Source organism: Balaenoptera acutorostrata, chromosome 5 (assembly GCF_949987535.1).
Source record: "Balaenoptera acutorostrata chromosome 5, mBalAcu1.1, whole genome shotgun sequence".
Classification (NCBI taxonomy): Eukaryota; Metazoa; Chordata; class Mammalia; order Artiodactyla; family Balaenopteridae; genus Balaenoptera; species Balaenoptera acutorostrata.
Window position 1 is genome coordinate 120,134,421 of NC_080068.1, and position 72,089 is coordinate 120,206,509.

The following is a 72,089-nucleotide window of genomic DNA, read 5'->3' on the forward strand; positions in this document are numbered from 1 at the left end:
CATATGATATCGCTTATATGTGGAATCTGAAAAAAAAAAAAAAGGGTACAAATGAACTTAACTTACAAAACACAAGTACAGTCACAAATGTAGAAAACAAACTTATTGTTACCAGGAGATAAGGGGAGGGGGTAGGAATAAATTAGGAGATTGGGACTGACATATACACATCTCTATAAATAAAATAGATAACTAATGAACCTGCTGTATAGCACAGGGAACTCTACTCAATACTCTGTAATGGCCTATATGGGAAAAGAATCTAAAAAAAAAAAAAAGAGTGGATATATGTATATGTATAACTGATTCACTCTGCTATACACCTGAAACTAACACAACATTGTAAATCAAGTGTACTCCCACAAAAATTTTAAAAAAAAAATAAAGAAGAAAAAGGAAGGGGAACAAGAGATAACTATGCTTGCTATATTCTCTAGAAGCAAATTTCCCCCAACTGATTCTCTGAGTTTTATCTAAGCTGTATCCGACTAAGAATTTCTGATAAAATTATTATCTAAAGTTAACTTCCAGAAATTAGTTTTATTATTATAATATAGGAAAAACATAACTCAATCTCTAATGCTTCTTTTGTGACCACTATCAATTCTTTGAAACCCTAAGAAAAAAGAGGATATATATGAAATTTAAAAGGACAATAATTTTCTACAAAGATTAAAGAGAAGGAATTGAATATGCTACCACTTTTCACTTGGCACAGTCCTACTGAATGTAATCATCTCATCTCAAGAAGTACCTCACTCTTCTGTAATACTGCAGCACCGATTACCTTTTACATATTTACTATTTGTCAGACACAATGCTTAAGGATTTATGTGATTTCATTTGCTCCTTGAAATAACTATATAAGGCAAGGACTACTAATGCAGCCCCGTTTTTAATGTTCTGTAATATTTGTAATGTTTCCCTTTTACATATAAGAACACTAGGTCTTACGTAAAATACACATATTATCCAACATTGCACAGAGGTCTTACAGACTTTCAGGATTGCATTTTTGTGAAAACATTTTCCTTCCATTCTCCATTCATGTGTAGTTTTATTTCAAATCTTTGTTTGACCCAATTAAAAAAAAAACTTTTATTCCTTCATAAAGATTATTACTAAATAAATACAATATAAGTATAAATATTAACTTAGGCATGTTAAAAATATTGGCCACATTCTTTTGAGCATAGGTATAAGTGAAAGGAAAAAAATAAAATAAAAGCAGAATCCTGTGCATTTAAATTACAGTGAGGCTAGATTTTGGAGGTTTTGACCCTTGATTTAATTTTGTTTCTTGAAAGTAATTACCTGTTTTGATTGCACTGGACTTTTGAAAAGTGACCAATATGTGACATAAAACTTTTTCAACAAACTAGCTTATTCTTCTGTTATGTATTTGAACATGTTATATGAAATAAACATTGCAAAAGTATCAACAATATATTCATATCCATGTTCCATATAACAATAATATAAAAATGATAAAATTATTTGATATGATGGTAGAAACAAGGAATAATACCTACATGTATTTATTTTATTAGATGACCAGGTAGCCAGAAACTAACCAATAATATAAATTATTGCCATAGTAAAAACAGTCCTGGAGTCTTTTTCACTACTGTAACAGTCAGACACAGCCTCTCTTTCTTACCCTTGCCCCTTCTCTCTTTCAACATTATAAATTTGTTGTCCTGTTGTCTGGCATAATTTCTAGACATAAAATTATTTGTCCCTTTCTCAAATCAGAGTATATACTTCATTAGTTTATAACCTTGCATTTGATTACTTCGGGTGCTAGTTTGAATAACATATCCTTAATAGGTAATAGAATCAGTCAGGATAAATTACATTTCTGCTCAGCTTGAAGTACCCTTGTCTTTTCTAGTTTGGTTAACTGCCCAACATTTTGCAACTACTAAACAAACTCTAATTAACTTGAATGTTATAGTCAGAATCAGTTAGACCTTTTTGAATGTAGATTTAGAGTGCTATGACATGAAGGTGTAATTTAATTCTCTTGATCAGCAACAAGATATAGTAAAGAACTGAAAGCCTTAGCAAAACTAAGATCTTAAAATACAGTCATAGGATTACTTTTTCATTGAAATATCTGAAATCAAATGAAGCAATACATTAATGGCTTGGTGATTTTTTTTAAAGCAGTTTGTGATAAAAAGCAAATCTTGAGCATGAATTAAATTTCCTTTTATGTTTGCTCACAGTATACTTCAATATCATTGAAAAATAGTTAATTTTAATGTTATTATATAGTTTTTTTCCTTGCCTCTTCATTTTTTTCTATTCTTAGTTGTTATTGCTTGGTTTATAATTTCAAGATACTTATCTTTTTATTGTAATATGTTTACTGAATCTGTATCTACATCTTGATTCTGTCTTCTACATTCTTTTCCTGTTTCTTAATCGTCCTTTCAGAGACAACTAAGATTTCTTGAAAGAGGGAAGCACTGCTCTTGATTTCAATTTTGTCTCAGTGTGATTGTGATAAAGATCAGAGTGTACATGCAGTGACTGCCACACCATTCACTAAGAAATAAATAAGTATACTTATGTAAGTAAGAACGCTGTTACTTGTAGTACAATAATAAGTGATAATAGTGTTGGACTTCTCACCTGAATTGAAAAAAATGAGTTATTTTCACCCATGTGCCCAAAGTAAAGACATCAAGGGTTATTCTCTATTTATATCCAAAACTAAAAGTCAAATAGACATGCATAGAAATTCTATGAATTATAACCAATCAAACATACTTGGAATTAATGGCAATGAGAGTTGTTTTTAATCAATGATAATACACTTTATTCATAGTTAAGGGAAGTTATAAAAATCACAGCATTATATCCAGAAGGCATTAAACTGTTCCACAATAATTAATTTAAAAAGGAAGACTATTACCTCAGAATCACTGATTTCTATTCCTAGCAGTCTACTTGTTAGCTGCCCAACTTCTTTTTTTTTTTTTTTTAGCTCCCCAACTTCTATTCCACTTTCCCAATAAACCAAATCACAACAAGAAACTAAGCTTATCAGTTTCGTGATAATTAAAAGCCAGTATCCCTGAAGAACATACATGCAAAAATCCTCAACAAAATATTTGCAAACTGAATTCAACAATATAGTAAGAGTATCATACATCATCATCAAGTGAGATTTATTCCAAGGATGCAAGGTTGGTTCAACATCTACAAATCTATCAATGTGATATCCCACATTAAGAAAATGAAGAATGGGCTTCCCTGGTGGCGCAGTGGTTGAGAATCTGCCTGCCAATGCAGGGGACACGGGTTTGAGCCCTGGGAAGATCCCACATGCCGCGGGGCAACTAGGCCCATGAGCCACAACTACTGAGCCTGCGCGTCTGGAGCTTGTGCTCTGCAACAAGAGAGGCCGCGACAGTGAGAGGCCCGCGCACCGTGATGAAGAGTGGCCCCTGCAACTAGAGAAAGCCCTCGTACAGAAACAAAGACCCAACACAGCCAAAAAAATAAAAGAAAGAAAGAAGCTTTAAAAAAAAAAAAAGTCATTAAAAAAAAAAAAAAGAAAATGAAGAATAAAAATTATCTCAATAGATGCCGAAAAAACAGACAAATTCAGTATCTATTTATGATAAAATAACACTCAACAAAGTGGATATCCAGCTTACATACTTCTACATATTAAAGGCCATATATGACAAGCCCACAGCTATCATCACACTAAATGGAGAAAAGTTAAAAACTTTTCCTCAAAATTAGGAACAAGACAAGGACACCCACTCTCATCACTTTTATTCAAAATATTATTGAAGTCCTAGCCAGAGCAAATAGGCAACAAAAAGAAATAAAAGGCATCCCAGTTGCAAAGGAAGAGTATTTTCCGATGGCATGATATTATATATAGAAAACCCTGGAGACTCCACCACAAACTGTCAGAAATAATAAAGTCAGTCAAGTTGCAGGATACAAAATCAATGTATAGAAATCTGTTGCATTTCTATACACTAATAAATGAACTATCAGAAAGAGAAATTAAGAACACAATCCCATTTATAACTACATCAAAATAGAATAAAATACCTAGGAATAAATTTAACCAAGGAGGTGAAAGACTTGTACACAGATTATTGTAAGACATTCATGAAAGAAACTGAAGACACAAATAAATGAAAAGACACCCTATGCTCAAGGATTGGAATAATTAATATTGTTAAAATATTCATATCACCCAAGCAATCTACAGATTTAATGCAATCCATAATAAAATTTCAGTGGATTTTTTTAATAGAAATAGAACAAACAATTCTGAAATTTGTACGAATTCACAAAGACTGTGAATAGGTAAAACAACCTTGAGAAAGAACAAAGCTGGATGTATCATACTCCCTGACTTCAGACTTTACTACAAAGCTACAGTAATCGAAACAGTATGGTATTGGCATAAAAACAGACACTTAGATTAATGGACAGAATAGAGTCCAGAAATAAACCCCCACATCTATGGTCAGTTAATTTATGACAAAGGCACAAGGGGGGGAAATAAATATGATGGAAAAAGACAGACTCTTCAACACATGGTTTTGAGAAACTGGACAGCCAAATCCAAAAAAAAAAAGGAAACTGGACCATCTTACATTAAACACAAAAATTAACTCAAAATGGAATAAAGACTTGAATGTAAGACCTGAAATCATAAAACTCCTACAAGAAAACTAGGTGGTATTATTCTTGACATTGGTCTTGGCAATGATTTTTTGAATCTCACACCAAAAGCAAAAATAAAGGAGTGGGACTACATCAAACTAAAAACCTTCTGCACAGCAAAGGAATCATCAACAAAATGAAAAGGTAATCTACTGAATGGGAAAAACTAGTTGGAAATCATATGTGATAAGGGGTTAACATCCAAACTATATAAAGAACTCATACAACTCAACAGCAAAAAACCCAATTAAAAAAATCCAATTGAAAATGGGCAGAGGATCTGAACATTTTTTTTTTTCAAAGAAAACATGCTCAACTTTGCTAAACATCAGGGAAATACAAATCAAAACCAGAATGATATATCACCTCACACATGTTAAAATGGCTATTATCAAAAAGACTAGAAGTAACGAGTGTTGGTGAGGATATGGAGAAAAGGGAACCCTTGTGCATGGTTGATGGCAATGTAAACTGGTGCAGCCACTATGAAAAAAAAAAACATGGTGGTTCCTTAAAAAATTAAAAATAGAACTACTATGTGATACAGCAATCCCCTGGGTATTTATTCAAAGAAAACAAAAACACTAATGCAAAAAGGTATATGAACCCCAAGTTCATTGCAGCATTAGTTACAATAGTCAAGATGTGGAAACAATCTAAGTGTCCATAGATGGATGAATGGACAAAGATGTGGTGTGTTTACATACACACACATATACAATGGAATATTATGCAGCCATAAAAAAGAAGGAAATATAACTATATTGATATCACAGATGGACTTTGAGGGCATGATGTTAAATGAAATAAATCAGACAGAGAAAGGAAATACTTTATGTATGATCTCACTTAAATGAGAAACAAACAAAAAAAGAGTTAAAAAAAACCTAAATAACTACACTCAGATACAGAGAACAGGTTGGTGGTTGCCAGTGGTGGAGGGTGGGGGGTGGGAGATGGGCAAAATGGTTGAATGGGATCAAAAGGTACAGACTTCCAGTTATAAATAAGTTATGGAGATGTAATGTACAGCATGGGGACTATAATTAATAACACTCGCATATATGAAAATTGCTAAGAGAATCAATCTTAAAAGTTCTCATGACAAGAAGAAACAATTCTTTTTGAACCATGTATGGTGACAGATATATTAACCAGAGTTACTGTGTTGATCACTTCACAGTGTATACAAGTATCAAATTATTATGTCATACACATGAAACTAATATCACATTATAAGTCAATTACACTAAAATTTAAAAAAAGACCCTTTTTAGAGGTTGCATTATTATTACATAATAGCTGTATAGCGCAATAGAAAATATTTCTCTTTATTTCTATAAAGTTAGTTCTAGGATGTATTTAGCTAAGATTAATGTGTAAATCAGCATGTATGTATATTTCAGTGTACCTAATGAAGAAGGAATACAATGTAGAAACGCAATGATTTACAGTTTATAAAAATGAAACGAAATAGTAAAAACAATAGAATATCGCTCTGTGCAATGAGGGAAGAAGCAGAATAGAGAGGACATAAGAATAATAAAACTTCCATGAGGCAACTCTTGTAAGTTTTTACTATAGAACTTATAAGTAGTTTAACATAATAAAATTAAGTATAAAAATTAGCAAGTTTTTTAATGCAAAAATACTAATCAGCAACGCACATTTCAAGTGATTTGAAGTTATAGTAATTTGACTCTACAATCATAATTGGATGTATATAAAGATAAAATATTTATACATATATACATAAATATATTCATGTATGTACTATATTAGAATATTCTAATATATAATCTAAATTATAAAATACTGATTGAGTGAGTCTATTCTTATTAACGATATTGGTATTCAGAAATTATATGTAAAGTATAAAAACATTTTGCTGATGTTATTGGGAACCAATATTTTCAACATTAGAACAAAGTAGTAGAAATTTTTAAATGAAAAGGAATAAATAAAAATTCCGTGTTTCTAAATTTATTTTGGAAATACCAGTTAGAATTCATGTTTTTTTAATCTTAAAACTTTCACCTGTCCACCTAAAGGGCCTAGGAACAATGACCTAGTAGCAATGAAGATGTTCACCAGCACCTAGATGATGTTATGTGAATGTATTTAAACATTAAAATGTCTTAGGGATTCTTGGAGAAATGGTTAAATTCAGGACGGGGTAGGAAAACACAAGAAACACCTGGAACATCTTGTCGTCCAAAAAGCAAATTCACTTTCTAAGACTGGAGGCAGGGGAATGAGAGATATAGTTGAAACAAGAATGTCTAGGAATCAATAAATTACTCTGTGGTTAGTTATCTCATTTTCTCCATGTTTCATATAAATTAAAAAAAAATTTTTTTTGATAGAAGCTACATTCTAATTATTGAAGCTTACAATCAATAAAACATCAGAAGAAAAACTAGGTATACAAGAGTTTAACAAGATTATATTTAAAAAATAAATTGACTTTAGTTTTATTTTTCACCACTTACGGTTGAATATTCTAAATAGTTTTATAGTTCATGTTCAGAGAATCCCATATTTATCTGAATGCATGACAATAAGATACATTTCCAAATTGTGCAAGAATAGTGCCATTAACCATATAAACATTTATAAGACCCAACGAGCCTATTATACATACATTTTCAAGTTTAACTTTCTAATTCTTCATAAACAGAAAGAATTAAAAATTGTCCTTCTGAAACAGTGTACTGCATACATATGACCATCAACCACAGCATGAAAATGTTAATTTTCTACATCTTCTGAAATATTGAGGACTATTAGAAATGAAGAAATATTAACCCATACTTTGTGTTGTGGTATCTCCTATCTAACAACAATATTTTCCTGCTTCATTGATGATTTTAATAATCTAAATATTACAAAGAATACGAATAAAAAATAGCTTTTCTTTTTTGTTAGAATATAGATAAAAACATAGAAAATATATCTATTTATTCTGGTTTGAATAACAAACAGCTCTTTGGTTGTTATTAAAAGAGATTATATTCATTCTAATTTTTAAGGAATAAAGTGTTTGAGTTGGACCCTTGTATATTTTAAGCATTAAATTGTTTTATGCTTGGTATTGCTGTTACTGCGTCTAAGATATTTTAAAAAGCAAAATTTGTTCTTTCAATATACATTTAAGAGCCTGGGGTGCCACAGACATAACTGCCTTCTTGGAGTTGTTTTTTCAGTCAAATCAATAAATAAACACCAGAGTTTATTAAAAACGTGCGCTTTATCTTAAGTGTCCAGAGGTCCATGACGCTGTGAACATTCTTCGAGGGCGTGCCCCGCGCTCGCTGCAGCCCGCCCGCCCCTGCTTATCCCCGCGGCGCCACCGAGGGGAGCCCGAGCCGCCGCTGCAGCCTCAGCCGACAGCCCTGCGGTAAGGCAGGCGCGCAGCCTGCGGGCCCCCGAGGTGCGGAGACGGCCCCGGGCCGGAGACGGCCATTTTAACCGGAATGTGACCTCCAAGGTGGGCGCTGCGGCCCCTCTGCTCTCCCCCCACCTGCCCGGTGGCCCTCCCGCGGCGCAGGGAGGGCTCGGGCACCGGGCGGGGGTCTGGTGGCCGGGGCGTGGCCAGGGGCGCGAAAGGGACCTCGGAGCTCCCCCCATGGCCGGCACGCCGCCTTTGCCCTCTGCTTCCTGATCTTATTCCACGTGCGCGCTCTGAAACTGGCTTCTGGAGTTACAGTGAATGATGAAATCATCAACGTTTTCAATGATAGGAAAGTAAGGTAATGACTACACAAGACAGCAAAAAAAGAAAGAAAGCTGTTGTCTTCTGTTTAAGCGATGACAGAAGACAAATAATTGTAGAGGAGGCAAATCAGATCTTGGTGGGTGACACTGGTGATATTGTAGAGGACCCCTACGCACCTTTTGTGAAGTTGCTACCTATGAATGATTGCTGATAATAAGATGCCACATAGAAAACAAAAGAGTCTAAGAAAGAAGACCTAGTATTTATATTCTGGGCTTCTGAAAGTGCACCTTTAAAAAGATGATTTACGCTAGCTCTATAGATGCCACTAAAAAGAAATTAGAGGTAATAACATGAGTGGCAAGTAAATGACTTAGATGATAATAAAGGACCGTTTGACACTTGGAGAGAAATTGAGAGGCAACGTAGTAGTTTCACTTGAAGGAAAACCCTGTAAAATCAAAGTCAAGTGCCATCTGGATCTTGAGGAGCTTCCATTTCTCCAGCTCAGTCAACTGGAATAGTATTAGGTTTTGGGGTTTTTCTATACCTTTCTCTTCCCACTGGGTCCTAACAACACAATGAATGAAGGAAGTATTATTCATATAAGCAGCCTATCAGAGATTGCCATTAAACTGTTACTTTTATGTAGAACCCAAGGAATGCCTTCCCATTATATTTTAGCCCAAACAACTAGTTATATGTCTCCCTTGTAGCAAGCACTGCAATGAAGTTGATTGTCAATGTGAATAGCTTAGAATACTGCAAAGGGTTAGGCTAATTGAATGCCTTGAAAGTATTATTCACTGGTGAGATGGTAAACTTTATTCAATATTATTTATAGTTGAACTTCATTGCAGTTTTGTGAGGCTGGAGCATTCGTACACCTCACTTGCCTTGGCAAGCCTACTTTTGGTGACATGGCAGCACGGATATAACACTATGCATGGAAAGCACTTTTTTTGTAATGAGTTTAATCCCCCAACCCAAAAGGAATTCCAGTTGTGTTAACTGTGTCATCAATTTATCCTAGTGCCCCTGTGTTCATTCCTGTTACCTTTGTATCTTCTTAAAATAGCTGTTGTCGAGGCCTTTTCGTTTCCCATTGAGTGTACACCGCTGAATAAGTGTAGGAGTTTTATGTTTACCATGTAAGTCTTGCAACACTGAAGATATTTTGAATATGTCATGATGGCAATTTCTGTATAAAAGAGCCTTGAATGGAACACTGATCTCGAAAACAAACTCCCCACCCTCGCAAAAATGGCCACGTTGCAATAAAAATTGTGGCATATTATAGAACGAACGTTGCCTTGTTTTCCTTGGATATTTTGCAAAATACCATGTGAAGCAACTCCTAGAGTGAACAGCTAATATTAGTCTCTGCACTGGTCATTTAAGAATTTTTTTGTACAACATTCATGCATGATATTTTCCAGTTTGTTGGGTTAATTTGGTTTAAAAAATATTCTATCCTGAAGCCAACAAATATAAAACATTATTGTTATAGAGGATACTTTTACAAGCTTTATTTTCTTATGTGTTAATATGATGATCAAGAATTATTTTTTTGCACTTTGACGTAAATCCTCTTCAATATCTGATTTGTTCTCTGGATAAATTAGGGTAGTTATTTTTAAATTCATGTTACATTTCTAAGTAGTTGAGTAGTAGAAGAAGTAGGAACCTCTTATTGTGTATTTGGTCGTAATGAAAATAATTTGGAAAATGTTGTCCTTAAAATGTGTAATAATATTTCTCATGTTTAGGAACTTTCATTTCAGCTACTATTTTTTAATATATTTCGCAAATTGGAAAAAAAATGATATAGCAGTCAAACATAAGTAGTGGGATTATGGCTGTGGTCCTTATAGAGAATTTGATCTGTTCAATATGAGCAGTTTGCTGTTAGCAGAGCTGTTTATGGCAAACACATGCTCTTGTTTCTTGTCATAGTTAGCCACAAATGGCAAAACTGGACTTGATTCTACTGGTATACAAAACAGGCATGCTAATAAGCAGTGGATTGTAGCTTAGAACTTACCCCATAGCTCTGAAGAATGTTCTTATTTGAAAACAGGAAATGAAAAATCCCCCCCTTTTTTTTAATGTATGGGGAAAATTGGGTTTAAATATTTTTCCATATTTTCAAAAGGTTTTTCAGATGAAAACAAAAATAGGAGTTAAATGTCTAGGTTTCCATTTAAAATTATATGAATGGCTTGGAATCTTTTGCCCTGAGAAATTTTATTTCAGGCTTCTAGCTGTCCCTGTGAATTATCCTGGATATTTTGATGGCTTTTTGGTAAGGTCAAACTCATAAGTAAAGCATGAGAATACTGACATACACTAAACCATATGTGTACTGATACTTGTACCATGAAATTTTTAATTATTTTCCTCATTCTTCTAAAATATAAGACTCTAAGTTATGCAGTATCTTTTGTTTTTATAGCTGATTTCTCAACTTTCTGATATGCCTCTTTAAATTATATAATAATTTCAGAGAGTAAAAATTGCTTTAAAATGTGGTACTTTGATGTGTTAGATTGACAAAACATACTAATATTAAGGTCATCTTTGAAATACATCTTTGTGCATAAAGCCAAAGATAATAATTAATGGTTCATATGTTACTTGAGACTAATTTGGCATTTGAAATGATCGTTTTACTTTACAATCATTTACAATGAAACAATGTTCCAGTTAGCTTTAAAGGCATACAGTGCTAATCAGTAAAATATTGACAATATTTTACTGCTAGCTTGCAAAATTATAAGTGTTTTAAAAAATAAAATACATGAAAATATTTTAAAAAATTCTATGAGACAGTTACAAGTATTTCAAAATAAAATCTTGTCACAAAATATTTGATTTATACATTGAATTTCAAATTCCTAACAATTTTTTTTCACAAAGGGGTTGATTTATAAAGATGTCCATACATAATTCTTGCCACAGAGTGTCTCAGGTATGACAGAGACTGATTCATCATTCCTGGACACACAATAAATGTCAGTGTCTGGTTTCCTTACAGTTCAGTGGGGGCTATGTGGCCGGGTCTACACATGCCTTAAAATCCCTGCACAGACTGTTGTTTCAGGGCCTCTCAATACAGAGGACCCTGTGCAGGACCCTGAGGAAGGCCCTGGGGAGGACCCTGAGGAAGGCCTGAAGGATGGAGAGTCACAAACTGGAATGATCTTGGATGACCAAATTATGTAGAAGAAAGTCCTCAAGAGAAATCTGATGTACGTCAGATTGTTATGTGAGCAAGAAATAACCCTGCGTTGTGTGCGCTGTGAGATGCGGGACTGTTGGCTATAAAAGCTGGCAGAGATACCCTAACATGCTGGATAAATAAAATTTTATAAAAATCAGTGATTTATTTTGTATATATGTATGATTGCATTGTCTTTTAAAAGCATGCTTTTGAAATATAATCTTAATCCTTACAGGAAAAAAAGCAGAGTTTGAAGGAAATATAACGTACTCAAGAAATCATTACTGTGTAGAATAAGCATGTTAATCTTTGAGGTCACAACAATAGCATCAAAAATATGTGTATATAAATTTTAAAAAAACTTATTTCCTAGGTAGATGGATGGCTAAAATATCTAGATATGAGATACAGTATGTTTTGTGAGAGCAGGTATGCAGACCATATTATTTATTATGTAATAGCCATACTATTTAATACAGTACCAGCACATAATGTTTTAAACATGTGAATAAACAAATAAATAAATTAGGTAATCTTTTACATTCTTGATATTTTTGCCTGCTACACTGGACAACCAAAATTCAGCTTGATTTACTAAACAGAAGATAATTCTTTACAGTAGGTTAAAAACCCATTCACACTGAGGATATAAAATGGGAATAAAAAAGTAAAACAAAGCTTTCAGGGGACAAAAACAAAGCAACCCCAAAAAACTCAAACTACTATTTCTCATTGTTATTATGTAAAAATTATTTTTCTGGATAAACAACCTAATGTTATATAACTAAACCTCTACTAAACTATGAATTTTTAGTGAAAATAATGCCCTGCTACAGAATTTTCATACTAGACATACTAATTTCATCATGACTAACCAGCAAAGTAACGTTTTGTTTTCAGTTTAGGTTTTGTGATTAAAATCTGAGCTTCTTTTTGAAACTGTTATTCCATAGGTATTTTATGCTTTGTACAAAAGGAAATCCTCTGATTTTGAAGTATGTGAATACTGATATTTCAGGACTTTTGTTGTTGTTGTGTTTTAGGGGGAGTTTTGATAATGTTGTATAAAAAAATAAAATGGTCTGCAGAAATTCCATGCCTTAACTCGAACTCCTGGTCTAGCCTGTATACGTCTATGGTCAAGCTCATCTCCCCCTCAGCCACAAAGCTATTCATGTTCTCATTCTACCCTTATACATAATTTTTAAAAATATTGACCTTTTTAAGAATTTTCCATTTACTGTATAAACTAACTCTTTGACTACTTTATCACCTATATTACATAGTTCAAATACTATAGGGAAAATGCGTTTAAGGGACATAAAAACAAATTTGAGGTGGCAGTTTTATTTTTTCTGAAGTTTCAGGCATTGTTTTCTCTGTATAGTACTCAGCTGAGAAGCATTAGGCTCCTAAGCACTCAGAGCAGCATAAATGAAGGAAATTATTCAGGCTATTATCACAAAAGGATTAGCCGTAAAATTAGGAGAAACTGTGTGCCTCTGTACTTGCTGATTACTCTGCACCCTCTACTGCCTGAAGAACAGAGATAAGGTGTCTATATTTACCATGTTGTACATTACATCCCTAGTAATATTCGACAAATGGTGCTGAAATAACTAGACATTCACATGCCAAAAAAAAAAAATCTAGATGTAGAACTTATAACCCTTTAAAATTTTAACTCAGTATGGATCACAGACCTAAATGTAAAACACAAAATTATAAACCTCCCAGAAGATAACATAGGAGAAACCCTAGATGACTTTGCATATGATGACTCTTTAGATACAGCATGGAAGACATAATCCATTAGAGAACTGATGAGCTGGAATTCATTAAAATTAATAACTTCTCTATAAAATACAAACCATAGACTAGAGTAGAAATATTTGCAAAATACATACTTGATACAGGACTGTTATCCAAAACATACAAAGAACACTTAAAACTCAACAATAAGAAAACAGTTGATTAAAAATAAGCAAAAGACCTGAACAGACATCTCACCAAAGATGATGTATAGATTGAAAATAAGCATATGAAAGTAAGCACATGCTCAACATCATATATCATTGAGGAAATACAAGTTAACACGATGTTGATATACTCACTTATTAGAATGGTCAAAATCCAGAACAATGACAACACCAAATGCTGGTGAGGATGTGAAACAACAGAAACACTCATTTACTGTTGGTGGGAATGCAAAATGGTACAGCTACTTTGGAAGACAATTTGACAATTTCTTACAAAACTAACTATAGGATGTGGCAATTTCACTTGGTATTTATTCAAATGAGTTGGAAAGTTATATTCACACAAAACTTGCACATGGATGTTTATAGCAGCTTTATTCATAATTGATAAATCTTGGGAGTAAGATGCCCTTCAGTAAGTGAGTGGACAAATAAACTGTGGTACATCCAGACAATGGGATAGCATTCAGCACTAATAAGCAAGGAGCTATCAAGCCATGAAAAGACATGGAGAAATCTTAAATGCATATTACTAAGTGAAATAAACCAATCCGAAAGGCTACAAGCTGTATGATTCCAATTATATGACATTCTGGGAAAAGCAAAACTATGGAGATAGTAAAAGGATCAGTGTTTGCCAGGGGGAGGGGGGAAGAAAGGATAAATAGGTGGCATACAGAGGATTTTTAGGGCACTGAAACTACTCTGTATGATGCTTTAGTGATAGATGCATGTCATACATATGTCAAAAACCACAGAATGTACAACACCAAGAGTGAACCCTAATGTAAACTATGGATGTTGGGTGATAATGATGTTATCTATGTGCATTCATTTATTTTAATAAATGTAAGACATTTCGATAGTGTGGGAGGCTTGGCATATGTGTGGAGAGGGAGTATATGATATGGGAAATGTTTCTGCCTCCGCTCAGTTTTGCTGTTAACCTAAAACTTCTCTAAAGTATATTTAAAAAACAACATACAGATGGCAGGCTAGATTTGACCAGCAGCAATAGTTTGCTATCTCTGGATGTAGAAAACAGCTTCTTTATTAAAGGAATAAATGAAACACCAGAGTGTGTTCCAGTTACTGCTGCTGCATAATAAGTAACCCCAAATAAAAAATACATCACAAATACAACAAAACACACAGAAGCAAAGCTGTTTTCATAAAAATGAAAGCTGAAATAACTTGGGGCCAGCAAAACTGCATTATATAAAATATAAAAGGAAATTTTAAAAAGAAGATGAATGATTTTAGAGGGAAGCAGGAAATACAAGAAAGTATGAATGAAATGGAAATATATAAATAAATATAAATTAATATTGATTATAAACAAATGAAAACAAATAAGCTGGTAATATCCAGGGGAGAATTAAAATTCACAGTATTGAAAACTTAAAAGTCTGGAGGAGTAAGTGCATCTAAAGTGTTCTAAGTTTCTAGCATTCCTGGGGAAATATGTAAGTAATAATTGGTTTTAGACTACTTTATGGCAATAATGTTCAGAGAGAACTGTAGATTAACCACATAGTAGGAAGAATAATTCCCTCCACTCCCAAAGTTGTCCACATCCTAATACCTGGAAATTGTGAATATTTTACCTTAAGTTAAGAAAGAAACTTTGAAGATGTCAAGGTAAAAGATTTTGTGATGGGGAGATTATCCTTGATAATCTGGGTAGGTTCAACCTAATCAGAGAGTCCTTAAAAGTGGAGGACTTTCCCCAGGTAAGCCAGGTCAGGTCAGAGTCAAAAAGATGCAATCACATCTCTGTGGATCAGACATATGTGATGTGTAAAGGACTCTACCAGCTGATGCTGGCTTTAATGGGAGTGGTGGGAATAATGAATCAAGAAATGCAGAGGCCTCTAGAAGCTGGAAAAGGTAAAGAAACAGAATCTCTCCTAAAGTAAACAGAACACAGCCAAAACCTTGATTTTAGCCCAGTGAGACTTGTGTTGAACTTGAGCTGCAGAACTATAAGATAATAAATTTATTTGTCTAGGTACTAAATTTAGGGTAATTTGTTATGGAAGCAATAAAAAACAAATACAACCATATAAACTAAATTTCATAAAAGGAAAACCAATAAAATAACAATCAATTCCAAGGAAGCCAATACATGAGATAAAGAAATCAAACACATCTGAGTTAAAAAAAAAAAAAAAGCTATGAGAATGGTATTTGTGAAAATACATAATTCATAAAATGAACAGAAAAAAGAAAAAACATGGTTTTCACAGCAGATGCAGAAAAAGCATTTGGTAAAATGTCATCATTTGTTTATGGAATAAAATAAAAACACTTAGCAAAGTAAAAAGAAAAAAGATAATTAGTGGCCAAAAAAATACCTTCAAAAATACCTACATCTACCATTATCATTACTGATAACTAATTGTGGATTACTAAAATTCTTCCCCTTAATGAAAAAATAGAATGACCATCATTATCAGTTCTAGTCAACCTGCTCTGGATGTCCTAGTTATTGAAACAAGGTATAATGAAGAGAGAGTTTTATAAGAATTTAAATGTATAAAAAGTCATTATTAACAGAGAACATAATTTTTACATAGAAAGTGTAAAAGAATTTCAGAAAAGCCATTAATCATAAGTGAATCTGACAAGATTGTTTCATACAAGATCAATATAAAAAATAAATTGCAACCCTGAATAGCCAAAGCAATTATGAGAAAAAAGAACAAAGCTGGAGGTATCACATGCCTTGATTGCAAACTGTATTACAAAGCTATAGTAATCAAAACAGTATGGAATGCCCTAAAAAAAACACAGAAATCAACAGTATAGAGATCCCATAAATAAACTTATGCATATATCATATGCATATATCAAAGGAACCAAGAATAAACAATAGGAAGAGGACAGTCTCTTCAATATTGTTGGGAAAACTGGACAACCACATATGAAAGAATGAAACTGGACAACTATCTTACACCACAAACATTCACTCAAAATTGATTAAAGACTTGAATGTAAAACCTGAAACCATGAAATCCCTAGGAGAAGAAACCCAGGTGGTAATCTCCTTGACATCAGTCTTGGCAAAGATTTTTTTCAGGTCTAACACCAAAACCAAATGCAACAAAAGCAAAAACAAACATATGGGACTACACAAAACTAAAAAACTAAAAAGCTTCTGCACAGCAAAGGAAACCATCAACAAAATGAAAAGGCAACATACCAAATGGTAGAAAATAGTTGCAAATCATGTATCTCATAAGGGATTAACATCGAAACTATATAAAGAGCTCATACAATTCAACAGCAAAAAACCCCAATTTAAAAATGAGCAGAGGTTTGAATAGACATTTTTCTAAAGAAGACATATAGATGGCTAACAGGTACATGAAAAGGTGTTCAAATCACCAGAGAAAAGCAAATCAAAGCTGCAATGAGAAATCGCCTCACACCTGTAAAAATGGCTATCATCAAAAAGTCTACAAACAGACTAAGAAAGGTCCCCACCAAAGCTGGCACACACGTGCCTGCTGCCAGGCACTAAGAAAAGTCCCTACCGGGGCTGGCCTTCTCGTGCCTGCCACTGGCACTAAGTAAGGTCCCCACCAAGGCTGGCCCTCACACGTCTGCTGCCGGCACTAAGAAAGGCTACTGCTAGGATTGATCCTCTCACAATGGCTGCTGGGCACTAGGAAAGGCTCCCACTGGGGCCAGGTCTCTCGTGCCTGTGGCCACTGGCTTCCCCATGCACCTCCTCAACAGTGGGACTGGATCTCTCGCAGTGGCTGACCCCCCACCCACACCTGTCACCACTGGGGCTCCCATGACCCTGCAGCCGTGCCACCTCCACACCCTGTCCTTACTGGGGCAGACCTGAGTACTCCAGGGCAGCTTTGGGAGCAGACCCCTGTAGGTGGCCCACATGCAGAGGTGGGGCTAAAACCACAGCTGAGCCCCAGGGGTGGGGCAACTAAGGAAGAGGAACAAAAATCTTTCCATGCAGCTGCACAAGCCGCAGATTAAATCCCCGTGATCGGCTTGGAAAACTCTGCCTATATGGAATATCTGAATGGACAACGAGTGTTCCCACAACTGAAACTGGTCTGTGAGGGCAAATACATGTGACAGTTGGGCCAGGTCAGAGTCTGAGCTGCCCCCACAGTGCCCACAGTGGGTCCAGAGACGTACCTAGAGGTATTGGAGGGCCTCCTGGGGAAGCGGAGGTTAGCTGTGACTCACAATGGGGGCAAGGCCACTCAAAACTGAGACCCCAGAAAAATATTATTACTACCATTACTTTTTTTATGTTTTGTTTTGTTCTGTTTATTATTTTTCTATTTTTTTAATTTTAAAATTTTTTTTAATATTTATTCTTTTAATTTTTCTATTTTTACTTTACTTTTTCAGTGATTTCTGTTTTTCCTTGTTATGTTTTGTTTTTAATCTTTTTTGATCGTTTTTGTGCATTTCTTTTATTTCTTTTTTATTTTTTGCTTTTTTTTTAGTTCACATTCTGCTTTTGTTGTTTCTTTTTTGTTTTTGTTTTGTTTTTAATTGTTCAATTTCATTTTGGGGTTCTTTTATTTGGTTGTTCTCTTGTTTTTCGTTTTCTTGCTTTTGTTTCTTTTTTTTGTATGTGTGTGTGTTTCTTTGTTAGTTTGTTTTTGTTTGGTTTTGCTTTTGCCATTTGTCTTTGGTTTTATTTGTTCATTTTCTTTTTTTTTAAGCTGTTGTTGTTACTGTTTGTGTCTTCACTATTTGTCTTGGGTTCTGTTAGTCTGTTTGTCCTCTTCCCCCCACCTTATTTTTTTTTTTTTTTTTTTTTTGTCTCACCGTGTGGCTTGCAGGGTCTTGGTTCCCCAGCTTGGGGTCGGGCCTGAGCCTCTGGGGTGGGAGTGCCAAGTCCAGGATGCTGGACTGCCAGAGAATTCCTGGGCCCAGAGAATACTAATCAGCGAGAGCTCTCCAGGAAGTCTCCATCTCGACTCCAAGACTCAGCGCCACCCAACTGCCTGCAGGCTCCAGTGCTGGATGCCTTACGCCAAACAACAAGCAAGACAGGCACACAAATGCACCCATCAGAGACAGGCTGCCTAAAGTCATACTAAGCTCACAGACACCTTAAAACACACCACCTGACATGGCCCTGCCCATCAGAAGGACAAGATCCAACTCCACCCACCAGAGCACAGGCACCAGTACCTCCCACCAGGACACCTACACAAGCCACTGGACCAATCTCACCCACCGGGGACAGACACCAGATGAAAGAGGAACAATGACCCTGCAGCCTGTGTGAAGGAGACCTCAAATACAGTAAGTGAGACAAAATGAGAAGACAGAATATGTTGCAGATGAAGGAGCAAGGTAAAACCCACAAGACCAAATAAATGAAGAGGAACTAGGCATTCTACGTGAAAAAGAATTCAGAGTAATGATAGTAAAGATGATCCAATATCTTGGAAATAGAATGGAGGCACAGATCGAGAAGGTACAAGAAATGTTTAACAAGAACCTAGAAAAACTAAAGAACAATGATGGACAATACAATAACTGAAAGTAAAAACACACTAAAAGGAATAAATAGCAGAATAACTGAGGTAGAAGAACAGATAAGTGAGCTGGAAGATAGAATGGTGGAAATAACTGCTGCAGAGCAGAATAAAGAAAAAAGAATGAAAAAAATGAGGACAGTCTCAGAGACCTTGGGGACAACAGTTAATGCACCAACATTCAAATTATACGGGTCCCAGAAGAAGAAGAGAAAGGGTCTAAGAAAATATTTGAAGAGATTATAGTTGAAAACTTCCTTAAAATGGTAAAGGATATAGCCACCCTAGTCCAGGGAGCACAAAGACTCCCATACAGGATCAACCCAAGGAGAAACATGCCAAGACACATATTAATCAAACTAACAAAAATTAAATACAAGTAAAAAATATTAAAAGCAGCAAGAGAGAAGCAACAAATGACTTACAAGGGAATTCCCATAAGGTTATCAGCTGATTTTTCAGCAGAAACTATGCAGGCCAGAAGAGAGTGGCAGGATATATTTAAAGTGATGAAAGGGAAAAACCTATAACAAAGATTACTTTAACCAGCAAGGATCTCGTTCAGATTTGACAAAGAAATCAAAGGCTTTTTAAAACATTTTTATTTATTTTTTTTATACAGCAGGTTCTTAGTAGTTATCTATTTTATACATGTTAGTGTATATATGTCAATCCCAATCTCCCAATTCATCCCACCACCACCACCCCCCACTTTTCCTCCTTGGTGGTGTCCATACGTTTGTTTGCTACATCTGTGTCTCTTTCTGCCTTGCAAACTAGTTCATCTGCACCATTTTTCTAGAGAAGTCAAAAGCTTTACAGACAAGCAAAAGCTAAGAGAATTTCAGCACCACAAAACCAGCTTTACAACAAATGCTGAAGGAATTTCTCTAGGCAAGAAACACAAGAGAAGAAAAAAGACCTACAAAAACAAACCCAAAACAATTAAGAAAATGGTACTAGGAACATACATATCTATAATTACTTTAAATGTAAGTGGATTAAATGCTCCAACCAAAAGACACAGACTGGCTGAATGGATACAAAAACAAGACCCATATATATGCTGTCTGCAAGAGACCCACGTCAGACATAGAGACACATACAGACTGAAAGTGAGGGGATGGAAAAAGGTATTCCATGCAAATGGAAATCAGAAGAAAGCTGGAGTAACAATACGCATATGAGACAAAATAGATTTAAATAAAGACTGTTACAAGATACAGGGAAGGACACTACATAATGATCAAGGGATCAATCCAAGAAGAAGATATAACAATTGTAAATATTTATGCACCCAGCATAGGAGCACCACAATACATAAGGCAAATGCTAACAGCCATAAAAGGGGAAATTGACATAACTCAATAATAGGGGGGGACTTTTAACACCCCACTTACACCAATGGATAGATCATCCAGATGGAAAATTAATAAGCAAACACAAACCTTAAATGACACATTAGACCAGGTGGACTTAATTGATATTTATAGGACATTCCACCAGAAAGCAGCAGAATACATTTTCTTCTCAAATGCACATGGAGTATTCTCCAGGATAGATCACATCTTGGGCCACAAATCAAGCCTCGGTAGATTTATGAAACTTGAAATTGTATCAAGAATCTTTTCTGTCCACAATGCTATGAGATTAGAAATAAATTACAGAAAAAAAATCTGAATAAAACCACAAACACATGGAAGCTAAACAAAATGCTTCTAAATAACCAAGAGATCACTGAAGAAACCAAACAGGAAATCAAAAAATACCTAGAAAAAAATGACGAAAACACAACTACCCAAAACCTATGGATTGCAGCAAAATCAGTACTAAGAGGAAAATTTACAGCAATACAATCCTACCTCAAGAAACAAGAAATATCTCAAATAAACAACCTAATCTTACACCTAAAGCAATTAGAGAAAGAACAACAAGCAAAACCCAAAGCTAGAAGAAGGAAAGAAATCATAAAGATCAGAGCAGAAATAAATGGAATAGAAATGAATAGAAAAGATCAATAAAACTAAAGGTTGGTTCTTTGAAAAGATTAAAAAATTTGATAAACTTTTAGCCAGACCAATCAAGAAAAAATTGTTTTTTCGTTTGGTTGCTCTCTTCTTTCTTTCTTTCTTTCTTTTATTACTTAAAAAATTTTTTTTCACAATTAGTTTTTATTTTAATAACTTTATTTTATTTTATCTTCTTTCTTTCTTTTTTTTCTCCCTTTTATTCTGAGCCATGTGGATGACAGGCTCTTGGTGCTCCAGCCAGGCATCAGGGCTGTGCCTCTGAGGTGGGAGAGCCAAGTTCAGGACACTGGACCACAAAAGACCTCCCAGCTCCATGTAATATCAAACAGTGAAAATCGCCCAGAGATCTCCATCTCAATGCCAAGACACAGCTCCACTCAACGACCAGCAAGCTACAGTGCTGAACACCCTATGCCAAACAACTACAAAGACAGGAACACAACCCCACCCATTAGCAGAGAGGCTGCCTAAAATCATAATAAGGCCACAGACACCCCAAAACACACAAACAGACATGAACCTGCCCACCAGAAAGACAAGATCCAGACTCATCCACCAGAACACAGGCACTAGTCCCCTCCACCAGGAAGCCTACACAACCCACTGAACCAACCTTAGCCACTGGGGACAGACACCAAAAACAATGGGGACTATGAACCAGCAGCCTGCGTAAAGGAGACCCAAAGCACAGTAAATTGAGCAAAATGAGAAGACAGAGAAACACAAAGCAGATGAAGGAGCAAGACAAAAACCCACCAGATCTAACAAATGAAGAGGAAAGAAGCAGTCTACCTGAAAATGAATTCAGAATAATGATAGTAAAGATGATCCAAAATCTTGGAAATAAAATGGAGAAAATACAAGAAACGTTTAACAAGGACCGAGAAGAAATAAAGAGCAAACAAACAAAGATGAGCAGCATAATAAATGAAATTAAAAATTCTCTAGAAGGGATCAATAGCAGAATAACTGAGGCAGAAGAAAGGGTAAGTGACCTGGAAGATAAAATAGTGGAAATAACTACTGCAGAGCAGAGTAAAGAAAAAAGAATGAAAACAACTGAGGACAGTCTCAGAGACCTCTGGGACAACATTAAATGCACCAACATTCGAATTATAGGGGTCCCAGAAGAAGAAGAGAAAAAGAAAGGGACTGAGAAAATATTTCGAGAGATTATAGTTGAAAACTTCCCTAATATGGGAATGGAAATAGTTAAGTCCAGGAAGCACAGAGAGTCCCATAAAGGATAAATCGAAGGAGGAAAACATCAACACACATATTAAACTACCAAAATTAAATACAAAAAAAACATTAAAAGCAGCAAGGGAAAAACAACAAATAACACACAAGGGAATCCCCATAAGGTTAACAGCTGATCTTTCAGCAGAAACTCTGCAAACCACAAGGGAGTGGCAGGACATATTTAAAGTGATGAAGGAGAAAAAGCTACAAACGAGATTACTCTACCCAGCAAGGTTCTCATTCAGATTTGACAGAGAAATTAAAACCTTTACAGACAAGCAAAAGCTAAGAGAATCAGCACCAGCAAACCAGCTTTACAACAAATGCTAAAGGAACTTCTCTAAGTGGGAAACACAAGAGAAGAAAAAGACCTACAATAACAAACCCAAAACAATTAAAATGGTAATAGGAACATACATATCGATAATTACCTTAAATGTAAATGGATTAAATGTTCCAACCAAAAGACATAGACTTGCTGAATGGATACAAAAACAAGACCCATATATATGCTGTCTACAAGACACCCACTTCAGACCTAGGGACACATACAGACTGAAAGTGAGGGGATGGAAAAAGATATTCCATGCAAATGGAAATCAAAAGAAAGTTGGAGTAGCAATTCTCATATCAGACAAAACAGACTTTAAAACAAAGACTATTACAAGAGACAAAGAAGGACACTACATAATGATCAAGGGATCAATCCAACAAGAAGATATAACAATTGTAAACATTTATGTACCCAACATAGGAGCACCTCAGTACATAAGGCAAATACTAATAGCCATAAAAGGGGAAATCGACAGTAACACAATCATAGTAGGGGACTTTAACACCCCACTTTCACCAATGGACAGATCATCCAAAATGAAAATAAATAAGGAAACACAAGCTTTAAATGATACATTCAACAAGATGGACTTAATTGGTATTTATAGGACATTCCATCCAAAAACAACAGAATACACATTCTTCTCAAGTGCTCATGGAACATTCTCCAGGATAGATCATATCTTGGGTCACAAATCAAGCCTTGGTAAATTTAAGAAAATTGAAATCATATCAAGTATCTTTTCCGACCACAACGCTATGAGACTAGACATCAATTACAGGAAAAAATTTGTAAAAAATACAAACACATGGAGGCTAAACAATACACTACTTAATAACCAAGAGATCACTAAAGAAATCAAAGAGGAAATCAAAAAATGACAATGGAGACAAGACGACCCAAAACCTATGGGATGCAGCAAAAGCAGTTCTAAGAGGGACGTTTATAGCAATACAATCCTACCTTAAGAAACAGGAAACATCTCAAATAAAAAACCTAACCTTGCACCTAAAGCAATTAGAGAAAGAAGAACAAAAAACCCCCCAAAAGTTAGCAGAAGGAAAGAAATCATAAAGATCATATCAGAAATAAATGAAAAAGAAATGAAGGAAACAATAGCAAAGATCAATAAAACTAAAAGCTGGTTCTTTGAGAAGATAAACAAAATTGATAAACCATTAGCCAGACTCATCAAGAAAAAAAGGGAGAAGACTCAAATCAATAGAATTAGAAATGAAAAAGGAGAAGTAACCACTGACACTGCAGAAATACAAAGGATCATGAGAGATTACTACAAGCAACTCTATGCCAATAAAATGGAAAACCTGGAAGAAATGGACAGATACTTAGAAATGCACAAACTGCCGAGACTGAACCAGGAAGAAATAGAAAATATGAACAGACCAATCACAAGCACTGAAATTGAAACTGTGATTAAAAATCTTCCAACAAACAAAAGCCCAGGACCAGATGGCTTCACAGGCGAATTCTATCAAATATTTAGAGATAAACAAACACCTATCCTTCTCAAACTCTTCCAAAATATTGCAGAGGGAGGAACACTCCCCAACTCATTCTACGAGGCCACCATCACCCTGATACCAAAACCAGACAAAGATGTCACAAAGAAAGAAAACTACAGGCCAATATCACTGATGAACATAGATGCAAAAATCCTCAACAAAATACTAACAAACAGAATCCAACAGCACAGTAAAAGGATCATACACCATGATCAAGTGGGGTTTATCCCAGGAATGCAACGATTCTTCAATATATGCAAATCAATCAATGTGATACACCATATTAACAAATTGAAGGAGAAAAACCATATGATCATCTCAATAGATGCAGAGAAAGCTTTCGACAAAATTCAACACCCATTTATGATAAAAAAAACCCTCCAGAAAGTAGGGATAGAGCGAAATTTCCTCAACATAATAAAGGCCATATATGACAAACCAACAGCCAACATCATCCTGATGGTGAAAAACTGAAAACATTTCCACTAAAATCAGGAACAAGACAAGGTTGCCCACTCTCACCACTATTATTCAACATAGTTTTGGAAGTTTTAGCCACAGCAATGAGAGAAGAGATAAAAGGAATCCAAATCATAATAGAAGAAGTAAAGCTGTCACTGTTTGCTGATGACATGATACTATACATAGAGAATCCTAAAGATGCTACCAGAAAACTACTAGAGCTAATCAATGAATTTGGTAAAGTAGCAGGATACAAATTTAATGCACAGAAATCTCTTGCATTCCTATACACTAATGATGAAAAATCTGAAAGTTAAATTAAGAAAACACTCCCATTTACCATTGCAACAAAAAGAATAAAATATCTAGGAATAAATCTACCTAAGGAGACAAAAGACCTGTATGCAGAAAATTATAAGACACTGATGAAAGAAATTAAAGGTGATACAAATAGATGGAGAGATATACCATGTTCCTGGATTGGAAGAATCAACATTGTGAAAATGACTCTACTACCCAAAGCAATCTACAGATTCAATGCAATCCCTATCAAACTACCACTGGCATTTTTTACAGAACTAGAACAAAAAATGTCACAATTTGTATGGAAACACAAAAGACCCCGAATAGCCAAAGCAATCTTGAGAACGAAAAATGGAGCTGGAGGAATCAGGCTCCCTGACTTCAGACTATACTACAAAGCTACAGTAATCAAGACAGTATGGTACTGGCACAAAAACAGAAATATAGATCTGTGGAACAGGATAGAAAGCCCAGAGATAAACCCACGCACCTATGGTCACCTTATCTTTGATAAAGGAGGCAAGCATATACAGTGGAGAAAAGACAGCCTCTTCAATAAGTGGTGCTGGGAAAACTGGACAGCTACATGTAAAAGTCTGAAATTAGAACACTCCTAACACCATACAAAAAAATAAACTCAAAATGGATTAAAGACCTAAATGTAAGGCCACACACTATCAAACTCTTAGAGGAAAACATAGGAAGAACACTCTATGACATAAATCACAGCAAGATCCTTTTTGACCCACCTCCTAGAGAAATGGAAATAAAAACAAAAATAAACAAATGGGACCTAATGGAACTTAAAAGTTTTTGCACAGCAAAGGAAACCATAAACAAGATGAGAAGACAACACTCAAAATGGGAGAAAATATTTGCAAATGAAGCAACTGACAAAGGATTAATCTCCAAAATTTACAAGCAGCTCATGCAGCTCAATATCAAAAAAACAAACAACCCAATCCAAAAATGGGCAGAAGACCTAAATAGAAATTTCTCCAAAGAAGATATGCAGCTTGCCAACAAACACACGAAAGAATGGTCAACATCATTAATCATTAGAGAATTGCAAATCAAAACTACATTGAGATATCATCTCACACCAGTCCGAATGAACATCATCAAAAAATCGACAAACAGTAAATTCTGGAGAGGGTGTGGAGAAAAGGGAACCCCTCTTGCAGTGTTGGTGGGAATGTAAATTGATACAGCCACTGTGGAGAACAGTATGGAGGTTCCTTAAAAAACTAAAAATAGAACTATCATACGACCCAGCAATCCCACTACTGGGCATATACCCTGAGAAAACCATAACTCAAAAAGAGTCATGTACCACAATGTTCATTGCAGCTCTATTTACAATAGCCAGGTCATGGAAGCAACCTAAGTGTCCATCAACAGATGAATGGATAAAGAAGATGTTGTACATACATACAATGGAATATTACTCAGCCATAAAAAGAAAGGAAATTCAGTTATTTGTAGTGAGCTGGTGGGACCTAGAGTCTGTCATACAGAGTGAAGTAAGTCAGAAAGAGAAAAACAAATACCGTATGCTAACACTATATACGGTATGTAAAAAAAAAAAAAAAAAGGTCATGAAGAACCTAGGGGCAAGATGGAAATAAAGACACAGATGTACTAGAGAATGGACTTGAGGATACGGGGAGGGGGAAGGGTAAGCTGGGACAAAGTGAGAGAGTGGCATGGACATATATACCCTACCAAATGTAAAATAGATAGCTAGTGGGAAGCAGCCACATAGCACAGGGAGATCAGTTTGGTGCTTTGTGACCACCTAGAGTGGTAGGATAGGGAGAGTAGGAGGGAGGGAGATGCAAAAGGGAAGAGATATGGGGACATATGTATATGTAAAACTGATTCACTTTGTTATAAAGCAGAAACTAACACACCATTGTAAAACAATTATACTCCAATAAAGATGTTTTAAAAAAAATATGATCATCTCAATAGAGGCAGAAAAAGCTTTTGACAAAATTCAACACCCATTTATGATAAAAACTCTCCAGAAAGTGGGCATAAAGCAAACCTACATCAACATAATAAAAGCCATATACGACAAAACCCATGGCAAACATTATTCTCAATGGTGAAAAACTGAAAACATTTCCTCTAAGATCAGGAACAAGACAAGGATGTCCACTCTCACTACTATTATTCAACATTGTTTTGGAAGTCCTAGCCATGGCAATCAGAGAAGAAAAAGAAATAAAAGGAATCCAAATTGGAAAAGAAGAAGTAAAACTGTCACTGTTTGCAGTTGACATGGTACTATACACAGAAAATCCTAAAGATGCCACCAGAAAATTACTAGAGCTAATCAACGAATTTAGTAAAGTCACAGGATACAAAATTAATGCACATAAATTTCTTGCATCCCTATACACTAACAATGAAAGATCAGAAAGAGAAATTAAGGAAACAATCCGATTACCATTGCAACAAGAAGAATAAAATACCTAGGAATAAACCTACCTAAGGAGGCAAAAGACCTATATGCAGAAAACTATAAGATGCTGATGAAAAAAATCAAAGATGACACAGACAGTTGGAGAGAGATACCATGTTCTTGGATTGGAAGAATCAATATTGTGGAAATGACTATACTACCTAAAGCAATCTACATATTCAATGCAATCCCTATCAAATTACCAATGGGATTTTTCAGAGAACTAGAACAGAAAATTTTATAATTTGTATGGAAACACAATGACCCTGAATAGCCAAAGCAATCTTAAGAAAGAAAAATGGAGCTGGTGGAGTCAGGCTCCCTAATTTCAGACTATACTACAAAGCTACATTCATCAAATCAGTATGGTACTGGCACAAAATCAGAAACATAGTCCAATGGAACAGGATAGAAAGCCCAGAGATGAACCCATGCACATATGGTCTCCTAGTCTATGACAAAGGAGGCAAGAACACACAATTGAGAAAAGGCAGCCTCTTCAACAAGTGGTGCTGGGAAAACTGGACAGCTACATGTAAAAGAATGAAATTAGAACACTCCCTAACACCATACACAAAAATAAACTCAAAATGGAGTAAAGACCTGAATGTAAGGCCAGGTACTATCAAACTCAGAGGAAAACATAGGCAGAACACTTTATGACATAAATGACAGCAAGATCCTTTTTGACCCACCTCCTAAAGAAATGGAAATAAAAACAAAAATAAGCAAATGGGACCTGATGAAACTTAAAAGCTTTTGCACAGCAAAGGAAACCATAAACAAGACAAAAATACAACCTCAGAATGGTAGAAAATATTTGCAAATGAAGCAACTGACAATGGATTAATCTCCAAAATATATAAACAGCTCATGAAGCTCAATATCAAAAAAACAAACAACTTAATCCAAAAATGGGCAGAAGACCTAAACAGACATTTCTCCAAAGAAGACATACAGATGGGCAACAAACACATGAAAAGATGCTCAACATCACTAATTATTAGAGAAATGCTAATCAAAACAACAATGAGGTACCACCTCACATGGGTCAGAATGGCCATTATTTAAAAATCTACAAACAATAAATGCTGGAGAGGGTGTGGAGAAAAGGTAACCCTCTTGCACTGTTGGTGGGAATGTAAATTGATACAGCCACTATGGAGAACAGTATGGAGGTTCCTTAAAAAACTAAAAATAGAACTACCATATGACCCAGCAATCCCACTACTGGGCATATACCCTGAGAAAACCAGAATTCTAAACACACACATGCACCCCAATATTCATTGCAGCACTATTTACAATCGCCAGGACATGGAAGCAACCTAAATTCCCATCAACAGAGGAATGGATAAAGATGATGTGGTACATATATACAATGGAATATTACTCAGCCCTAAAAAAGAATGAAATTGGGTCATTTGTAGAGACGTGGGTGGACCTAGAGACTGTCATACAGAGTGAAGTAAGTCAAAAGAGAAAAATATCATATATTAACGCATATATATGGAATCTAGAAAAATGGTATAGATGATCTTATTTGCAAATATAGACACAGACGTGGAGAAAAAAACATATGAACACCAAGCAGGGAAGGGTGGGGTGGGATGAATTGGGAGATTGGGATTGACATACATATACCATTGATACTATGTATAAAATAAATAACTAATGAGAACCTACTATACAGCACAGAGAACTCTACTCAGTGTTCTGTGGTGACCTAAATGGGAAGGAAATCCAAAAAAGAGGGGATATGTGTATAGTATAGCTGATTCAGTTTGTTGTACAGTACCAACTAACACAACATTGTAAAGCAACTATACTCCAATAAAAATTAATTATAAAAAAGAAGTCTACAAATAACAAATGTTGGAGTGGATGTGGAGAAAATGGAACCCTACCACAACTGTTGGTGGGGTTGTAAATCGGTGCAACCACTGTGGAAAACAGTATTGAGGTTCCTCAAAAAACTAAAACTAGAGCAACCACATGATCCAGTAATTCTTCTGCTGGTATATGTGCAAAGAAAATGAAAACAGTAATTTGAAAAGTTACATGCATCCCAATGTTCATAGCAGCATTATTTACAATAGCCAAGAGGTGGTAGCAATCTAAGAGCCCATCAACAGATGAATGGATAAAGATGTGATATATATACATAATGGAATACTCCTCAGCCATAAAAAGAATGAAATTCTGCCATCTGCAACAACGTGGATGGATCTAGAGAGTATCATGTTTAGCGCAGTAAGTCAGAGAAAGACAAATACTGTTAATCACTTATGTAACAGTGGACTCTGAAAAGTAAAAAAAAAAAAAAACAAGAAAACCCTAAAAAACCCAAAACAAAAAAACAAACGTATTAACAAAACAAACAGATTCACAGATATAGAGAACTATTGATTACCAGTAGGGAGCAGGTAGGGGAAAGGGGCAAAATAGGAGCATGAAATTGAGAATCTACTACGTATAAAATTGATAAGCAACAAGGATATATTGTACATCACAGAGAAATATAGCCATTACTTTGTAATAACTTTAAATGGAGTATAATCTATAAAAATATTGAATCACTGTTGTACACCTGAAAGTAATATTGTAAATCAACTACACTTCAATTAAAAAAAAACTAAACATAGCAAACCCTATAACTCAATCATTACACTCATAGATATTTAACCTACCTATTTGTTCATGTGTCTGACCCCCAAAATCCCAAGAGTATGTATAATAGAATCACCACCAACAGTTCAATGGATCAATAATTGTGATACATTCATACACTGGAACACTATAGAGTTATGCATAATTAAGTTAGTACTATACACAACAGCATGAATGAATTCATGAATATTAAGTGAAATAAACCAGGCATAGGAGAATGTGTTTGCACACACAAAATTATATACACATAATATACATAAAATCATAAATATTTTAAAACATATACGTATATATGATTTTATCTCAGTAGATTTCAAAAAACAAGAAAATAATTTATGATATAAAACTCCAGTAAACACTTTCCAAAGAAAGTATTGACTTGGTGGAAAGGGAGGTACTTAAAAGAGGAAATCTTACACGTGGTACTGGCAATGTTGTATTTCCAGATATATGGGCTTGAAACAAGAGTACGTCATGTTATGAAAAATACTTTGAACTAAAAGCATGATTTGTGAATTTTTCCATGCGTTTAATTATACTTACTGCCAGTTTTTTAAAATTCAAGGTTAAGTGATTCTATTTTCAAAAAATTTTGTTAAGTAGTATTTTCATGGAAATACAACTTAAATTAGAGCAAATAAATATTGCTTGAACCATGCATTAAATATTTATTTCATGAGGAAAATGGCTTAGGTAAATAGTCAATAAATGCATGAAATATATCACTGCTTATAAATGCCATTATCAAAGCTTCACTTGAAGAAGTGATTAATAATTTCTCTAATAGATGGTGACATGAGCATAAATAAAATTATCTAAGTCACATTAAAATGCCTGTAATAGGCACAGAATTTTAACTGTCAGCAACTTCATAAGAACCCTAATTAAAAGATGTGGCATTGAAGATAATTTAAGATAATGAAGCATATATATTAAACTATATTAAGCAGAATTTTTCCTAAGAAAATGAAGTTAATATTATAATTACTAAAATTGTGGTCCACATTAATAAACATTAGAAAATCAACCCAGCACATAAACTCTCCCAAATGAATGGGAAAGGGGAACTGTACTTTTTTTTTTTTTTTTTTTTTGGCCCCAGAAGAATATATTAAGAGATATTCTACCCTATTTCCTCAATACATTACTATTCTTGAATTTTCTTGAATTATATGTTAGTTACAACCAAATGAAACACCTGGAAGAAAATTGAAAAATTAAGTCATTAGGAAATGTGTGTAGGTGTCAAATGTAGACTTACACTGTTATTGGTATATATGATAAAAAGGGTTTTCATTATATGAATGTCACTTGTGACATTATATGAATGTGCTGTATTATAAATATGGAAATCTATACAGGAATATATTATGAACCAAAGACCCTTTTCTGACTGAATTTGGCTTATGTGTGGTGTAATATTGCAAGGGCTTTGAAGTCTGGCCACCATCTGATATCAAACCATATCTCCACCTGTTGCTAAGTGGGTGATCTTAGAAATAGGTTGTTATTCTATGCCTTGTGTCTCACTTTCTTCTTCTGTAAATGCAAAAAAATAGTAATACCTATCCCCACTGGACGACTGTGAGGATGAAATAACATCACACACTTAAAACACTTCACAAATGGTATATAATGAGAACCTCACAAATGTTATCTATTGTTACTTAACATACATGGACTACATAACCAGGATTATTAATAAAAGCATGAAAGAATTTCTAATGGATATGCAAATATACTTTACAAAATCAATTGTATAAGCAAATTATTACATTAAATATGAACTGGAAAAGCATCTTCAATAACGGAAATAGAAAAAAGACACACAAAGAACTAGAAATCCTAAATAGAACTCTAAAGAAAAACTAAAAAAGGTTATTTGAAAACATTAAGGAAACGAGCCATTAAAACATCTTTTGAATTAAAGCATAACCTGTGTCAGTAAAGTTCAATACCCACAATCGAGACAAAATAGTAAGGAACATTTGTCTATGTATGTCCAAGTCAGTTATAAGGAATCTGTGCAAAACTGAATTAGTACACCTAAGTTTATTTTTATGATATGAAATGCTTGTAATTATGTGGACAAAATGATCTACTTGGTTCATCTTTTATTTCCATTTTTCTACTTTCAAAGATTCCTGTAATATAGTATTTCACAAAGTATAAATACTATTACATCTTTATTTCAAAACATCATTCAAAATATTAAAAAGTCCACATATTTGTCAAATTAAAATCATGAGACACTTGTATATTTTTCAAACTTTCTAGAAAAATGGAAAAATTTAGAAACTGTGATCTGGCATAAAAGCTTAACTTTTCTTTTTAAAAAAGATCCTGAACATTTTTGAAATAGCTGTCATTCTCTATGCACAAGAAAAATCTGAAGTGAAATTAAAAGACTTTAACATCTACAGACTAGATTGGAAACTGATTCCCTGCAGGAGACTCTTCTGCTTTCATCTCTCACCACGTTGTTTGCATGGTGAAGACATTTGGCAGTCAAGTTCTCTGCACGCAGCATACTGCAGGTGCTTAATTGTCTGCTACGATCACTTGTCTGTGAAATAAGACCCTTAATGATACTACAGCTTTGACTGGTTTCCATAAGTGGAGAAATGGAACTACCATTAGGCCCAAAAGTAACTGAAAAGTATTTATCTCTTCCATAGAAAGCATAATTTGCTTCTGATTAACACCTCATAATTGAAGATCATCCCCAAGTACCTTAGGAGCATAACATTACACATTCCTAGCCACCAGTTGGCTGATATTTTCATTTCTACTCAGACTATAAGTTGATTCTGAGTTCCACTATAGCTAATGTACCTTTTGGGAAAGACATGAGATTACATATAGAATCAGAGGGACCCCAGATCGAGTTAAGTCAAAGATTTTGCAAATAAATGACTGAGCAAGGTGAGTCATGTTTAGACTGCCTCCTTGATTACATGGTTTCTGAAAAGTGTGCTCTGAGTTTTATTCTTGTTCTTCTGTAGTCAATGCTTTCCCTAATCCCAGTTGCCCTCTGGATGAAGAGTACTTGCTTTTTCTCTTCAACTGTGTGTGTGCAGATGTGTTGCCTTTTATGTGCCAAATACACCCACACATATATATATATATGTGGACATATTCTGTCCACATAAGGACACGGGCATCTCTTGCCTTCTGTTAGGTCTTTGGTATGGGGTTTTATATTCATCTAGAAAGAGTGTATTTAAAGTTTGTTGTTGGTCTGGTTACCCTCAGTGGTTGAGAAGCTACGAGTTTCTCTAGTGATACCTTTTTCTTGTCTCCCTGTTTAGCTTTGGGTCTTCACTCAGTGCTGTTCTCCGGGAAACCTGTCCCTCATAGTCTCCCAGCTGTATTCCACTGTTACTTTGCTTCAGCTTGTCATCATGGGCATGTACTGGAGAAGGCAGTGCTGGCTGCTGTGACCAAAGCTCAGCCAGTCAGTATGACTGGGTCTTGGTCTGTGGCCCTCACCAGGATTTCTGTGATGTAGTGCTTGGCCTTGCATGTATTGTGGCTCTTCCCCAGTAGAAGGGCTTCTTTTCTTCACTCCTCTGAAGCCTCTCCCTGCTGCAGTGTATTTCCACCCATGCACTGAGGCTACACTTTTGATGTTCTTTCCCCCTATAGTTTGAGGCTTTTGTTCTGAAGGGGACATAAGGAAGATGTGTCTAATGTAGTCAGTAGCCACCAATCTCTTTTCCCAGGCAGAGCCATGAGGGAGCTTTCTCAGGATTCCCCTGAATCTTTATTCTTGATATTTACTGAGTTCCCTGAGGAAAAGAAGGTGTGAGACCTCGTATCTGTGGTCCCAGAGGCTTCACTCTCCTACCCAGCCCACACACAGTCTTTAGCTGTTCATTAAGAGTTTAATATTTTCCCCAGCTTTGCATCTGAAATCCACGGACTGTTTGAATTAACACAAATACTCAGCTCTATTTTCACCTTGCAGGTCCCTATCTCCCTTTGGATTTGGGGATAGTTATTTGCCCTGTGCCCTCAGTTTTGGAATGGGTACACAGAAGTCATTAATCTGTAGTTAACCCAGATTGTTTTTCTTTTTTGTAAAGATGGGAGTAATACTCTTTTCAATTCTCTGCTTCTCTAAACTGAAACATGGTATTCCTAAGAGTCTAAGACAAGGATTCTGAAAATCTGTTAGTAGGTTGCTAACTCAGTTAATATCTTATTTCAGTTCTTAACTTTCAAATAAGGACACTAATAACTCAATTCAAAATTGTGTTGTAGGTGGAAGGTGCTCAGGTCCACTTAGAAGACTTAAGAGTGGGGCAAGATGTCTAAATTAGGCTAAGTGAAATTAAATATAAATTAATATGAATTTATATAAATCTTTTCATGTTTACTGATCTTACTAACTTTGCAATAATTTACTTGATAAATATGGTTCCTTTGATCTTACTATAAATACCCAACTACCAGATAAGTATCACACTAGTCTTGATAGGTTATGTACATCATTTGAACAAATTTCTACATGCATATTTTGTAAGAAATAAATATACATACATAATTTCTCAACATATAATACATAGTGAAGTATCTCATGCTTCCCCATTCTTACCTTGGCTCTCAGGGCTTTCCTCAAACTTTCAATCTTTCCATCCATCTCTGCCATGTTATTTATCACCTTTATTCTAATAATATCTATCATGTTCCAGTGCTTCTCTAATTTCTACTCACAGTCACTCCACTAACATCTCTTCACTGCCATGTCCTCAAATGTAACTTTTCTGATTGTTGAACAGGGCATAGCTATAGTATCTCTCTTATAAAACGAAAATATCCTTCAAGGAGATCACTTATCTGATTGGTCTATATACTGACAGCGAGAACAATGAGTTAAACATAGTACATGAGGGGCTTCCCTGGTGGCGCAGTGGTTGAGAGTCTGCCTGCCAATGCAGGGGACACGGGTTCGAGCCCTGGTCTGGGAAGATCCCACATGCCACGGAGCAACTGGGCCTGTGAGCCACAACTACTGAGCATGCGCGTCTGGAGCCTGTGCTCCGCAACAAGAGAGGCCATGATAGTGAGAGGCTCGCGCACTGCAATGAAGAGTGGCCCCCGCTTGCCGCAACTAGAGAAAGCCCTCGCACAGAAACGAAAGACCCAACACAGCCATAAATAAATAAATAAGTACATAAATTTATATATAAAAGAAATAGTACATGAATAAATGAATGTCTGTGTGTATTGTGTTACATACATACCCACACACAATTGAAATAAGCCAAATCTAAGGTTAACACATGTGAATCAAAATATGTCAGGCTGAAACCAAATCCTGTTTTCCCATTGTGAACCAATATGTTTATAATCACAAGGGCTGACTTTTGCCAAGATATTCAGATTTTTAAAAATTTAAGTCATTGCGAAAAGAATGAGTCCTGTTGATAAAAACTGACACTTAGTTTTTCTAGATACAGAGAAGTAAAAGAATATGTGGGACTGTCTCCTTGGCAAATTACCACAATGGAAATATAAGGCTAGTCACTATGACACCTGTATTGGTGCTCATTCACCTGTGAGAGTAATTTCTGAGCTGCTTGACTAGAACACATCCTAAATCTTCCTCTCCATCTACAGAAGACATGCCTAAAACAGAATGGTCAATGTCAATATTAGTTTACTAGGAAGAAACACTGTGACTAATGCCTTCCTCAAAGAAAAATGTAACTGTATTAATGTCATTAAAAAAAAATTGGGGCTTCCCTGGTGGCACAGTGGTTGAGAGTCTGCCTGCCAGTGCAGGGGACACGGGTTCGAGCCCTGGTCTGGGAAGATCCCACATGACGTGGAGCAACTGGGCCCGTGTGCCACAACTGCTGAGCCTGCGCGTCTGGAGCCTGTGCTCCACAACAAGAGAGGCCGCGATAGTGAGAGGCCCGCGCACCGCGATGAAGAGTGGCCCCCGCTCGCCGCAACTAGAGAAAGCCCTCGCACAGAAACGAAGACCCAACACAGCCAAAAAAAAAAAAAAACCATAAATAAATTAATTAATTAAAAAAAAAAAAAATTCATTCAGGTTTTACTCTCTAAGTGCATTCCTAATTTTGCATGCAAAGTAAAGTCGTATTCAATGCTTATTTTCTTAGCATATGTCTCGACAATTAACATAGGGCAATTAATCTTTGAAACAATACCAAATGTTAAGAATAGATGTATCAGCTTCTATGTTTATCTAAGTAATATGTGCTATGGCAAGAAAAAAGCTATATGCATATACAATGTACTATCTATAAAATATAAATCTATACTATATATAGTATACACTATACCCTACTGCCAACATTTTATGTGAGACTTACTGTAAATTACTCTAAAGAGAGATGAAACACATCATGCTTAACAAATTTTGTTTATAAATTATTCGTACATCTTTCACATTTAGTAAATTATATGTCTTTAGGTAAAATTTTGAGAATCTTATGCAATACTGTGTATCTCTAGGTTATTATTGATGTTACATATTTTTGTTTTTATTTTCATTTTCTCTTTTATTAATCAATTCTTCCTCAATTGAAAATCCCTGAAAAAATAAGTATATGTAGAGTGTGTTGTGATACATGGTTTGGGGCAGAAGTAGTGCCTTGAAAAGAAAGACCTACATCTATGCAGGGTGATTTTCTCATGTCTGTCTTTCATTCCTCTAGGCTCTTTCCCTTCATTTCTTCCCTTAAATCTGCTCAGTTCTGAGTTTTCAGCAGATGTTCATTGAAGACACATGTTTACCATATGGCTTTTAAAATTATTTTCTAGTAATGTACTTAAAGCTCTCACCAGTCACAGTTTTCAGTAAAATAGGATCATATTAGTCTCACAGTTAAATTTCCTAAAAGAAACCAATGGCATTTTATTCATTAATATGATGTGTTATCTGACAATTAGTTTTAAAATTTAATGTTTGTTTTGGTTTATATAAGGCAAGCAAAAGTCTGTACTTTGAAAGTTTTAAGTGCAAATCATCATGGCTTGAAGGAAAGCAATCAGATAAAAGAATTTCAAATGATATTTAATTCTTTGGATATCAGTATCTTGGGAAAGAAATTCTGGTAAGCACATATTAAAATTGTTTGGAGATTTCAAATAAGTTGAAACATGTGAGATGTTGAAAGTATGATTAAGCTTTGCGATTTGACCCATAATGTGTTTGGAATATGTTGCTGAAACTGTTTTCCTTAAACTTTTTTTTTTTTCTATCTTTCCTTTGCAAAGATTAGATCCATGATGTTCTATCTAGGGTAGCCCTAAAAATCTTTGATTTCAATGGAATTAATGTTTTAATATTTCCAGAAGGACTTGTTTTATTCATATAAATGCTTAATTAAATGGAGAAAAGATCGATCTCTCATGCTGAAGAATTCCAAATAATATGTGCAAATACTCCACCCTCAGAGAGTGGACTCATAACTCCCCAGTCCTTAAGTGCTGGCTGTGCATATAGACCTTTTATCAAAGAATGCACTATGGAAATGGGGAAAAAAGAGTAACTTTACAGTACAGAAACCTGACAAACACAGTCCAACCAGGTAATAAAGGTCAACATTAACATCAATAAATCATGTTGATATCAGGATTACTCTTGATATAAGATAAAAATGGTACTTTACCCCATGACCTTCCTCCCCAAAGCTCATAGCATCTAATCATGACAAACACATTACACTAACTCTAATAGAAGGGAATCCTACAATATACCTGAACAGTACTTCTCAAAATGCTTAAGGTCATCAAAAGCAAGGAAAATCTGAGAAACTGTCACACCCATAAGAAGCTTCGGAGACATGAGAACTAAATGTAAGGTGGTATCCTGGAACAGAAATTTGAATGCAGTATGGACTTTAGTTGAAAATAGTGATCAATATTGATTCATTAATTATAACAAATATATCATTTACATGGTATGTTAATAGGGGAAACAGCATGCAGGGTATATGTGAATTCTCATCTTTTTAACTTATACTTTAAGTCCAAGACTGTTCCAAAAAAGATCTATTAAGAAAGTTAATGGGGCTGATCTGGTAGTTCTCAGGTATTAGTAACCTTCTCAAGCAGGAATAGAATGTCAGTTGATAAAACATAAAAGCATACTTAAAGAAAACAATGGGATGAGGCTGTTAACTATCTAGTGAAAATAAAGATTACCTATCGTCATATATTGGCAGGTTAAGTTTTAGAATTTTTGTCTATGGTGACTTAAGTAAGATAATATCTTTGGTTTTAACTGGAATCAGTTTGCTCTTGGACAGGAAAGGGGAAATGACTCAATCCATGTTTTAATGCAGCTCACTTTCCTTAACTGATATATATATGGATAGTTTTAATGAATTATGGGACTAAAATTTTCATTCAGCAGCTAGTGTGTCTTAGAATTCACTCTATTGGATCAATAAGACCATAAGATCATACATGGATGATAATAGGATAAATTGCTGGTGGTCAACTTCAGAAAAATTCTACCACAGTTACCTGTCTACCATAATTTACAGGTATGCCAGAGGCAAAATTTACCCACTTTCTTCCAAGACCTCCAAAGTATCATCTAAATATGGTAGCAGGATCTCATCATCTAAATCAGACACAGATATGGATAAACCTCTTCAGAAACTCTTGGGCTGGAGACCTGTGAATTAAGACTAAATTATCTCCCCACTTCCCACCCACCCTACACGCAATGATGAACTGAGGACATGAAAACTAAATTGGATACTCTCATTTTAAAGAAGAAAGAAAAGGAAGCTCATAGCGTCACTAGTTGCTAGCAATTCTGAAATCCAGCCAGGCTCGTGTTGCCAGTTTCCCCCAATCTGTGCACAAAGAATGTTCCTTTAGTAGGGCTGTATTCTGATTTCTGATTTTGAGAACCTCATTAATTTTTCTCCAAGTCTCTTGTTTTTGTTCTCTGCCTCTTTGAATAAGACCACTGTATCATCCTTTTATTTGTTAGAAATTGTCCATATTTATATATGGACAATTTATAGGGTCTATTTCCAACTGTTTATATGCAAGATGACAGTATATTCCTCATATTTACCTAACAAACTCTGTGGGCTTTTAATGAATATTAGTGTTATATCAAAAGTAGTGTGCAATAGCAAATCTTAGAAGCACTCTCTTCAATATCAGAAGTGAAAGAAGCATGCCAATATCACATTATTTCATAATGGACAAAAAGTGATAAATAATAAATAAGTGATTTCATTACTAAATTGATAAAATTAAGCCTGTTGTCTGCAAAGGAAGAAAGTAACCCAATCTCCAATATCTTTATAAGGACATTCTCAGACATCTTCATTGAGGCAAGAGTCCTTTATGGGCAGACGAATACGATTGCCATTGACAATTTATATTGAGAACGTTACATTTTTCTACTACAGACCGTATATGCTTAGCAATCCTATTTTCTCCAAACCCTGCTGTATTACTTTGCTAGAGATGCCATAACAAAGTATCACAAACCAGGTGGCTTAAACAGAAATGTATTGTGTCACAGTTTTGGAGCTAGAAGTCCAACATGAAGGTGTTCACAGGGTTGGCTCCTTCTGAAGGCTCTGAGGGAGAATGTGTCCCATCTCTCTCTCCTGGCTTCTAAGAGTTTGCTAGCAGTCTTTGGTGTTCCTTAGCTTCTGCTACATCAGCTCTATCTCTGCCTTCATCTTCACATGACATTCTGTGTGTGTGTGTGTGTGTGTCCAAATTTTCTTTTTATCAGGGCACCAGTCATATTGGATTAGGGACTACTATACTCTAGTATGACCTCATCTTAACTAATTACATCTGTGTGACCCTATTTCCAAATAAGGTCACATTCTTAGGTACTGCAGGTTAGGACTTTAACATTTAAATTTTGGAGGAACTCAATTCAACTCATAATAGAAGTTATCAAAAATTACAATGTTAGTAAACCACTGAATAAAACACATCTATCTTTCTAAATAAATTCATATATAGAGTTGATGCTCATTATTCACATATTCTATATTTGCAAATTTTCCTACTCCTAAATATTTGTAATAGTAAAGTCAGTATTCTCAAGCATTGGTAGTAATTTGCAGAAATACCCTTGATTAAAGTGGCAAAAGAAAGTATTTCTCAACACGAGTTCCGAGTTGAGATCAAACAAGGTGGTGTTCTGCCTTCCTGTTTCAGCTGCCATCCTGTAAACAAGCATCCTTCTGCAGTCTACTGTCACATTTTCACATTTTTGTGCTATTTATTGGTGCTGAAGTGCTAATTTTCCTAAGTGCAGGAAGGCTGTGACATGCTTTAGAGAGGAAGTGTGTTAAGTTTCTTTCAGGCACAGCTTAGTGCCATTGGCCATGAGTTCAATGATAAGGAATCAACATATATGGAAAATAAAATAGAAACACACAAAACCAGGTTATGTATTGACTGGTTGATGAATATGTTATAACCAGAGGCTCATAGGGACTTAACCTTGAATTTCCTCTGGAATTAATGATTTAGTAGTCACTAATTCAGTGTTCTGGTTCATGGTGACTTTATAAAATGTAACTACTGCAAATAATGAGAATCAACTGTTACATACAAAATGAATTTATGAAAAAGCCTTAATAATGAATGATCCTAAAGTTTTAGAACTAAATAACAGGATGAACAATGGTGTTATTAACTGAGATGGGAATGACTGCTGAAGAAGCATGCTGAGTAAGGTAGGTGTCAGAATTTGGGCTTTGAAAGTATAAAATAGGAGAATATAAAATTCTGCTCTCCCTCAAAGGTCATGGTTAAAAGATGTTAGGATGCTAAACATTTCATTCTCTCCAGAATGGTCATGTCCTTCTGGAGGAACAGGCTCCTTGCAGCCTTAGCAGCAAGTCCTTTCCAACAGACCCTTTTGGGAAATCTAACCAACCTGTAACTAGATTAAAACACACTTGAGACTTTTCTAGAGTATGTATAGGGAAGCTAACGTAAATTCATCCTTTCCCCTACTCCCAAAACCAATATAATCTTTTCCATTTTTTTTTTAATCAAGAGACTGAATTTCCATACTGAGTTGTCATTTGCAGGAGTGAGAACTTGAGTCGATTCAGATTTTTGTTTTTCAGATTCAAGTGAAGCATGGTGTTCTTTCACGAGTTTTAAATACTTAATTATACATCCAAGAGAAGTATAATCAATTGGATATGAATCGTAGTATATAGGGATAAAAATGTAAATTTATGTCTTTAAAATTACTGCTGGTATTGAAAGCCAAGGGACTGGTTGAGTAAAATTACCAATTAAATTTAGATAGATAATAGATCAGGATGAAGGACTGAGTTCTGATCATTCCAGAAAGTACAAGTTGAGTCTGGAAAAGGAAATACAAAGGAAACAAACATAAATCTATTAGTAAAAGAAGAACAGCACGGCATCCCTTCAGAGAAGAAAATACTTCAAGAAGGAAGAAGTGATCCACTGGTTTATGCTGCTGAGATATCAGTTAAGATGTTTATTTGATGTGGAGCTCACTAGGGCCTTTGGAAATTGGAATCCAAAGTGCTAGTGAAGTGTTCATCGTATAGAACAGGGACATTTAATTCAGTATAACAGAAGGGAAGGCAAAGAATAAATGTTTAGACGGAGGTCAGTTAACAGGTTTTGTAACAAGATAATCAGATAGTTTTCTCCTGATTATTTTTATTTTATTGTGAAATAAGAAGCAAAGTCATCTGTTTAGAATGAGCAGTGGGGAGAAGGTATTGAGGATGTGGGCAGAGTGGTGAAATTGTATCAGAGTTCTATGGCAGTAGGAAAATGAGTAGAATAAGAAATGTATCAGGCAATGCTAAAGGCCAGTGTGAGATGCAACTTTCTAAACAGAAAGTAACAGAGTTGTAATAGGGAAGAACAAATCTGACTCCATATTAGATCTGTTTCTTGTACTTTAACGTTTGTGTTCTATTGCTTTTGCTTCTAGTTAAGAATGCTGCCTATAGCCTGAAATAGACAGGATAGCCTATTCTCAAGACTCTGAGCTTTAAGAGTATAACCTCCATTCGCATAGAGATAATAAGTTGCAGAACAGAGGACAACATGTCTTGTTGGAGGTTTATGGGAACATGTGACCTGACCTAGGTGGAGGGCTGCAGGAACAAAGGATTCCTGCACCAAGAAGTTTGTAACAACCAACCACTCCCCCTCCCCTTTCAATATAAAAGAAGCCTTAGTTCTGACTGGGTAAAATGGCTAGGACATTAGCCTGCCGTCTTCACAGTCTGCTGGCTCTCTGAATAAAGTTATTCTTTGCTCCAATAACATGTCTCCAGATTCATTAGCCTGTGCTATGGCACTCAGAAGGAGTTTGGACTTGGTGACACAGGTAGTGAGGTTCCAGACTTTTCTCCAGCCACCTTCATTGTGTGGCTGAAGCCAAAAAAAGGTGGAGACTGAGAATTGGTTTTTTTCCAGTAAAGTAAAAAGGTAAGAGAGTGGTAAGAAGGTTGATTCCAGCAATTGTGGAATGTACGTTACGTAAAATGGGAAAGGGAGATAAAGAGCAGAGTGAAAATTGGATTGAAAAATCTTATGGCTTTGTAGACTTTGGGATGAAGGATGCTAGAATAAGTAATTGTAAAAATAGAAAGTGATATTCACAGAAATGAGGCCTGAAATCAATACTGTAAGGTGATGTGGTTATTGCTACTGATAACATCTTGGGTATCACTACAGTAGTCATGGATGGGGTGGGGTAGAGGAAAAGGTCAGCAGAGAGCTGAAACTCAGGAAAGAGTCCAGGGTTTGGGGCTGAGTGTTTTTGTGTTTGCTTATTTGTGGTATTTAATTTAGATTTACATTATCAAATGTTTCTTAAGATTGTGGTTTTTCAACTAAATGTATCATTAGGGTAACAAAGCAAGAGTAAATAGTTTATAATAGTCAACTTTCCTGGGGAGTTAATTTTTGAATGACCCCTTTGGTTAATCATCATTTCTTTCAGTATAGATATGTTTTAGTTGACATGAATTTGGGATAATTAATTTTGTTGTTGAAAATTTTAACTGATTCAAAGTGGACATATGCTTTGTTATTGTGTGAGCATTTATGAATTTCACAATATTGCTAAGTTTCTTATTTCCTGTTTAAATGTCAAACCTGGATCTTTTGTAAAGCTTAAAGCAGAAAAATGTCTGAATTGTTGATGAATAATTAACATTTGTCACATCATGTGGGCAGGTGTTCTCTTGACACACAATTAATCTTTAAGGCTTTATCCTCCTCTGTCGATTAGCATATGGTCTACATTGTAACCAACACTTGATGGCCCAGATGTGGAAAGTTTATGGTTGATGTTCCTCACACATGTCCACTAAGTCTCTTGAATTCTCAAGGCTATTTTTTCAAGCTGTAATTGATGCATGAATAAATAATTAATGAGGAAATTTAACTCTTACTAGAAAGAATTAACAAGTTTAGAAAAAACACATACTATGCTCTGTTAATATCTTCTTCTATGCACTTAAAGTTTGTTAAATTTTTAAAGATTTAGTCAATTATACAAACCTCTTATTTTGATATAAGATTAGGAAATTCCATTTAGAATTTATGTTTTTTGGGTAGAACAATTGAATATATGAGGAGCACTGAGCTGAAAAATTCAGGAGATATAGTTTTCTTTATATTATTTTGGTAATTACTCCTTTAATGCTAATCCAGTTTCTGAATTTAAAATGTTTCATTTAAACATTTGTGTATGATTCAGAAATCAATAAAAGTTAAAAACTGACGATGATACTCAACAGTACAGCTGAGAAATTTATCATTTTCTTAAGACTTTTAAAATTATCTCCAATCATTCTAGCAATTCATTTTGAAGCTATTATTTTGACAGAATTCGTTTAGAAAAAATAGCATATTCCTTCAAAGTTATTGAGCTTATATAATGCGGCAGACAGCAAGCCAGGATTGGGAGATACAAAATGTTACATAGGCATTGCTCTCCAGGAGCTTAAGTGTTGATATAATGTTAGACTTTTATGGTTCTTCTTCTATAAATCTGGGGAGACACGTTTGGGGATTTTTTTAAAGGCAATATTTTTTTCTGGAACTCATGGTGGTTGCTGGAATTTAGGGCATGTATTACTTTCAGGATGAGGCTCAGAAACAGTCTAGGTGGCTCGTTCTCTCAGGAAAATGATATCCATATGGTGAGAACAGAATATTTCTTAAAAGCTTTGGCAAGAAATCCAAGACAATGGTAAAGTTCATACTATTAATAGATTCAGTGATAACAAAGCCTAGTTAATAGCAGAATAAGATAGAGCTTAGGGTGGGAGATGAAAACATTTTTAAATGATATATTAAATCTTAGCTTTGGTTGATCTCAGGATACTGGAGATGGATACTGGAAGTGAGCAGTGACAGATCCAATGATAGAGACTCTCCACAGAGAGCTCAGAACATATGCACAGCTTGTGTAACCAAGGGCAGGGTTATACTTGAAGGACATGTTGCCTGACCAGCCTCGGTCACCCTTTTCTAAGACCTGTCTCCTCACTGGATCTGTTATATCAGACGGCCTTACTCTCTCAGCTAAGGGTCCTTATCGTCCTTAGGGCAACAATCTCTAGTGGGGCAATCACAGCTCCTTTAAAAGACCCTACAAGGGCTGATTGGTCCAGGCGTTGTACCTTGTCTCAGGTGAAGACAGGAAACTCTGGGAACCTGGGACTGAATTGAATTAGTGTATATATTTGGAGGTTTAAGCTATACTATGTAAACCTTGGGTTTCTATGGAGCAGTTGGACCAAAGAAATGGAAGAAGCTTTTTACAGAGAGAAGAATGAAGCAGGAATGCAGAAAAGAGCTGACACGAGATAGAATTTTGTGGTTTCTGTTCAGTTTTACCCCCAGAGTTGGGCCATATTTCATTGCTCAATAATCCCTGTATCTAAAAGCTAGTTACAGTGGTTTTCCTTTCCATCTGTAAGAAGCCTAAATAAAAGCAAAATGAAAAGTCTAGAAGAGCTAGCATATGCAGATATTCATAAATATTTGTTGAAATGAACAGAATTCCTAGGATTTGAGGCAACTGGAAAAAATCATAAAGGTTTTTATAAAATCTATTTTATATAATTCAATCCAATTTGGGGGAGGTCATGGATAAATTATAGGAAAAATATTATTTGGCCTATTATCAATTTCATCTGATCTTCAGAGAATGTCACTTATTAAAACATAAATAAAAGGAAACTCTAATACAGAGAAGATAGAGTCATGATGGATAATTCCATTAGCAGAGTAGAGCATCTGCCAGACTTCTTGGTATGAGTTCACCCAGGGTTAGAGGGAATAAACTTTACCTCACAAAAAGCTAAAAACAAATGAAAATAGATTTTTTTTAAAGACCCTTATAATCGCAAACTTCCCCACTGACACCAGACATTGCAGAAATGATAGCCACAACATTCCCTATGAAATGCTGCGTGGTGGAAATTGATCAGGAATTGGAATTATAAGTTCCTCTGATGGCATCTGATGTAGGGCAACCGGCTGACCTAGCACTGGGTACCTTTATGTGTGTACAAAGAACAAGATTTACCTTACATTTTGGCCAAGAGGCTTACAAATGAGTATGTACTAGTCTGTCATAAAATGTGTGCTAGGGATTGAATTGTGTCCTCCCAAAATTCATATGTTGAAGTCTTACCCCTCAATGTGGTCATATTTGGAGATAGGACTTTCATGGAGGTAACTAAGGTTAAATGAAGTCATAAGGGTATGACTGGTGTCCTTATAGGAAGAGGAAATGACATAACAGCTGTGCGTGTGCGTGTGCGTGTGCGTGTGTGTGTGTGTGCACACACAGAGGAAACCCCAGGTAAGGACACACAGCAAGAAGGCTGCTGTCTGTCTGCAAGCCAGGAAGAAAGGTCTCGCCAAGCACAACACTGGGCACGTTGATCTTGGGCTTCTAGTCTCCAGAATTGTAAGGAAACAAATTTCTGTTGTTAATGCCACCCAGTCTATGGTATTTTTTTTTATGGCAGCTAAGGAGAATAATTCGATGTGCTTCCCAAATTATAAGGGAAGTATGTCATCCAAGGGAAGATTGCAAACACTAAGAATCAGGACACAGTTTATCAGCATTAAATAAACTCCAACAATTGCTTAATTATTTGACAAAACTGTTACTTAGTCTTGATTTCCATGTTTGCTATGTATTGTGTACACAATTTTTCAGTGCACAATAAGTTTTACATGAAATATGACTATTTATATAGTTCAATTTAACCTCTGTTAGGTGAGAATTCAGTCAAATCAGGATTTTCCCCATCCACATTTGTTGTTGTACTTATTTTTCCGCCCCCCCGGGTGGCTTTTGAGTTCTATGTGGTGGCTTATATAGTGTTTGGCATTTGATGAGGGAAATCAGTTAGTTCATCTTGGAGGGTTTCTGGTCACACCATCATCTGCTGAAGTGTCCCCTGTCCTGAGAGTGGCCATACAAAGCTGATTTTAACACAGGTGCCCTACTGTCAAAATTATTAGACTGCTTTTAGTTAGGTCCATTGGCTTTATTTAGCTAATATCCACATCTGACTCGCAGGTACAGAAAAATCAGGTGCTTCCCCCAGACAGGTGAGGCTGTGGGAAAGCCGATGGGATTACTCAGGCGCTGCTGCACCAGCCCCACTCTGCAGTCTTCTCCTTTCCCTGTTCAAAGACTTTTTTCAAAAGAAGAGCCTTAAAAACCATGATCATTAGTAATAGCTCATATAGACCAAAGATAAGGTGGTACAAATCCAAAACCTTGGTTATATAAATTAAGCATCTGTCCTCTGATACTTGTTTTGATTTAAAGTATTTGAATTTAACTGGGGAGTAAATATCACACTATAATTTATTTTAAAAAATAGTTAAACTAAATACATGTTTATCATTTGATTTAGCAATCATGCTCCTTGGTATTTACCAAGAGGGGTTGAAAACTATGTGCAAAAGCCTGTACACGGATATTTATAGCCGCTTTACTCTTAATTGGCAAAACTTAGAAACAAGATGTCCCCTCCCTCAGGAGGTGAATGGATAACAAACTGTGGTACATCCAGACAACTGAATATTCAGTGATAAAAAGCAATGAGCTATCAAGCCATGAAAAGACATGGAGGAATCTTAAATGCATATAACTAAGTAAAATTAGGCTATCTGAAAAGGCTACTTACTATATGATATCAACTGTATGATATTCTGGAAAAGGTAAATGATGCAGCCAATAAAAATATTAGTGGTTGCCAGGGGTGGGGTGGGAGAGATGAATTGGCAGAGCACAAAAGATTCTTAGGGCATGAAAATATTCTGTAAGAAACTGTAATAAATGATATCTGTCATACAGAGAATGGACAAAACCAAGAGTGAACCATAATGTAAACTATGGACTCTGGGTGATTATGTTATGTCAATGTATGTCCTTCCTTGGTAAAAAATGTACCATTCTGGTCAGTGATGCTGATAATGGGGTTGTAAGGGGCTAATGCATGTGTAGAAGAAGGGCATATGGAACATCTCTGTACCGTTTTCTCAATTTTGTTGTAAACCTAAAACTGCTCTAAAAACAATAGTCTTAAAAAATTAGTTTAAGAAAACAACGATAATGTTGGCATGAAGCTTATTCTTTTTTTTTTTTTTTTTTTGGTTGTGTTCGGTCTTCATTGCGGTGCGTGGGCTTCTCACTGCGGTGGCTTCTCTTGTTGTAGAGCATGGGCTCTAGGTGTGTGGGCTTCAGTAGTTGCAGCACGTGGGCCCTAAAGCACGTGGGCTTCAGTAGTTGTGGCATGCGGGCTCTAGAGCACAGGCTCAGTAGTTGTGCTACTACAGTAGCACAACTACAGTAGGTGCACACGCTTAGTTGCTCTGTGGCATGTGCCATCTTCCAGGACCAGGGCTCGAACCTGTGTCCTCTGCATTGGCAGGTGGATTCTTAACCACTGTGCCACCAGGGAAGTCCTGAAGCTTATTCTTGTTCTTTTTTTAATATAACTTTTTATGATATTTCCTAATCCTTTACAATCTTCTATGACCGGATGCACTCATTATCAAGTCCTGGGATCCTGGCAATATAGGCAACAGAACATCTGGTGTATGTTTTCTCCCTTTTCAACTTATCCTCTCAATCTTTTTCTATGAACGTCTAAGTTCATTTGCATAGTGCAATTGCATTGCTTGAAATAAATTATCTAAATTACTTTAATACAGAGGGTAGCATATTAACATATTAAATCAGTTGTCATAAATTTGATCAAATGTGTCCTATCTTCCAATTTAAAAGGTAAACCAGAGTAATAATTGTATAAATAAAAAGTTTTTTTCCAAAACTAAACAATTGAACTTCTTTGGATATTCAAATTAGTAATACTCAAGATATGAAAACTAAAAAGAAAGGCTCATGGTATTTGTTTTTAAATGCATATAAATATTATGCCATATAAGACCCATTGTTTTGTTATTGACCATTCTTCTAATAAAATTAGAGACACAGCTATGTTAAATTGGCTATGTATTGAGAGAGCCATGAAAAGAACACAAAAGAGATATCACTACATGATTTCACTACATGTCTTGACTGTGTACCTGAACAATAACAAAATCCAGTGACTTCACTTATCAAGAGGAAACCTTTTATAGATTTCACAGTGGCCAAATCTTTTCCATGGTATTTTAAAAATAAAGACAAAATATTGTTATTTTTTGTTGCTGTTGTTTTGAGCCTTTACAAGGCTTTACAAGGGCTTTAACTACAAAGGTTCTCTTATTTAAATATTTAAGCATCATATAAAAGTAGATTATCCTTTTAGTTTTTCACTTTATATATGTATTAGCCAAGAAAAAATTCATATAGTAGATAAGACAAATATGAAGCTTCTGTCAAATTATGACCATACCATGGGACCCTGCATTATGAGACAAGAACTGGTGAAGTTACACAAGGCCTCCACATTGCCTCACTGTTTTTCTGAATATGAAAGCATATCAGGATAGTTCCAGTTTCCAGTTTTGCATCTAAGGAGCTTGGAAGTTCCTACTCCATCCTAACAAATGAAAAGCTGAACAAACTCAAAAAAAATAATCAACTCTTATAGGATCCATAAGAGAGGGAAGAACACAGGGCAAACCACTGCCCTCACGATTGGAGAGACAGACAGACAGACAAATATAGAGCCAAAACTCACCAGAGCAGACACTCAGGGGAGGAAGCTGTCTCTGGAACCAGTGCCAGGAGAGGAAACCTGAACTGGGATTGACAAATTGCTAGAGGCTCAGTGTGACAATTCTGAGAACTAAAAGTCCAGGGGGACCCAGTCATCGGGAAATCTTTGTTGTATTGTAAGGTTTACTTCCAGGAACTCAATCAGATTCCCACAGTAAATATCACAGAAAAATCCCCTCTGAGTTCTCCCGTCCCACTTAAGGAGGGTGGAAAAAACTTAACTTCACAAGTGTTTCTCATAGACCAGAGATACAGGCTCAATAAAAGACTGAGACCTAATCACAGGACCATAGATGATTCCCCTCTCCCCCACCTGACCACCTCATGACTAAAGGCCTATTTGTAGCAGTTGCTTTTACCTGGTACATCACGTCTAACTAACAAGAAAACATTGCAAGGCATTTCAAAATGCAATACATAAAATTTGAAGAGGCAGAGCAAGCATCAGAACCAGACATGGCAGGAAAGCTGGGATTATTGGACCAGGAATTTAAAACAACTATGATTAACATACTCTGTGATTAAAGGGCTCTAATGGATAAAGTAAACAGCATACAAGAACAGAAAGGCAATGTAAGCAGATGAATGAAAATCCTAAGAAAGAACCAAAAAGAAATGCTACAAATAAAAAATACTATAACTTTGATGGGTTTAACAGTACACTTTGGACATGGCTGAGGAGAGAATCTCTGAGTTTGAAGATATATCAATAGAAACCTCCAATAATGAAAAGCAAAGAGAACAGCAAACGGAAAAAAAAGCAAACCCAGAACAGAATTTCTAAGGACTAGGGGACAAGTGAGACAACTATAAAAGTTATAGCATATGTGTAATGGGAATACCAGAAGGAGAAAAGAAAGTAACAAAAGAAATATTTGGAACAATAATGACTGAGAATTTCCCCAATTTAATGTCAGACACAAAACTACAGTTGAAGGAGGCTCAGAGAAAACCAAGCAGCATAAATGCCCAAGAAGCAACACCTAGGCATATCATTTTCTAAATATAGAAAATCAAAGATAAAGAAAAAAATCCTGAAAAAGGCAGAGGAAAAAAAGCACCTCTGTACTCTATAAGCATATAGAGAAACAAAGATGGGAATTACATCTGACTTCTCTTCAGAAACCATGCAAGAAAGTAGAGAGTGTAGTGAACTATTTTAAATAGTCAGAGAAAGACCACCAACCTAAAATGCTGTACCCTGTGAAATTATCCTTCAAATGTGAAGGGAGAAAAAGACTCTTCAAACAAGAAATGGAATTTGTTGCCAGGAGATCTGCCATGCAAGAAATGTTAAAAGCAGTTCTTTAAATAGAAGAAGCTATTAGGTACACAATAAGCTACAAGGATATATTGTACAACACAGGGAATACAGCCAATATTTTGTAATAAGTATAAACGGAGCACAACCTTTAAAACTTGTGAATCACTATATTGTACACCTGTAACATAAATAAAAAAAAGAAAAATATATGTCAGAAACTTGGATATACATAAAGAAATGAAGAACACTGAAGATGAAGTGAAGGTCACAAATTTCTTATTTAGTTGATCTCACATCAGCTTATTCAAAATAATAGCAACATGTATTTGATTATGTATACTTATGTACACCATATACATGCTTATGTATGTTTACAAAAGTGAAATGAATTACAGAAGTAACCAAAGGGATGGGAGAGAGGAATGAGAATTATTTGGTTAGTATAAGGTACTCGCTGTACCCTTCAAGTAGTAAGCTGTAATTTGAAAGTGAACTTGGATTAGTTGTTCAGGTATATTGCAAACTTGAGGGCAAGCTCTAAATTAAAAAAAAGCATAACTGATATGCAAATAAAGGAGATAAAATGGAATTACAAAATGCTCAATTAAAACCACAAAAGGAAGAAAAAGTTGAAGACAAAAATAGGAACAAAGAACAATGGCAACAAGTAGAATATAGTGATGAACATGGTAGATATTAATCTATATCGATAATCACTTTGAGCATCAATGGTCTGAATACACCAACTAATAGACAAAGACTGTCAGCGTGGATCAAAAAACATGAGTCAACTATACACTGTCTATAAGAAACCTACTATAAATATAAACCACATGTAGATTAAAAGTAAACAAATGGAGAAAAATATACCAAGCTAACACTAATCAAATGAAAGTAGGACTAGCTGTATTAATTTCAGACAGAGTCGACTTCAAAGCAAGGAAAATTAATCAGGAATAGTGACGGATATTACAAAATGACAAAGGGGACATTTCTTCCAGAAGACATAATAATTCTTAATGAGCACACACCTAACAGAGTATTTAACTACATGAGGCAAAAACTGATAGAACTACAGGGAGAAATAGGCGAGTCCACTATCATAGTTGGAGACTTCAACACCCCTCTCTCAAAAATAGATCCAGCAGGCAAAGAATCAGAACATATTGAACTCAACAATACCAGTCAACTGCATACAACTGTTATCTATAGACTACTTCATCCAACAGAAGAATACTTCTCAAGCTCACATGCAGCATTCACCAAACAGACTACATTCTGGCCCATAAAACGTAAAGAAATTTAAAATGGAAATCACACAATGTATCCTTTCAGACCAACATGGAATTAAACTAGAAATCAATAATAAAGAAAATGGGAATCCCAAAATACATGAAGATTAAGCAGCACAATTCTAAGTAACACATGAGTCAAAAGAGAAATTTCAAAGGAAAGTTAAATATTTTGAAGTAATTGAAAATGAAAACACAACCTATCAAAATTTGTGGGATGCAGTTAAAGCAGCGCTTAAAGGGATTTATAGCATTGAATACATATACTAGAAAAGAAGAAAGACCTACAATCAATAATCTAAGCTTTCACCCAAGAAACTAGAAGAAGAGCAAGTTATATACAATGTAAGTAGAAGGAAATAAATAAGAATTAAAGAAATCAATGAAATAGGAAACAAGAAAACAATAGAGAAAATAGCGACAAAAATCACTGAAACCAAACACTTGTTCTTTGAAAAGACCAATAAAATCAAAAAACCCCAGCCAGACTAACTACAAAAAAAAAAAAGAATTACCAATATCATAAATGAAACAGAACATTGCTGTAGATCCCATGGAAATTAAAAGGCTGCTAAAGGAATGCTATAAGAACTCTATACCTACAAACTTGATAACCTAGATGAAATGGCCAATTTCTTTAAAGACATAAAACTCCAGAACTCACACAGGAAAAAATAGGTAATCTTAATAGGCCTATATGTACCAATGAAATTGAATCAATAATTAATAACCTTCCAAAACAGAAAATACCTGGCCCAGTTGAATCCATTGGTAAATTCTATGAAGCACTAGACAAAGTAATTTTTACCAGTTCTCTACAATCTCTTTCAGATGTTAGAAGCAAAGGGATTACTTCCTAACTCATTCTGTAAGGGCAGCAATACCAAAACTGGAAATACAAAACTGGAAAAAGACATTAAGAAAGTAAAACTACAGAGCAATATCTTTCATGAACACAGATGCAAAATCCTCAACAAAATATTATCAAATTGAAACCAACAATGTACAAAATAAGTATACATTATGATGTGAGATTTATCCCAGGTATGCAAGGCTGATTCAAAATTTGAAAATTAATGTAATCCATCCTATCAACAGGACAAAAAGAAGAAAAATCACATGAGTATATCATTAGACGTAGAAAAAGCATTTGACAAAAATCTAACGTTCATACATGATAAAAACTCAGTAAACTAGGAATAGAGAAGAACGTTCTTGATGAAGAATATCTACCAAAAAACAAAACAAAACAAAAAAACTACAGCTAACATTTTGGTATAGAGAAGAACGTTCTTGACTTTATGAAGAATATCTACCAAAACAAACAAACAAGAAAAACTACAGCTAACATTTTAGTTGATGATGAGAAACTTGAAGTTTTCTCAGTAAGCTCAGACACAAGGCAAGGATGTCCTTTCAATACGCCTTTTTCAGTACCTTAGTGGAATTATTAGTAAGACAAAAAAGGGGTAAAATAAAAGGTATATAGATTGGGAAGAAAGACATAAAACTGCCTTTGTTCACAGGTGACTTGATTGTCTATGTAGAAAATTTGCATGAATCAACAAACTCCTGGAATTAATAAGTGATTATAGCAAGATTGCAAGATCCAAGGTTAATACATAAAAGCCAACTGCTTTCCTATATGCCAGCAATGAGCAAGTGGAATTTGAAATTAAAAACATGGTATTATTTATAATACCACCCCCCAAAATGAAATACTTGAGTATAAATATAACAAAATATGTACAAAATCAACATGAGGAAAACTACAAAACTCTGATGAGTGAAATCAAAGATGAACTAAATAAAGAGATATTCCATATTTATGGATAGAAAGCCTGAATGTTGGCAAGATGTCTGGTCTTCCCAAATTGATCTATAGATTCAATGCAATCCCATTTGAAATCCCAGCAAGTTATTTTCTGGATATCGAAAAACTAATTTTAAATTGTATAAGGAAAGGCAAAAGACCCAGAATAGCCAACACAATAATTAAGGGAAGGAAGATTGTTGGAGGTGATACTACCTGACTTGAAGATGATAAAGAAACAGTAATCATGACAGTGTGGTACTGGTGAAAGTACAGACTAAATAGAAAAATGGAACAGAATGAAGAGCTCAGTAATAAACTCCCATAAATTTAGTCAATTGATCTTTGATGAAGGAGCAAAGGCAAAACAATGGAGCAAGACAGTGTTCAATGAATGCTGCTGGAACAACCAGACGACATCCACGTACCAAAAATGAAGCTAGACACAGACATCACTCCCTTCAAAAAATTAATCAACATAAATCACAGGCCCAAATATAAAAGTCAAAACCATAAATCTCCTAAAATAAAAACTAGGAGACAATCTAGGTATGGCAATAACATTTTAAACACAGCATAAAAGGCAAAATTCATAAAAGAAATAATTGATAAGCTGGACTTCATTAAAATAAAAACTTCTGGGCCACAAAAGTCAACGGCAAGAGAATTAGAAGACATGACACAAATTGGGGGGAATATTTGCAAAAGACACATCAGATAAAGAACTGTTAATCAAAATTATATTCTGGAAAAGACAAAACTACAGACACAGTAAAAAGATCGGTGATTGCCAGGGTTTGCGAGGGCTCTGAAAAGGAGGAGAACAGAGGATTTTTAGGGCGGTGAAACTGCCCTATATGATACCAGAGTGGTGGACACAGTTCACGTTATACATTATGTCCAAACACATAGAATGTCAAACACCAAGAGTGAACCCTAGGAAAATATAGATTTGGGGTGATTACAATATGCCAATGTAGGTTCAACTGTTCTAACAAACGTTCCGCAGTGATAGGGATGTTGACAATGAGGGAGGCTATCTATGCATGTTTGGGGATGGGTGCATATGGCAAAACTCTATCCCTTCTTCTCAATTTTGCTATGAACCTAAAGCTGATTTCAAAAAAGAAAGTCGTAAAGAAATACACTGAATTCGAGAAATGCTCCTTTTATTTCCTTTATTCTCTCTAGTTGAATGTATACATGTGACCACCCAATTCTTGACCCATAAAGGAAGGATATCTTACACCTGTATTAATTTGTTGCCTCTATTGCCATTCAGAGGCAAAGGCTTTCATAGACTTATGGTTTTCTGTCCCTAAGAGGAGGAACTGTGCTAATTAAGTACATTTAAAATGGAAGAACATAATCCTATTTTGCCTCTGGCGTTGTTCAGCCTCTGTTTATTTACTGATGCTTGTTACAATTTATTAACCATGAATTATACCTGTGAGTAAATTAAACCTTCTTTCCTTTCTGCCATACCTGTACTCACCCAATTTACCAGGTATTAAAGTTGCATAAATTTGCAAACCTGTCAATTGGTTTTCTGAGCACACAATTAAATTATGGAACAGTTTCCTGCAGTGCTAAATCCCAGATGGATTTAACAGCTTCTGTGAATTCAGTGCTGAGGCTTATTTTCAAGCCAGGAGCAAAATACCTAAATCATGTTCAGCACCGTGTACCTGTCTTCTGAATACTGTTTACAGTTATGTATATGTATTAGTTTTCCTTGATTTAAAGCAATATGCTTTTTTTTTCTCTTTCTCTCTCTCCTTTCTCCCTCTGTTACACACACCAATGACTATCAAAAGTCAATGTGGTACATCAAAAAGTGCCAGTTATAAAAATTATTAACTGTCCAACCTATATCCTTTTATCATTGTACCCTAAACTGTATCTTTGGCTCTCTTTGACTGTTTACAGATTCCTTTTTGCTATTGAAATGTTCTAAGGAATGTGTAACAATTTAATGTTTTTTAGTACATATGCTTTAAAAAAAATTGGCATGTTGCTAGGTACACACAATACCCTGAATTTCCTTTTTAAACTGAAGACTTTCTTAAAACTTGCAATATATATATATATATATACACATATATATATACACACACACACACACACACATATATATACATATATATATACACATACATATATATATATTTTGGTGCCTCTGCTTCCCGCCTGTAAAATGGAGGTTGTGAGTTGATTAAATGAGATGATATACGTGGAGTGCTTAGCATAACACTTGGCACACAGTAAAGTTTGTACCTGACACCAAGGTTACAGAACTGTCGACTGGAAGAGCCATGAGTCAAACCTGGGTCTGACTCAAATCCGATGATGTTGGTAATGATAACTGATTTAACAACTCAGTGCTATTATTCTCCAACCATTTCTCTATCTCCCGAGACTGGCTATGCATTCAGGATTAAAAAAAAAATTTTTACTCTGCACCCTCCATTGCTCTTAGAGACAATGTTTACAATGTAGCATCAGGTATTTCTCTTACTTGCGAACAGAACATTAGGGACTTTGCTTGTGTTTCCTATCAATGATGTCCACTATGGCCCAGGTTTGAGCAATGCCACATTCTTACTGGCAAATACAAAGGCTCTGTTGACAATTTTTATTCCTACATTGCTTATACGATTATGACTTGTGCTAAATTTCAAATCTCTCTCAAAAATATTTATGACAATATGGTATCTCTGAGAAATCCAAGTGTGTTCTGTTCCATATTGTGTGGTGACTTCTCAGGGACCATTAAATTACACTAAAATTGTGAAAGTAAGTTGCAAAAAGGCTGAAGATAAAAAGTCATATATTCAATTAAATCATAGTAACTATTTTAAAATTTGATATGTGGACTCTTAAAAAAGCTTAGGAAGAACTCATCCAAACAAGAAGTTGAAAAACATCTCCTCCTATGTTCATAGCTGCACTATTCACAATAGCCAAGACATGGAAACAACCTAAATGTCCATCGACAGATGAATGGATAAAGAGGATGTGATATATATATGCAATGAAATACTATGCAGCCATAAAAAAGAATGAAATAATTCCATTTCCAGCAACATGGATGGATCTAGAGATTATCATACTAAGCGAAGTAAGTCAGAAAGAAAAATACCATATAATATCACTTACATGTGGAATCTAAGATATGACATGAATGAACTTATCTACAACACAGAAACAGACTCACAGAGAGAACAGACTTGTGGTTGCCAACGGGGAAAGGGGATGGGGCAGGGATGGATTGGGAGTTTGGGATTAGCAGATGCAAACTATTATATATAGAATGGCTAAACAACAAGGTCCTACTGTATAGCACAGGGAACTATATTCAATATCCTGGGATAAACCATAATGAAAAAGAATATTAAAAAGAATATAAATGTATAACTGAATCACTTGCTGCACAGCAGAAATTAATACAACATTGTAAGTCAACTATACTTCAATAAAAATAAAATCAGAAAAACATCTCCTGTTACATAAGCACATGGCATTCTTTCTTTTACCAGTTCTGTGTTGAAAGTTCCTAACAGCTTCTTTATGTTGATGTAAAAATATCAGTGAGAAAGACAGACTGACTTTGAAATAAAGTATATTTTAGAGTTACAGCTTAATTAAGATGTTTTCCTTGAACTCTTCATTGGCAGGAGTGGGCTATGGCAGTTTTTATGACAGTAACAGCAGTCTCAGACATTCACATCATGGCCCTGAGGTCCTGAATACGTCTATACAGTCTATTGTTTGTTTTTGACTAAAAGCATAGGAGGACATAGGAACTGCTAACATTATGATGGCTTCTTTCTCTACTAGGCTTTCAACTAGTAGACACACTAGATTCTTCCCTATTAAGTTAGTGACGGCTGTGTCCCAAAGAAGGAAAGAGCATTTTTCTTTTCTTGTTTGGATCCTAGAATAAAGATTATTAGCTAAGACTGGGAGATTCTGACAGTTATTGGAGATAGTGGTTATCTATATGGTTTATTAATGAAAGTGAAAGATTGTAGGATAATGACAGGATTTATAGTTGATATATATTTTTAATGTTTTTGAAAAGTACTTTTTTACTATTTATTACAGTGAGAAATTGGGTACTTATTCCTCAGAGCACTGTCTTTGAACACCTATTTTTTCTTAGGTTTTTTTTTTGTTTGTTTTAGCTAGTACATCGCAGTTGTTTCTATAGTATCCTTTCTGCTTAAAGTATCTACAAGTATTTTTATCATGTGTCTCCAGAATGAGGTCTTAAACCATGAGACCATCAGTTTATTCTGGGTCTTAACATGTTGTTCTAGTACATTTTCAAAATGTACACTAATGAGTTGGAGATCTGGCAGTGGGACTACTTCCCATTCTATTTCTTACTTTGATTTTGATGCTTCTATTAATAACTAATGTCATTCATAAAAGTGAGGGGAACATTGAACTTCCTTTAGGATCTCTTGTTGTGTACTGTATAAAGTGTTAACCTATTCCTGAAAACTCCAATGGGTTCATATTTTTTCTTTCCTCTCAGGACCAGAAAAATCTATTTTCGTAGTAAAGGCTTTGTAAATAATCTCGCAAAGAGCTTGTCAACCATTCATAGCTTTTCTAAACCTTTCTAGCTTTTCATGAAATTAGTTCTTTCTTAGGCCATGCTCAGGGTCTTCCTACATTGCTTTATCTTTCCATAACTTGCCTCTCATAACATAGGAAATGATATAGATATGGAAGCTCTAGATTGTCTAATAAAATAATAATTTATTTAATAATTTATGTAATAATAAACATTATTCTAAATTCCTTTGAAATTGTCTTCCTTGCCTAAGTTTTGAATAATCTGACAATGTCTTTTAGCTCATAATGAGACTAGAGTTTAAAGTTAAAATGTCTGTTCTTCAAAAAGTTTAACATGAAGAAGCAATTGAACTTTGGGCTTTCTAAACTGAAAAGAAAAATGAGGCTGATCAGAAAGAAGGCAGAGGGTAATGGAAAAGACAGGGTAGGAAAATAGGAGGGTAAAACCCATTAGGCTCAGGTTGTGACTTGGAGGAAGCTAAAATAGTATAGTTTTAGATGTTTTGCATCTTCATGGGACTTGGCGAACAATCTTTGAAGGAAGCAATTCTGGAATCTAATTTTTTGAAATCTTCTAATAAGTTTTTAAAAAAAATATATCTCCTTTACTTGTTCCAAGTTGTTTTCTAAATGAATATTTTTCCTATCAAATGTTTCCCCCAAATAGTCATGGTAATTCTAAATCATCTTTGTTGAACTGTTGCCATGAAGAGTAATACATAAAATAAACTTCTAGAGACAATATATGGAAAAGATGGAGGTCTAGCCTAGAGGAGGCAAAGTTTCGACCGAGTTAAAACCATGAGTCTGGATAAAGGTGTTCAAATGCTTTGCATGTGTACCTCCTATCTCGGCCCCCATACTAGTACCCAGTCATCAGAGACTGAATATATTGAAGATGGGCAATTCCTGATTCACAGAAGTTTTGCAGAGGAGATCTGGCTCTCACAGACAAAACAAGAAAGGAATAAAGTTCTTATTAGGTTTTGAAAGATGATTCAGGTAAATTTATTCCAACCAGTTACCACTGTGATGAGGCCTTCAGAATTTATCAGCTCTCAGGCTGGCTAAAGAGATGAATTCAATAGATCTATTCTCACCATCCTATAAGTTTTGTTATGAACTCACAACAATAAGTAAGGAGGATCGATAGCATAATGAACAAATTTACTTCATTGTCAGAGTTGGACAGACCCCTGGGCACAAGGCTAGATCAGTACAGAGAAATTGCCTGGTTCAAGTCAAGGGTCTTGAGTCTAGAGTGGGGAGAAGGTCATGACTGGATCTCACTGGGGCCTCCAGGTTTGCTGACAGCCATCTCCACAAAATGAGCACTGGAATAATATGTTGATCAGGCAAGCCAAAATGTATAGAAACTATAGGACTCCACGCTGACATTCTTCATAGTGCCTCAGAAGGGAGAGGACACAGAATGATATTTATAGGGTTTTATGATCTGGACACAAGTTGTTTTAGGCAGGTGTTTTTTTCCTTTTGTAAATACCACATTCTATTTTTTGAATTGTTGAGGAAGTAAATATTTCCTTATTTCCTACACATATCTTAAGTTATGCCTCAAGCCTCATATAAATATGTATGTGTAATATTTTGACTTTGCATCATACCAATTTGCATATTGACCTAATTATGGGGTTTTGTTTTATTAATATCTGTACCTATGTAAATAAAAACAGCAAAAAAATCTAAAATGGCATGAATAAACATGGATATTGTATACTTGCATACATATAGTCTCAACGTTCTTTAAAATTCTCAAATATGATAGCTTAGTAAAGATAGTAATAACCTAGAATAGTTTTAAAGTTGAAATTATAAAGGTCAAGAAGATAGCCCATTAAAGTCTGAAACATCAAATTCAGAAGATATAACTTTGATGGTGTTGATTATAAAGCAGTGGGAATAACCAGATAACATTATTTGCTATATAAAGTCAATTGCTCCATGTCAAACAGTGATGCACAGGAACTACAGAGTAATGCACAGAACTATGTAATATTATTCTGTAGAAAAATCATCCCTGTAGTACTTTTATACATTCAAATCTTCAGCCCAACATCAATAACTATACTATTCACCCTTGGGCAGTATTTTAAACAAGGGAAGTAGATAAAACATTTTCCATATCAGAATACTTTTCATATGTTTTATTGCAAATTATCTTGTTTTTCTGAACTATACATGAAACTGTTGAACCAATGAAGAGTAGGTACAAGCTTCTAATGCAGCCATTTTTTGTGTGTGTGATAGTTTAGTGATAATGAGGTATCTCCTGATGGCAAATACTGAATAATACTTTTTAAATCCATTAGCTCCATTAACCTGCTACTGTATTTGGCATAATGAATGATGTTTATTTGCATGACATCTTTGCTTTTCTTGGGACCACACTCTCAAGAGACTGGGTAACCAAGCAGCCATGAGCCCAGATTCTAAGTAAATCAAAATTGTATATTTATCTACACCAAGGGAGCCTGAAAGAGAATGCTATTTCATAGAGTGAAGAATAAAAGAACAAGGGCACACAGTTTTGCATAAAGGATGTAGTAAATGCACATCTCTTCTAAGATTCTGAGATAAAAGTGTGGAGGAAGAGAAAAGAGCTTTTCTAAAACACTGCTGAAGTAGGTAAATTTCATTGATCCTGGCACTCACTTTGGTGCCACAGGAAACAAAGTGTCTGGGATGCCCAGGATATTAACATTACTGCATGAGACTCAATACAAAGTAGGAACTAAGGATTGGAGACAGTGGAAAAAGTACATAATATTCTGAGTAGTTTATATGGCATGCTCAAGTCTCCCAGCTAGTGGCATGAGTTCCCTAGACACTGTCTGCCATTTCTCAATCTCTGAACTGAAGAACAATCTGGTATTTCTTTATTTGGTCAACATGGACCATCTCAGAAAAAGTGAAATACCAATAATGGGAGAGTGGGAGAGGGAAAATTGAGGCTTGTAGAGGAAATGAAAAGATTAAGATATACATTTTTAAAACTATAAAACCTACTACACCTCTTGATTTTTCTACCAAGAAAATGAAGTTATAAAGTGTAGTCACTAAAGGCAGAATAAAAAAAATAGTTAACTCCCTATCCACTAATTTCCTTTTTGAACCCCCCAAAACATGATGTTTTATATGAATAACTCTAAATAACTTTAGCATTCTAAAGAAATAAAGATATCCTGATATGTATAAAATTATTCATATTGAAATAAAATGGGATCTTTTTCTAGATATGAGTATATATAGCTTCATATGGATTTCACAGGTAGTATTATGTGGCAATTAGATTAGTAATTACAAAATATGTAGGAATAGGAAATATTAGTAAATACATTATAGCTATAAAGAACCATTAAAATAAGTTTAAGAAAATTTTTAATATTGACAATGTTTATTACAAATGTGAAGGGAAAGACTTTATGCATAGATAAAATATTCCTGATTGTATCAAGATATTAGATATGCATTTGCCTGGCTAATAGGTACATAAACACAACTAGGATAAACATGAATTTTATAAGCAAAATGTACAATAAATATTGACTCAAATTATACTGGTATCTTTCAAGTAATAGATAATTTCATTTAGAAATCTACAGATTTTTTTGGAGTTTTAGTACGTTTCTGAAATATTTATAAACGTATTAATGTTTTATCAATATCAAGTTGAAAATTATCATTGTTTCCTTCAGTCAATTTAATTTTGTTTTCATTATAGTACAATATATATGTTTAGTAGAGTCCCTAATATGAATTAATTGCTCAGTAAAGTTGGCTACTATTAATGTCTTCTATTATTATTCACATAGTCAATGAATGTTTATATGCCCACTACAGCTTTAGGTTGCAACAATGTGTAAATGATGAAAATTCTTATATTTATAAAGTTTATATTCTAATCAGAGGACAAAAACATAACAGGTACATGGCATGTTTAAAAGTGAGAAATGCTATGGAGAAAAAAAAAATAAAGCTGCAATTGTAAATAGTAGTCTGGGAAGGGTCACTGGAAGATATTTGAGTAAGGTTCTGATGAGGTAAGGGAAGCCACAGGGTATATGGTAGGATTATTAGCAAAAGACATTAAAGTTTAAGAACAAGTGATGCTCACAAACCCCTGTGAAGTACAATAGTCACATATTCTCATTTTCTCAGTTACACAAATTAAAAAAAACTTTAGACTAATGGAATTTAAGTCTATTACAAATAACATGTAGGTTTTGAAATTAAGCTCAAGAATCCAATTCTTTTATTTAGTTTATTCTCCCAGGGCAGGGAGTATGAGAAAGATCTGAATAGAAATGCCTGATAACTTTTTATCCCAGAACAAATCCACAAGAAATTATACAAAACACAACAACATTACAATAAGCATTTTAGTACCTCACTTTGGCATTTGAGAATAGGATTGGTCATTACCAGATAGTGAAGGAAGGAGCCAATAAAGAAAAAAGAGCCTAAAGGAATAAAACACAATGGATGTCTATATGCCAGAATGTGTATTTTGCTGTTGTTGGTCTATAGATGTTAATTATACCCAATTGATTGATGGTATTGAGTTCAACTATATCCTCACAGATTTTCTGTTTGCTGGATCTATTTTTGAGAGAGGGGTGTTGAAATCTCCAGCTCTACTAGTGGACTCGTCTCTTTCTCTCTGCAGTTCTATCAGTTTTTGACTCATGTAGTTAGACCTCTGTTAGGTGCAAACACATTAAGAATTGTTATGTGTTCTAGGAGAAATGTACCCTTTGGCTAATGTGATATTATTCCTGATAAATTTTCTTGCTTTGAAGTCTGTTCTGTCTGAAATTAATATAGCTAGTCCTGCTTTCTTTTGATTAGTGTTAGCATTGTATATTTTTCTCCATTTACTTTTAATCTACATGTGTCTTTATATTTAAAGTGAGCTTATTGTAGACTACATAGTTGACTTGTTTTTTGATCCATGCTGAAAACCGTTTTTATTGGTGCATTCAAAGTGATTGGTATATATACACTATCAAATGTAAAACAGATAGCTAGTGGGAAGCAGCCGCATAGCACAGGGAGATCAGCTCGGTGCTTTGTGACCACCTAGAGGGGCGGGAGAGGGAGGGTGGGAGGGAGATGCAAGAGGGAGGAGATATGGGGATATATGTGTACGTATAGCTGATTCACTTTGTTATAAAGCAGAAACTAACACACCATTGTAAAGCAGTTATACTCCAATAAAGATGTTAAAAAAAAAAAAGTGATTGGTATTAATCCAACTATATCTACCGTATTCATTACTGTTTTCTATTTGTTGTCCTCATTCTCTGTATTTGACTTTATTCTTGCTTTTGTGGTTTTGAGTATTTTATGATTCCATTCTCTGTTTCTTAGCATATAAGTCATTAAAAAAAAAAAAAAAAAGAAAAACGCTTTCAGTGTTCCCCTTTGAGTTTGCAATATACATTTACAACTAATCCAAGTCCACTTCCAAATTACAGGATACTAATTCACAGGTAGTACAAGTATCTTTTAGTAACAAATAATCTTAATTCCTTCCTCCCAATCCTTAGATCATTTATTTCACACATAAAAGTGTGATTAAATCTCAGTCTTTTATTGAGCCTATGCCTCTGGACTGTGAGATCTAAGCGGTTTTTGTGGGTTCCACCCCCCTCCTTAGATGGGACAACATGGCTGGAGTGGGCTGGGGTTGGGTATATTCCTTTCCCCAGATCAGTTAGACTCTGACGGTACCCCAGCAGGTTAAGGTCTGGTAAATTAGTTTCTGAGGGCAGGTCTTGCTAAGACCAGAGTGGTCTGGTGTATTTCAAAATGGTTTCTTTTACCCTTCTGCTGGAAGCACAAGGGGAATTTTCTCTAATGTTCATTGTGAGAACCTGGTGGAGCTCCTGGAGGTAATCACTAGGGTAGGAAAACCTGAATTGTAATTAACAAATTGCTGTTGGCCTCTGTGGGCGACCCAGTTAAAAATGCCAAGGGTACCCAATCCTTTGAAATACACCAGGGCACTCTGTTCTCCTCAGTAAAGCCTCTCTCATGAGAGACTAGCCAGAATAAAGCTGATACATTGTATGTAAAGCTGATACATTGTATGTAAACCACATTTTCCTAACCTGTATCCATTATGATGGAACACATTGCCAGGTGATTTTAAAGTATAGGATGTTTTCTAAAGTTGTTTTCAGAATATTTTAAAATTCAGACAAGACACATGTGCCAGCTCCAAACCAGAGCAACTGGTGTACTAACTCTGTTCATTTATTCTGAGTAACAGAAACACTGTCTTAGTAATTGAACTCAAGTACCTCTTTCATTTACCAAAGTGAGTGTTGGCTTACATATGGACTGCTTTAGTGGCAGAAATATTTTTCACCTGGAATTGCATAGTGAAAGATTGGAACACTGATCTAATAAACAATCAACTGGCTTAATTGCTATATACATATTTGTAAAAAGTGATTCTTAATATTTCAGATTTAAGAAACAGAGGCAATGATTTATGAAAGTTAAACGGTAATTTTATGGGGAGAGGGAAGAATAGGTAGTCTAATTCTCTGAACTTCAAGACTTTTTCATGTAAGTAAAAAGAAATATGAGGGTTAACATTAAATATGGGAAAAGTGTTCTTTTGTCATTTAATTATAAAAGATTTTATTATCTAAATATTTTTATAATTGATGGGAATTAACTTTAAAAGTACATTTTTTACCCAGGTATACCATTCAATTTTACATTTTCATAGTTTTTCAAAATATTCATCATGAGTAACTAATTAAACAAAAATATGTTTTAGATTGCTTTGTGCTTCCCTGGTTTACTGAAATGACCTTACTGCCCAAAGAAATTTAATTACCCATCCATCTGAATAGGTTAATCAGAGCACAATATTGAGTTACTCAAATAAACAGCATATAATACTATCTAAAGATGATGTGCTCAGATATAGAAACGCCAAAAAAAGGTAATTAAAACCAAACACTTATAAGTGACTGAAAGAATAAAGAAGAACCAAATAAGCTGAGCAGAGATTCACTCAACACGGAGAAGGGCTCTGTATTTCAAATGCATTTAGTCTTACGCAGCAATGCAATGTCAGGTGAGAAAGTTTTACCCTCCTTATTGTGTTTTTTCCACCTTGTAATATGGTTTGGTGAAATAAGCACGCAGTCTGACCTAAATCAAGACACAGTCCTCAATGATTTTATTTTTTCTTACTGTATTTAACAATGGGTGCATCTTTACATGGATTTGTGAGGAAACCAATATTTACTTCTGCATAATCCATACTATTAAGACATTTTAAGTGCCAAAGAATATTTATAATTACCAGATATGCTGTAGAAGTCAGCTTCTGAAACTATGAGAAGCTGCTGGTTTAGTTCTGGAGTTATCCTAAACTTAAAACATCTAACAAAAAAACTTGAGAAGTGCTATACAGATACATAAAATGAGAGAACTCATCTGTTGCTAAGATTAGTTCTTTTAATGCTGAATAGCGTTTTCATTTCAACTTAATAGGTAAAAATGAGTGATTTGCTTTCACTGTTATTTCCATGAAGAAAAATTATTTAAAAGAAAAAGCTAAACTGTATGAATAATTCTCTTTTTTAGTACCAAAAAAAAAACTTTTCCTGGCTGACTTTGAACTTTCTCATGTTTTCAACTATCCCTTATATTAAAATGATCTTGACTTCTATATTTTCTTGATTTCCTAAGCCAAAAATAGACTAAGCAAGTACACATCTAAACAGGAACCTTAAATTCAATAGGCATAAAAAGTGAAAAATTATGACCTCTAATGAGCTTCATTATGATCCAGTCCCTTCCACTATTCTTTACTTTTTTTTTTTTTTTTTGGAGAATCAAACAAAGCATCAATATCTAGTAACCTACAGTAAAAATCTGGAAGTTTCTCACTTAAAGTCTCTGCAACAATTTTGTAGCCAGGCCACTATGTAAAAACTGGACAAACCTCCACCCAAAAGTTGGTTTGAATGTGGAGATAGATGACACACACACCCCAAGAAAGTATGAAAAGAAAGATTTATAACTTACATAAGTGAGGTCTCTGGGATGAGCAGAACAGTCATAAGCAGGCCGGAAAACAGCTTCACGGAGCAAGGAAAGCAGACTGGCTTGGGGTTTTTATTGTGGTCAGGGGGCGGGCCTGCATGAGGATTCCCATAGGAAGGCAGGTGACTGGATAGTTTGAATCACGTGCTAAAGGGGGAACACCTGGGCTTCCTTATCATCGTGCCCACGTGAGAGGCACAAGAAGAGTCAGGTGTGAGGCTTAAAAGCTGTTTGCAGTCAAACATCAAAATATTACAAACACTATTCACACAATCACCAACATGGTCTTCCAATGTCACCACCCAAATTTTTCTTAGCTTTTCTTCACTCTCCACTCCTACTGCCCCTCTTTTAGTTTTAAGAAGTTATCTTTGTCTGAATCTCTGTGACAGATTGCTGACTCATCATTTTACTGTAATCTTGTATTCAAATTCTGTCCTTCATACGTATAGTTTCTAGAACACAGCAAAAATTACACTGATCTTTCCACAGCATACTCTGCTCCCAAAATCTTTTGTGCTTAAATAAAACTGAAGCATATCTTTATTATGACACATGCAATCTATTGATCTTTTTATCTATTTTTCATCTACCCATCAATCCATCTCCCTCAATAAGCTCTTTAAATGGGAGTCACATCTACTAATGATTGTATCATGTTAATCGCCTCTGTGTCTGGCACATGGAATGGCAATAACAACTGCTGAAAATTTAAACTTTGGAGACTCAGGACTGTGAAGATCCCAACCATCATTGGAGGCTCCCAGTCCATGGAATTAGTTTTCTGAGGTAAAATCTAACATGCTATTTAGAATTCGATCAAATAATTAGAATTCTTTCAATTAATAAAATTAGTTATTAGATCAAATCTCAAGTAATTCAAAACAGATCTTTTCAGTCTTCATATAATTTAGAAAATGTATTTCTACCTAATGGTGAGCAGGTGATAAAGTAAGTTACACTAATTCAATTCCTCCTGAGTGTGTTTGGTAGGCTTTTCCCACTGCATACTCTTAGGAAAGGGCCTCACCTCAAGAGCAAAAAGGCACTGCCTACTTTGAATAAAGCTGCATTTGCATAAAAACTCATTAATGGCCAAGATACCATATTCTAAAATTTCAGTAAATAATAGCATATGAATAAAAAATTTTTAAGTTTTCAACACAATAGTTTGAAATGGAAATTTGGGGCCGAAAAATTATGTATATTCTGTTCTTTCCAGCATGTAATGCATTTGAACCTTTTCTTCAGCTGCATATACAGTACTGGACTTCAAAAATAACTAAATGAAAATGAATATAACTTCATTATTAATTATTTTCTATTATGTTAAAGGAGGACACAGACTAAAATGTTGCAGAGTACATGGAGTGTTTTTGTTGTTTTCAGTCTTCATACACTCAGGTGGTAATATTTAGTGTATTCTCAACTTATTTAACAAAAGAATTCACATCACTGATATTTGGGAGATATTTCATACCTAGAGAAAAGAATGCGTCTTTAGCAAGACATAGTTTTGCTCCCCAATTTGATCCTAGATAGTCTCCAAAATTGACAAAGCTCTACAGAATAAAGATTAGGAATCAAATATCTCTGCCTGCATTTGCGAGTAATCAGTGTATAATGTAAAAGAGATAAGATCATCCAGTGATTTGAATGAAAACTGAAATAACTGTAGCTTTATTTATAGATAAATTTTTATTTATATTTTATTAATAATAAACCATGAGTTTTTATGCAATATCATGCATTCAAAATATTAAACATCTTTAAATAATCATTTATATACATGCAGTTTTACACAATGAGAAATAAAATATAATTTAAACACAGCACAATGGTCTTCATATGTGTACCTAAGAGTGTTTCATAAATTTGGATAGTAAATTTAAATCTTCATGTTTATATGTGTATGAATGGTTTTTGTGTGCATACCTCTCCCTACTTAAGATAACTTTCAGAGTTCTAAAATAATATAACAGAAATAAATAGTATAATTGGCTTTCCAAAAAAATTCTGAATTTGCCATATGTACAAATTTTCATTCATAAAAACTATTTAAATAATTATTATCAAGATGTTCTGATCTTGATTTCATAGTTAAGCTAATTAGACTTAGTAACATGATTAATAGTTTCTTCAAAGGCATTTTTAAAAAATGGTGTCCACTTTGTAATTGTGGATCCACACAGAGAACAGTTTTAAGATCATGGCACACATGCTTTGATACTTCCTTCATTTTTCATAATTAAGGGAGAGGTACATATTAGTTTGATCTGAGGCAGAGAAGTAAAGTAAGATTCGAAATTTTGAGGTAACAGACACCTACCTTAACATGACTGGTGATCATCATTGCTTCCTCTGTCCCTTCAGAGGGACATCACCAATATTCACAACAATGGACCTATCCAAAGATTGCCAGCTACTTCCCTGAAAGGGAGATGACATCTATGAAGATGTTCTTTTCCAACCAAAAATCAAGTTGTTGACAAAAAAGACTCACTGAATTCCATTATAAAGCCCCATGTGTGTGATAGTAGCAAACAAGATAACTGTAGAGATGGGAGAGAAGGGTTTTCTGGGGTCTTTACTTTGGGAAATACTATTTATTGATTAGTTCATGATTGGATAATGATTCATCTAAGAAAAACTATTCAAGTAAGGTACTATCATCAAACATAGAAGATTTGGTCACAAGGAGCAACAGAGAATGAGAGTAAACAACCATCTGCTACAGCAAGATCCCTGTAAGTGGAAAAAGGGAAAGCTTTCAACTGTAAGCTGTGTTAAGTTCTTGTCATTGGTTTGTGGAATCCAATGACATCCACAAATGTTCTACATGTGGTTATTTAAAATATCTTGGTCCCAAGGATCCAAATTTACATATACTCAGATGATCTCATAAACACTGAAATATATATTTATGTAATTTAGCCTTTAATTTTTGGAAGCTCCCCCTTTCCTGGAGCCATTTTAATTGATACTGAAATCTAATTGATTTCAAAACCAAAGTTTTGACTTGAAAAAAAGATGAATTCTGGCTGTCCACTTGCAGAAGTGGCAGACTATCAGGAGATAAACTGCTTTTGGTGAGTAGGAAAACCCTTTCCTTCTCCTTGATCTGGATGTGGACATTGAAGAGGGTGGAAGGAAAAAACGTCTCTGGTGGGAAGGTCGTCTGAGAACACAACCATTGAACAGAGTGGAGACTGGCCCCTTGTTAAGTGTCTCAATATCCACTATTGAAAAGACTTTGGATTGACCTACAAGGAGTTTCCTTCGTCTCAATAAGCTGAGCACCAAATTCCGTAACTAATATAGAGATTGTATCTGCACAATCCACTGCCATTTTATCATCCACATAGGCATCATGTAAAGCTTAGCTAAGCTATTTATATTTGATTTTGCCTACCGAACAGTCCAGAAAGTTTAGAAATATTTCATTAAGTGCCTCACTTAAAACAATAGATCTTTTTTTCTGAAAACTTTTATGTACAATGTCTTTTGTCAGTCAGTACATTTACATTTTGAATTCGCTAGAGCAACAAACTTGTGGTCAGTTTGCAAATAGGGTTCCAGAATCTAATTTATTGTCTTAGAAATGTGAATATATACATTTATGTTTCTTTTATATCAAGATATTCTTGTGGCTGTGAAAAATTAAGCACTTCCTGAGACAAAATGAACTCTGGTTACAGACCACAAGGTTGGTATATATGCCTAATAAAATATTTATTAGAATCATTGTCTATAATATTCCATTTATGTTTTGGGGGGAAAGCATGATTTTGTGTGAAATGTATTTGAAATATTTTTACCTACCAGAAATAGTTAAAATAACGTGAAATATCCTGTTATACTATAATTTAAAATCCCTTTCAAGTTTTAGTGACAAAAATTAAGGGAAGTTTCTAACAAGTGAGTAATTTGATACTTCTTAAAGGAAAAGATACTAGAATCTTGTATGTTCATATTAGTGAATCTCTATGTTACCAAGTGTTTCTAGATCATCTACTGTGTTGGCCATGAGAATACTTCTCTCCTATCTTCAACTGCATGGAGCATAATGGCCTGATAGCCCCAGCCGCTGAGCTCTGCAAGACGTCATCGTGTTTGTTCGGGGGCCACACTTCCCACAGGCTGCTCCCAGCCAGTGACTACACGCGGCGGGGATACTCCCATTCCTGGGAGACTCAGGGGTCTTCTGGTGATGATTTTGGTTTAAGGGCTCCCTGCGGATTCCCCAAAGCTTTGCTGACCTTTTCTTAGTACTGCACCAAGGGTTCTTCCAACAAACTCTTTCCTTCTTTCCCTCTCCTTCACTCAGGATCAGAGCTGCATAGAGATTGGATGGCTCTCTCAACCTTTCTTATTCCCCTTCCCCAATTCTCACTGGTTCTTCCCCTAATGAATTTCCTGAACAGTTTAATCCCATTTTGATTTCTGCTTATCTAAGGACCCAGATTAACGTACTTAATGCCAGGCAGTTTGATAAGTGCTATGAAATGTAAAACTTTTAAACCAGGGTCATTTGACCCATCTCTGCCTCCTCAAACCTTTCTTCAGTACCCTCACTTGTAAATGGTGGGATCTGATTAAATCATTTCCAGGAAACCTTTGGCTCTAAAATTCTCTTCAGTTTCACCTATAGAATTATTAGTGAAGAATATTGTGGTGAATTAAAGATGGCCACAAATTCTTTGTCATTTCCCTAGTCAAGAAGTCTGGGAATCAAAGTTGGCCGTATATCTGTTTAAACCATAAGAGGTGGAGGAAGTGACACTGACACTTCCTGGTTAAACCTTAAGAAGGGTGCGCAGCTTCCATGTTCCATATAAGCAGTTTAGCTGTCTTGCTGCAGAGAACACTCAGAGATCTGCTGTGGGGAGGAGAGGCCCTAAGATTACGTGGAGAGGGGCAGCAGCCCAGCAATCCCACTGACCCAGCCCTGGGCCCACCTGACTGCCCAAGTGAGATCAGGAAGAGAACTAGCCAGTGGATCCCAATTCATCAACAGAACCATGAGAGATATTCAGATGATGTTGCCCAAGCCCCTAAATTTTAGAAATGTTTGTTATGCAGCAAGAGGTAACTGAGACAAATGTAATGTCTCAATATCTCAATGAATATAATTATATTATTTACCTTTAAATGATATATTTCAGTTGACTTACTGAACAAATATTTAATGTATATATTAAATGTATTTAACACATGTTTCCAGGGACATATACATATATACACATGTGTGTATATATGTGTGTGTACATATGTACACAATGTATAGGTATAGGTGTATGTGTATGAATATATGTACGTGTACGTGTGTGTGTGTGCATGTGTGTGCATGTAGCCATTTAATTCTATAAAGGATTTTTAGTTACAAAGCAAAAGTGATGATGGGAGAGATAAACAGCTGTCATGGGATAAGAGAAGAAAAAGACCACTGTAACCAGGGCAGTTAGTGTGATGTTCCAGGAAGAGGGAGGATTTAGACAGAGCCTTGAAGGAGGATAGGATTTAGATATGGAAACAGAGAATGTGGGGAAGGGATGGAATGGATATGAGGGACACTGCTATGTCATAGCTCTG

General features: G+C 35.1%; 1 pseudogene; it reads left to right on the forward strand.

The window, feature by feature from the left end:
- The first annotated feature begins 5,672 nt into the window (after positions 1-5,672).
- Positions 5,673-8,949, forward strand: LOC103018265 (cofilin-2-like; annotated as a pseudogene).
- The last annotated feature ends 63,140 nt before the right edge of the window (positions 8,950-72,089 follow it).